Raw genomic sequence first — 72,089 nt, 5'->3', positions numbered from 1 at the left:
ACTTCAGACTTCAAATGTGTATTGCCCTCTCCATAGCAAGCTGCTCTGCTTGGTGAAGTAATTTAATGTTGAGCTAAATGTTAAAATGTTTCAATTATCAGAGGTTGAAAAAGAACAGAAAGGAATGATATAATCCGTCACTGGTCAGAACAGTGGAACGGGATGGAAAAGTGGAATTGTTTTTCTCAGAACTAAATGATTGGAAAATAATATTGGTTCCAACCCTTGTTCTAAACAAAGCTACGTCAATGTTTAGTCAATGAAACCATGCATGAGACAAGACATTAGTGTCAGCGGGTATGAACTCATACCTAACTTAGATGAACGCACTAACTGTAAGTTGCCCTGGATAAGAGCGTCTGGTAAATGACTAAAATGTTAAATGTTAAATGTGAAACAAGTCAAATAGTTGATGGAACGTTTCTGCCTTAGCAACTTTTAAACTTGCCATGTGCACTCAAAAAAAAAAATTCTGTGTTTTCTATCATATTTGTACAACAGTTGATGAAATGAACACTCTACATGTGTGGTAAAATGTGATCAGTGTTATTTTCTGATAGTTGCTGTTTGAAATAATACAGGATCAAAGATTTGTATAACTAAACCAAGATAGACCACAGCCTGTTGTTTCCAATGGGAACAAATGAGTCATAGTGGGCAGAACTAGAAAGGTGGTGGGCAGAGCCAAGCACAAGCTAGCGAGATCCTATTGGCGTGTTCTGGCATGCATCTGCATATTCCCATTAGGTAACGCCTACTCTGTGAAGTGCGCGTATGCAATAACTCAATTTGCCTTTGCACTCCTTCTAAACAACGCTATTTTTTCAACTTTTACAAAGGGTAAACTCTACAAAACTTTGTCCACTCTGTTCATAACGGATTCTAGTTTTGGGAACAGAACACTGTATTGAGATTAAATATTTTATTAAAGAGAAATGTGCAGAATGTTGGCCAAAATCCATCTCTCTTCTCCCACTGCCAGCTGTCATGTAAATATTTTCCCAGCATGAAATAGCTCTCAATCGTTCTGATTGTGTTCTGATTGTGACGTCATGCTGTAAAATTTCTCCCAGCGTGAAAATGTTCCCAGTTCAGTAATTGCATTCTCTTTATGTGGATGGCTGAGCTCGTGTGGATGTTTCTCTCAGACCTTCCCTCGACCTCTAGAAACTGTTCTGTTGGCACGCGCATTTGCTTCACAGATCTGCCAATCAATGGTGGCCAGAAGTATTGACAATGACCAATCAGAAGCTTGTTGAGGCGTGAGGTCAGCATATAAACACCCAGACTCACTCGTCTAAGTGCTGAGGGTAGATGTGAGGAGAGATTTTTTGCGATTGCAAGGACTTGGGTGCTAAGGGAGGGTGTGAGAGTAACTACCTCTTTTAAAAGGAGTTGATCCCCCTACTGAATAACTATCAGCCCATATCTAAATGGTCTGTTCTGGCAAAAAAATGGAGTCCCTAGTCAATAAGCAGCTTAAGGCATACCTCCAGGAAAACAATATTTTGAGTTTTATGCAATCAGGTTCCAGGTTTCACAGCAACTTTGAGGGTTTTGAATTATATCCACTGTGCCCTGGATAAGAAGCTGCATTGTGTATCTGTATTCATAGACTTGTCGAATACGTTAAACACTGTGGACCATACTGTCTTGGTGCAGAGATTGAAGTGTATTGCGATTACTGGTCATGTTCTGGAATGGTTTGTGAACTACCTGTCAAATTGAACCCATTGTGTTAAGGGGTGTAACGGTACACATATTCGTACCGAACCGTTCGGTACAGGGACCTCGGTTTGGTCCACACTGTGAACCCGAATTAATACCATTTCTTTTTTACCAAATTTAAGCACTAGGCCTATACAGATGTATGATCTTAATTTGAGACAGTTTGCTACAGAAGGAAAGTAATCCTGAAGCAACAGGAAATGTTAATTATTATGTGGATTATAATTAATGGACATTGTTTAAGGGTTGATAAAAAAAAATCTAATTTTAAAGTGGAAATTAGCCCTTTCCTGCAGTCATTGACCAAAAGCGCCCTCTTTGGCCTCATGGGTGGAATGTTATTAATATTTTCATAATTTCATAATTAGTAAAGATTTTTTTTTAAACGGATGATCAGAGCGAAAATCCGGTGTTTCTATGTCAAACAGTTTTGTTATATTTCAGTCTTCTGTGATGTATATAAAGTGTTTTATCGGGATGCAAACTCAAAAATGAATACATTTCAACTCTACAGTGCCCTCGGAGAGTATTCAGACCCCGTGACTTTTTCCATATTTTGTTACATAACAGCCTTATTCTAAAATTGATGAAATTGTTTTTTTCCCCCTCATCAATCTACACACAATACCCCATAATGACAAAGCACAAACAGGTTTTTATACATGAGGAGTTTATCCCATTCTTCTCTGCAGATCCTCTCAAGCTCTGTCAGGTTGGATGGGGAGCGTTGCTGCATAGCTATTTTCAGGTCTCTCCAGAGATGTTCGATCGGGTTAAAGTCCGGGCTCTGGCTGGGTCACTCAAGGACATTCAGAGACTTGTCCTGAAGCCACTCCTGCATTGTCTTGGCTGTGTGCTTAGGATTGTTGTGCTGTTGGCCAAAGAGTTCAAAAGGTGGAGATCTGGGGAAGGGACCTCCACTCTTCCCCAGATCTCCACCTCTACATAATCCTGTCTTAGAGCTCTACGGACAATTCCTTCGACCTCATGGCTTGTCAATTGTGGGACCTTATATAGACAGGTGTGTGCCTTTCCAAATCATGTCCAATCAATTGAATTTACCACAGGTGGACTCCAATCAAGTTGTAGAAACATCTCAAGGATGATCAATGGAAACAGGATGCACATGAGCTTAATTTTGAGTCTCATAGCAAAGGGTCTGAATACTTATGTAATTTATTTATAATACATTTGCAAACATTGCTAAAAACCTGTTTTCGCTTTGTCATTATGGGGTATTGTGTGTAGATTGCTGAGAGACGTATTTTATTTAATCCATTTTAGAGAAAGGCTGTAACGTAACAAAATGTCAAAAAAGCCTGAATACTTTCTGAAGGCACTGTATATCTTACATAGTGCAGGTGTCTTCTATAACCATGTTTGTGAGGTGTATACTTTTGTTTCAAAGTCGATTTGTTTGACTACCAAGAATTCCACTGTGCCCCTGATTTAGTCCACTGCAGTAAAAGGTTTTAAGAATCTTTTTAAACCTGGAATACATTACAAGTTTGCATTTCCTGATGTGCAGTTAAATTCACATCAACAAAAGACAGATCAAATGAAGATCCTACATCTCTAGGCTATGCCTACGCTGCGTTGTAGGCCAATGCCTCTTAGTAAATTTGAGCCGGTAATCGAAATTCAAATCTTAATTGCCACATTTCAAACTGCCCTTTTGTGAGCAGCAGCTGGGAACTAGTTCTGTATGATCATGGTGGTGGGGTTGATAAACCAGAATTGGAGGATCCTCCATCATTGTTTACAATGTCCCTCTTGCACCCATTTCAGCAAACAGGTAGTACCCGCTACCTAAGTCAAAGCAGAAATGTTGAATTAATTGGAAACTACCCAAGTCAAAGCAGATGTTTTTTATTAATCGGCCAACACTCTGCGTTTACTTAAGTGACAGCCCATCACATTACCCCAGAGTGGGAGATGTACCGTGCTACAGACAAGCCCCCTTTATGAGAGTCACAAGTGAGCATCTTGCACTGAAGGAGGCCAAATTGGGAAGCAAATGGGAAGTGGGAATTTACCACATAAGACTGGGGAAAATCACCTTGAGTGGACCTCCAACTGGTAATTACTAGTGGGAAACTCGTCCATCATCCTGAGCACCCACTTCTCCCATGTGGTGACCTCTAATGTCACCTACTAAGGAAATGGCCTCTATAACAGCATTATTTATAAAAAGTAATGTATTATTGTGTTTTTTTAACTCTGTAATTTATTTTACAAGCATGTACTTTTAGTTTATGGTTGATGCAGCTTGTTGGCCATTAGCCAATCAGCAATCTTTTTTTTTCTTTTTTTTTTCTCCCAATTTCAATTACGATCTTGCCTCATCGCTGCAACTCCACAACGGGCTCGGGAGAGGCAAAGATCAAGTCATGCATCCTCCGCCCAACCGCTTTTCTTAACACCTGCCTGCTTAACCCAGAACCTAGCTGCACCAATGTGTCGGAGGAAACATTATTCAACTGATGACCGAGGTCAACCTGCAGGCATCAGTCCCACCACAAGGAGTCACTAGAGCATGATGAGCCAAGTAAAGCCCTCCCGGCGAAATCCTCCCTTAACCCGGACAACGCTGGGCCAATTTTGCGCCGTCATATATGGGACTGTAGTGACACCTCAAGCACTGCAAGGAGTGCCTTAGACCGCTGCGCCACTCAGGAGGCCCCCAATCAGCATTTCTAAACAAGTTCAAATCTCATGAATGTATTTACGACTGGTATTTGCGACTGGCAAATTTCCACCTCCCACATGGTTACAAAAGCAGCATCAGAGTGGAAACTTGAGAGGCCCAATCCTCTCACAACAGACAATGCTAGGAACATTGTGAATGCTGAACATTGTGAACGGCATTTCATTTTCCTGCTGTACCGAAACCGAACTGAACCGTGACCCCAAAACCGCAGTACGTACCGAACTGTGGGTTTAGTGAACCGTTCCACCCCTAGTGTTAAGGCAGATGGTTGTAAGTTGGACACCGCAGAGTTCTGCCTCGATCAATTTTAGGTCCCCTGCTGTTTATTATCTATATCAACAACATTGGGAGACATATTAAGATAGCTGATGTATTTTTTTATGCGGATGACACTGTTCTCTATTCAAGTGGCAGCAGCAGTTTGACTTTGGCTTTTGAAAAAGCTCAAAGCTTTTAACATCATTTAACAGAATTAGGTAAACATTCAACTGTTAGGTAAACATTCAACTCGAATGAATACTACAGTGTCCCATTAGAATACTCTTTTCATATGGAAAGTGTACACCATACTGCACCGTGGTTTGTGTGTGGTTAAGATGCTTGCCTTCTCTGGAAGCATTATAGGCATTCTTATTTGATTTGGTCTTATCAAAGTGATATGTTAGGCTTGATGGAGAAGTCACTGCATAACTGTATTGCTAACTTATCTTGATGATCAAATCACTATCTATTCTGGTCACTCTGGTACCTCTGTGGTACCAATCCTGAGGCAGAATTAAAATAGTGTTAATGTATTGGAGGCTACTGTATGCTTCGTAAAGGTATGATCTGTGCTGTGCATAGGTAAAGAAGGCTGCCATGCGCTATGAATAATGGTATGTTTTTGTTCCACTGGATGTCCTCAAAAGGGATAAGTACATTTGGGAGGTCGCACTCAGGATTTTGGAGAGTGCTGTCAAATGCAGTTTCAGCCACATTACCAGTCCATAGCTTTTAACTCATATATTTGTGTCTGAATTAAACCCATTCCATGTGAGTTCATCCTCATATTTTATTAATGGGTCCCTATTTCAACTAGACTAACATGGGAAAAACGGTTATATAAAGGGCTCGAAGGCCTTGACTTTGCCATTGTATGCATCACACATCCTGTCATTGTTTTAGTATTACAGGTGGCTATTGCAATATTAGTCCTTGTGTAGAAACGTCCTCTCACTGTCAAATAACTGTGTTTATTATCAGCAAACTTAAAATGTGTAAATATTTGTATGAACATAAGATTCAACAACTGAGACATCAACTGAACAAGTTCCATAGACATGTGACTAACATAAATGGAATAATGTGTCCCTGAACAAAGGGGGGTCAAAATCAAAAGTAACCGTCAGTATCTGGTGTGGCCACCAGCTGCATTAAGTACTGCAGTGCATGGTCCTGAAAAAGGAACGTTTATTTTTTTGCTGAGTTTAGTATGCAATAGAGATGGGCCTATAAAAGGGAAAGTGCCAATCTCATTTGATAGTAAATCATATTGTACTACCTACTTATGAAAAATTGGAAATGCTATGATTGATAGTGAAGGATATTTAACTGTATGGTCGAAAAGCAAGTTGGCATATATTTCACTATTGTGTCTTTCTTGGATAGCGGGCCATACTGTGTAATGTGGATGTGTAGAGCAGGGATGGGCAACTTTGATGGGGGTGGGGGCCACAAAAAATCACCATGGGGTGAAAAAAATAAAACACAGGTTTGCTGCAATTCTACACATTTTGTCATGGGATGTAGAGACATTTTGTCACGTACAGTGGGGCAAAAAAAGTATTTAGTCAGCCACCAATTGTGCAAGTTCTCCCACTTAAAAAGATGAGAGAGGCCTGTAATTTTCATCATAGGTACACTTCAACTATGACAGACAAAATGAGAAAAAAAATCCAGAAAATCACATTGTAGGATTTTGAATTAATTTATTTGCAAATTATGGTGTAAAATAAGTATTTGGTCACCTACAAACAAGCAAGATTTCTGGCTCTCACAGACCTGTAACTTCTTCTTTAAGAGGCTCCTCTGTCCTCCACTCGTTACCTGTATTAATGGCACCTGTTTGAACTTGTTATCAGTATAAAAGACACCTGTCCACAACCTCAAACAGTCACAATCCAAACTCCACTATGGCCAAGACCAAAGAGTTGTCAAAGGACACCAGAAACGAAATTGTAGACCTTCACCAGGCTGGGAAGACTGAATATGCAATAGGTAAGCAGCTTGGTTTGAAGAAATCAACTGTGGGAGCAATTATTAGGAAATGGAAGACATACAAGACCACTGATAATCTCCCTCAATCTGGGGCTCCACGCAAGATCTCACCCGTGGGGTCAAAACGATCACAAGAACGGTGAGCAAAAATCCCAGAACCACACGGGGGGACCTAGTGAATGACCTGCAGAGAGCTGTGACCAAAGTAACAAAGCCTACCATCAGTAACACACTACGCCGCCAGGGACTCAAATCCTGACGTGCCAGACGTGTCCCCCTGCTTAAGCCAGTACATGTCCAGGCCCGTCTTTTTCTTTCTTTCTTTCTTTATTTCACCTTTATTTAACCAGGTACGCAAGTTGAGAACAAGTTCTCATTTACAATTGTGACCTGGCCAAGATAAAGCAAAGCAGTTCGACACATACAACGACACAGAGTTACACATGGAGTAAAACAAACATACAGTCAATAATACAGTATAAAGAAGTCTATATACGATGTGAGCAAATGAGGTGAGATAAGGGAGGTATAGGCAAAAAAAGGCCATGGTGGCAAAGTAAATACAATATGGCAAGTAAAACACTGGAATGGTAGATTTGCAGTGGAAGAATGTGCAAAGTAGAAATAAAAATAATGGGGTGCAAAGGAGCAAAATAAATAAATAAATAAAATACAGTAGGGAAAGAGGTAGTTGTTTGGGCTAAATTATAGGTGGGCTATGTACAGGTGCAGTAATCTGTGTTCTGCTATGACAGTTGGTGCTTAAAGGTAGTGAGGGAGATAAGTGTTTCCAGTTTCAGAGATGTTTGTAGTTCGTTCCAGTCATTGGCAGCAGAGAACTGGAAGGAGAGGCGGCCAAAGAAAGAACTGGTTTTGGGGGTGACTAGAGAGATATACCTGCTGGAGCTTGTGCTACAGGTGGGAGATGCTATGGTGACCAGCGAGCTGAGATAAGGGGGGACTTTACCTAGCAGGGTCTTGTAGATGACATGGAGCCAGTGGGTTTGGCAACGAGTATGAAGCGAGGGCCAGCCAACGAGAGCGTACAGGTCGCAATGGTGGGTAGTATATGGGGCTTTGGTGACAAAACGGATTGCACTGTGATAGACTGCATCCAATTTGTTGAGTAGGGTATTGGAGGCTATTTTGTAAATGACATCGCCGAAGTCGAGGATTGGTAGGATGGTCAGTTCTGCAAGGGTATGTTAGGCAGCATGAGTGAAGGATGCTTTGTTGCGAAATAGGAAGCCAATTCTAGATTTAACTTTGGATTGGAGATGTTTGACGTGGGTCTGGAAGGAGAGTTTACAGTCTAACCAGACACCTAGGTATTTGTAGTTGTCCACGTATTCTAAGTAAGAGCCGTCCAGAGTAGTGATGTTGGACAGGCAGGCAGGTGCAGGCAGCGATCGGTTGAAGAGCATGCATTTAGTTTTACTTGTATTTAAGAGCAATTGGAGGCCACGGAAGGAGAGTTGTATGGCATTGAAGCTTGCCTGGAGGGTTGTTAACACAGTGTCCAAAGAAGGGCCAGAAGTATACAGAATGGTGTCGTCTGCGTAGAGGTGGATCAGAGACTCGCCAGCAGCAAGACCGACATCATTGATGTATACAGAGAAGAGAGTCGGTCCAAGAATTGAACCCTGTGGCACCCCCATAGAGACTGCCAGAGGTCCGGACAGCAGACCCTCCGATTTGACACACTGAACTCTATCAGAGAAGTAGTTGGTGAACCAGGCGAGGCAATCATTTGAGAAACCAAGGCTGTCCAGTCTGCCGATGAGGATGTGGTGATTGACAGTCGAAAGCCTTGGCCAGATCAATGAATACGGCTGCACAGTAATGTTTCTTATCGATGGCGGTTAAGATATCGTTTAGGACCTTGAGCGTGGCTGAAGTTTGCTAGAGAGCATTTGGATGATCCAGAAGAAGATATATCCGTGCTTCTACACCTGCATTGCTTGCTGTTTGGGGTTTTAGGCTGGTTTTCTGTACAGCACTTTAAGATATCAGCTGATGTACGAAGGGCTATATAAACACATTTGATTTGATTTGATTGGGAGAATGTCAGATGAAACCAAAATATAACTTTTTGGTAAAAACTCAACTCGTTGTGTTTGGAGGACAAAGAATGCTGAGTTGCATCCAAAGAACACCATACCTACTGTGAAGCATGTGGGTGGAAACATCATGCTTTGGGGCTGTTTTTCTGCAAAGGGACCAGGGCGACTGATCCGTGTAAAGGAAAGAATGAATGGGGCCATGTATCGTGAGATTTTGAGTGAAAACCTCCTTCCATCAGCAAGGGCATTGAAGATGAAACGTGGCTGGGTCTTTCAGCATGACAATGATCCCAAACACACCGCCCGGGCAACGAAGGAGTGGCTTCGTAAGAAGCATTTCAAGGTCACGGAGTGGCCTAGCCAGTCTCCAGATCTCAACCCCATAGAAAATCTTTGGAGGGAGTTGAAAGTCTGTGTTGCCCAGCAATAGCCCCAAAACATCACTGCTCTAGAGATCTGCATGGAGGAATGGGCCAAAATACCAGCAACAGTGTGTGAAAACCTTGTGAAGACTTACAGAAAACGTTTGACCTCTGTCATTGCCAACAAAGGGTATATAACAAAGTATTGAGAAACTTTTATTATTGACCAAATACTTATTTTCCACCATAATTTGCAAATAAATTCAATAAAAATCCTACAATGTGATTTTCTGGTGTACCTATGATGACAATTACAGGCCTCTTTCATCTTTTTAAGTGGGAGAACTTGCACAATTGGTGGCTGACTAAATACTTTTTTGCCCCACTGTATACTCTCCGGTGCTCGAGTTCGTCAGTTTGCTTATTATTACGCACACCTGACACCATCGTTACACACACCAGTGCCTCATCAGACTCACCTGGACTCCATCACCTTCCCGATTTCCTTCCCTATAACTGTCACTCCCTTTGGTTATTTTCTTAGGCGTTATTGACTCAGTTCGTGTTTCATGTTTGTACGACTTTTGTGTTACTTGTTTTGTTCCATGTTCGTTTATTTATTAAATTATTCACTCCCTGTACTTTCTTCCTAACTCCCAGCGTACACGTTACACATTTTTGCAGTTTTTAATATGATATCTGAGTGAGACTGACTAGCAAAATCAATGTGGGACCACCGGGCCGGTAATTTGACCATGATTACTAGATTTATAGATACAATGCCTTCAGAAAGTATTCACACCCCTTGACCTTCTCCACATTTTGTTGTGTTACAGCCTGATGGCTGTAACGGAATAAATTGACATGTGTCACTGGCCTACACACAATACCAATAATGTCAAAGTGGATTTTTACAAATTAATTAAAAATGAAAAACTGTAATGTCTTGAGTCAATAAGTATTCAACCCTTTTGTTATGGCCTAAATAAGTTCAGGAGTTCAACTTTGTTTAACCTGTCACATAATAACTTGCATGGACTCTGTGTGCAGTAATAGTGTTTAACATGACTTTTGAATGACTACCTCATATCTGTACCCCAAACATACAAATATCTGTAAGGTCCCTCAGTTGAGTAGCGAATTTCAAACACAGATTCAACCACAAAGACCAGGGAGGTTTTTCAATACCTCGCAAAGAAGGGCAGATATTGGTAGATGGGTAAAAAAACAGACATTGAATATCTCTTTAAGTATGGTGAAGTTATTAATTACTCTTTGGATGGTGTTTTAATACACCCAGTCACTACAAAGATACCGGCGTCCTTCCTAACTCAGTTGCCGGAGATGAAGGAAACCACTCAGGATTTCACCATGAGGCCAATGGTGACTTTAAAATAGTTACGGAGTTTAATGGCTGTGATAGGAGAAAACTGAGGGTGGATTAACAACTCTGTAGTTACTCCACAATACTAACCTAAATGACAGAGTAAAAAGAAGGAAGCCTGTACATAATAAAAATATTCAAAAACATTCATCCTGTTTGCAATAAGGCACTAAAGTAATACAGAAAAAAATGTGGCAAAAAAATGTACTTGATGTCCGGAATACAAAGTGTTATGTTTGGTACAAATCCAACACAACACATCACTGAATTCCACTCTTCATTATTTTCAAGCATGATGGTGGGAGATAAAAAGAAATGCAACACATTTAACATTTTTGTCATTTAGCAGAAGCTCTTATCCAGAACGACTTACAGTAATGAGTGCATAATTTTTAAGACAAAAACCTAAAACACAAAGCCAAATATACACTGGATTTGCTTACCAAGATGACATTGAATATTCCTGAATGGCCTAGTTACAGTTTTGACTTAAATCGGCATGAAAATCTATGGAAAGACATGAAAATAGCTGTCTAGCAATGATCAACAACCAACTTGACAGAGCTGAAAATATTGTACAATCCAGGTGTGCAAAGCTCTTAAAGACTTATCCAGAAAGACTCTCAGCAGTAATTACTGCCAAAGGTGATTCTAACATGTGTTGACTCAGGGGTGTGAATACTTATGTAAATGAGATATTTCTGTATTTCATTTTCAATCAATCTGCAAACATTTCTAAAACATGTTTTCACTGTCATTATGGGGTATTGCATGTAGATGGGTGAGAGAGGAAATATATTTCATCCATTTTGAATTTAGGCTCTAACACAACAAAATGTGGAATTAGTCAAGGGGTATGAATACTTTCTGAAGGAACTGTAGCTGGCTGCTAGTCTAACATACCAATCTGAAAATGTTAGCTGACATGGGCTAATTGAGTGGCTATCAGTGACTGACATACAAGAGAAGAACTGCTGATGCACAACCAAAATTCAAAATTGCACCTTGTGTATTCTATGATTGCAACTCGCAATATTATAACAAATAAATGTGTGTGTTGGGGGGAATTCATCCGAGAGCCGTCAGTTGCCCATCCCAATAGACCCCTTTCTGTGTTTGCAAACGTTGCCGTACGAGAGCGATGCGTGCCAAAAAAAGCCTATATTTACATGTTGCTTATGAATGCATTTCACAATACTTTGGGATTTTAAGGCTCATATGAATGTCCTGCTTAATATAATATGTGCGTCATCATCGCATATACAGTGCCTTGCGAAAGTATTCGGCCCCCTTGAACTTTGCGACCTTTTGCCACATTTCAGGCTTCAAACATAAAGATATAAAACTGTATTTTTTTGTGAAGAATCAACAACAAGTGGGACACAATCATGAAGTGGAACGACATTTATTGGATATTTCAAACCTTTTTAACAAATCAAAAACTGAAAAATTGGGCGTGCAAAATTATTCAGCCCCTTTACTTTCAGTGCAGCAAACTCTCTCCAGAAGTTCAGTGAGGATCTCTGAATGATCCAATGTTGACCTAAATGACTAATGATGATAAATACAATCCACCTGTGTGTAATCAAGTCTCCGTATAAATGCACCTGCACTGTGATAGTCTCAGAGGTCCGTTAAAAGCGCAGAGAGCATCATGAAGAACAAGGAACACACCAGGCAGGTCCGAGATACTGTTGTGAAGAAGTTTAAAGCCGGATTTGGATACAAAAAGATTTCCCAAGCTTTAAACATCCCAAGGAGCACTGTGCAAGCGATAATATTGAAATGGAAGGAGTATCAGACCACTGCAAATCTACCAAGACCTGGCCGTCCCTCTAAACTTTCAGCTCATAAAAGGAGAAGACTGATCAGAGATGCAGCCAAGAGGCCCATGATCACTCTGGATGAACTGCAGAGATCTACAGCTGAGGTGGGAGACTCTGTCCATAGGACAACAATCAGTCGTATATTGCACAAATCTGGCCTTTATGGAAGAGTGGCAAGAAGAAAGCTATTTCTTAAAGATATCCATAAAAAGTGTCATTTAAAGTTTGCCACAAGCCACCTGGGAGACACACCAAACATGTGGAAGAAGGTGCTCTGGTCAGATGAAACCAAAATTTAACTTTTTGGCAACAATGCAAAACGTTATGTTTGGCATAAAAGCAACACAGCCCATCACCCTGAACACACCATCCCCACTGTCAAATATGGTGGTGGCAGCATCATGGTTTGGGCCTGCTTTTCTTCAGCGGGGCGGGGAAGATGGTTAAAATTGATGAGAAGATGGATGGAGCCAAATACAGGACCATTCTGGAAGAAAACCTGATGGAGTCTGCAAAAGACCTGAGACTGGGACGGAGATTTGTCTTCCAACAAGACAATGATCCAAAACATAAAGCAAAATCTACAATGGAATGGTTCAAAAATAAACATATCCAGGTGTTAGAATGGCCAAGTCAAAGTCCAGACCTGAATCCAATCGAGAATCTGTGGAAAGAACTGAAAACTGCTGTTCACAAATGCTCTCCATCCAACCTCACTGAGCTCGAGCTGTTTTGCAAGGAGGAATGGGAAAAAATGTCAGTCTCTCGATGTGCAAAACTGATAGAGACATACCCTAAGCGACTTACAGCTGTAATCGCAGCAAAAGGTGGCGCTACAAAGTATTAACTTAAGGGGGCTGAATAATTTTGCACGTCCAATTTTTCAGTTTTTGATTTGTTAAAAAAGTTTGAAATATCCAATAAATGTCGTTCCACTTCATGATTGTGTCCCACTTGTTGTTGATTCTTCACAAAAAAATACAGTTTTATATCTTTATGTTTGAAGCCTGAAATGTGGCAAAAGGTCGCAAAGTTCAAGGGGGCCGAATACTTTCGCAAGGCACTGTACACTGCATTATACTTTAAAAAACACTTAAACTTCAACCAGTACAATGGCTCTTTGGCTTTTGCTACAGCCTATACCAATGAGCTGCTGCATCCAAAATAGTTCTTTTGAAAAGATCACAACCAAATATAATCTTAACGGCTGTTCAAGCAAAAATCAAAACATCATTGAGTTATTATATCATCAAAGTTATTTGGTTTACAAGTAATAAAAACATAAATCCAGGCCATGTTGAATGGGTGCAGATGGCGATGGCTTTCTTACTGCTGCCAAGAATCGCACGCATTTATGCATGACGTCAGTGTGTCGTGTACTGGAAAGGGGTCTATGAGAAATGACAAGTCAAGCATTGGCCTGCAGTCAGATGAAGCTGTGCGAGCATCTGAAGTGTTGGAATGAAGTGCTAGCCTTTTTACACATCTCTGTAATCATTCATAGAAAGGTAGCGATAATTTAAACAAAACAAATACTGTCCTCAAGTATAGTACAGGCCAACATGCAAGGAGCTCAGATGGCAAGTAGGTTTTATGATTCTTCTTCATGTACCGTAGTAGTGCTCTAAGAGTCAAATTGTGGACATAAAGTTTCACTGGATGGAAAATGTAAAAGTGTAAAGTCTCCTAATTCTAACCAGGTTGCTACACATTACAGTAATGGGTTGTAAGATGTTGCTCTCCAGACTCTGGTCATGTGAGCCAGTGTGCTAACATTTCAGACTATCAGGAGTGCACTTACAAAAACGTGTTCCATAAGGGTTCTTTGGCTGTCCCCATAGGAGAACCCTTTTTGGTTTCAGGTAGAACCTTTTTGAGTTCCATGTAGAACTCTCTGTGGAAAGGTTTATACATGGAACCAAAAGGTTTCTACCTGGAACCAAATAGGGTTCTTCAAAGTGTTCTCCTTTGGAGACAGCTGAAGAACCCTTTTAGGTTCTAGATATCACATTATTTTCTAAGTGTGTAAGAAGGAAGGAACTCACCAAATGTGGAATACAGTTACTATGGTAACTTTGTAATGTTTAAATCACCAATTGAAGTCCATATATGATTTCTGATTTATGTGGCTTTTGTTATTGTATTTGGGTGTTGCTAAATGAAGTGTAATCTACACTGAACAAAAATATAAAAATATAAATGTAAAGTGTTGGGCCCATGTTTCATGAGCTGAAATATAATAAATGTTCTATCTGCACAAAATGCTTCTTTCTCTCAATATTTTGTCCACAAATGTTACATCCCTGTTAGTGAGCCTTTCTCGTTTGCCAAGATAATCCATCCACCTGAAAGGTGTGGCATATCAATAAGCTAATTAAACTGCACGATCATTACACAGGTGCACCTTGTACTGGGGACAATAAAAGGCCACTCTCAAATGTGCAGTTTTGTCACACAGCACAATGCCACAGATTTCTCACGTTTTGAGGGAGCATGTTTTTGGCATGCTGACTACAGGAATGTCCACCAAAGCTGTTGCCAGAGAATTGAATTGTAATTTCTCTACCATAAGCCGCCTCCAACATAGTTTTAGAGAATTTCTCAGTATGTCCAACGGTCCACTCAACCGCAGACCACGTGTATGGCATCGTGTGGGCGATCGTTTTGCTGATGTCAACATTGTGAACAGAGTGCCCCTTGATGGTGTTGGGGTTATGGTATGGGCAGGCATAAGCTACAGACAATAAACAGAATTGCATTTTATCGACGGTATCTCTGTGCATTCAAATTGCCATGACGAGATCCTGAGGCCCTGCCATCACCTCATGTTTCAACATGATAATGCACAGCCCCATGTCACAAGGATCTGTACACAATTCCTGGAAGCTGAAAATGTCCCAGTTCTTCCATCGCCTGCATACTCACCAGACATGTCACCTGCCCCGGACTCCGGGGGTACTCCAATCGATGAACAGTCAAAGTGAGTGCGCCACCCAGGTCGAAGTACATCCCTGTGGTGGGGACCAGAGTAGAGAATAGAACGAAAGTCCAAAAGTGGGACCGCATTGAGCTATTTTGGCATGCTCTGGATTGACAGGTACGGCAGCGTGTTCCAGGTCCCGCCAATATCCAGCAACTTCACACAGCAATTAAAGAGGAGTTGAACAACCTTTCACAGGCCACAATCAACAGCCTGATCAACTCTATGTGAAGGAGATGTGTCGCGCTGCATGACGCAAATGGTGGTCAAACCAGATACTGACTGGTTTTCTGATCCACGCCCCTACCTTTTTTTTCAATATTTGTGACCAACAGATGCATATCTGTATTCCTAATAATGTGAAATCCGTAGACTAGGGCCTAATGAATTTTTCAATTGACTGATTTCCTTATGTGTACTCTAAGTCAGTAAAATCTTTGAAATTGTTGTGTTTATATTTTTGTTCAGTATAGATGAGATCATCAAATCAAATGTATTTATATAGCCCTTCGTACAACAGCTGATATCTCAAAGTGCTGTACAGAAACACAGCCTAAAACCCCAAACAGCAAGCAATGCAGGTGTAGAAGCACGGTGGCTAGGAAAAACTCTCTAGAAAGGCCAAAACCTAGGAAGAAACCTAGAGAGGAACCAGGCTATGTGGGGTGGCCAGTCCTCTTCTGGCTGTGCCGGGTGGAGATTATAACAGAACATGGCCAAGATGTTCAAATGTTAATAAATGACCAGCATGGTCAAATAATAATAATCACAGGCAGAACAGTTGAAACTGGAGCAGCAGCACGGCCAGGAGGACTGGGGACAGCAAGGAGTCATCATGTCAGGTAGTCCTGCGGCATGGTCCTAGGGCTCAGGTCCTCCAAGAGAGAGAAAGAAAGAGAGAAAGAGAGAATTAGAGAGAGCATACTTAAATTCACACAGGACACCGGATAGGACAGGAGAAGTACTCCAGATATAACAAACTGACCCTAGCCCCCCGACACATAAACTACTGCAGCATAAATACTGGAGGCTGAGACAGGAGGTGTCAGGAGACACTGTGGCCCCATCTGATGACACCCCCGGACAGGGCCAAACAGGAAGGATATAACCCCACCCACTTTGCCAAAGCACATCCCCCACACCACTAAAGGGATATCTTCAACCACCAACTTACCATCCTGAGACAAGGCCGAGTATAGCCCACAAAGATCTCCGCCACGGCACAACCCAAGGGGGGTCAGTGTATTTGAGGTAGGTAGCTATTTTAACTGTAGTAGATGTGTAACTAATCACGTGAAGTTTGATGGTGACACCGTGGCAGTGATGATGTTTGCATAGCTAAGAAAGCAGTTCTCTTGAAATCTAGTGTAGCATACTGTAAAGCTCTCAAATCAGCTTTGTGGAATTGTGTTGTTGGATGTGATAAGAGCTGACGGCTCTTAGCTGAATTAAGAGGAACGTAAAGCCACCAAATGTACCTGGAGAACAGGAGGTGAAAATAACTCAGTGAACCATATGGGAGAGTGGGGTAAGTTGAGCCAGAAGGGTAAGTTGAACCAGCCTAGTTGCTACGAAAACCATACAAAAATAATAATTTGACAAAATAGCGTATTTAGGAAGAGGTCATGGTTTTATGGAAAAAAACACATGGAAAAAGTGGTAAGCAAGTTATGTCCAAATAAATGTGTCAAAGGAATTTATTGTGTTGTCAGTTTCATGATGCTTGTATCTAAACCAAAGTAGATAGTTGTAAGGTTGTTCTATACGTCAGTTGGGGTCTCTTTAACCTTCAATATGAGGTCCTAAACCTAGCATGAAAGTGCATCTTTGTATTTGTGTCGGCTAATATAGTCTAAATGTTTGCCTTAAGTTGAGCCAATAGCAAGTTGAGCAAATGTAAGTGTTTTCATCCCAGGCGTAATGTAAAGCATTATCGCTAGGATATGAGATTGGTGTTAAGCCTGTGTTTTTAAATGGTGATTGTGATGAATTGTGTTTGGGAAATAAACATAGACATGGTTTTTCAAAGGTATTGGTAATATTTCATTCAGTACAGAAATGTGTCCCGCAGCTCAACCTAGCCAATACCAGGGGTAAGTTTTGCCAAGAGACCACTTTTTTTTGCACAAGCTATGTTTTCAAAATTGTAATGTTTACATGAAATATATAGATTTTTTCAGGGATACACAACATCCTGAAATATATGTAGATATCTTTGTTGAATGTAAAAAAAAAAAAATGGCTTAATTTACCCCACCCTCCCATACAAGGCGAATCGAACCAGAGCAAGTCATGGAACAAGTAAAAAGGTCATACAGTTACTGTTAAAGAGGAACACAAACACACACATCAGACAGCTGCAGGGGCAAGTAGAGACTAACCAGTGAGCTTCTCCTTTTCCCATCATCATTCCTTGTATTGTATTTATTCATTCACTCTTGAAATGTTTCTCCATCCCATTACTTCCACTCTGCACCTGACCGCACTGAGATTGGTGAATTATTAATAAGATAATACATACTGCAGAAGCAGCCAATCAACGTTGACTTTAACGAAAAGCAAAGCCCATTGGATATCATATCACTACTTCACCAATTGGAAGAGAGAAACTGTTCCTTTAAGTAACTGCCATGCCCATGATTACCATTAACATTAGTTTGAGCAGTGAGTCTTGATGCAGCCTCTATCACTATCAAGTCATTCACCTCAATGCAATTCAGCCATCTTCCTTTGACGAAGCGCCTTTCCCCTTCACTGCAGTTAAATGTATCGGTAGTGCTTTTATTCACTATTGAACGCAGGAATGCCAACACCATATAAAAATCCATGCTCAAGCCAGTGAAGAATCCATGTTGTGTGTCTTAGGACCTTTTGTTTAGTATCAGTCACAATAACTTAGTGCCTCAAGGCACACATTTCCAGGTTTTCACCATGAAATTTTAGCAAGAGAGTCACATGTGCCCTGTGATGGCTATGGTTTCATTGAAAATAAACAAGTGGGCTTAAAAACGAAGCACGTGATCCACAAAATGATTGATCTAGCTCCAGATCCTTTGCATCGAAGGTTTCAAAGGCAAACAGATCAATATCTGATAGCTGTACTGTTCAGTAAAGTTCTTTCACAAGATTTGTCAGTTTTAGGTTTCTTTGGTACAATACATTATTTTCCATGTGATGTACATCATACTGTATATATTTATTTTATGGAGGCTGACAATCTAGACCCATACATACAGAATAAACCAGTTGCATGAACTGTTTATCCCATTCACAAACGTGGGTTTGTGCTGTATGTTTGTTTCGGTCAATGGCCATTGGCTGGTTATAAATGGTAGGTTGAATGAATGTTAGAGTGCTGAATACAGCTTTTGCCCACATGAATAATTCAAGCGAGGGAATAGATTCACCAGAGCTTGTGTTTGTATGCTGTTTCTTTATGTTCTTCTTAAGGTGCTGCTTATCCTATGTTCCTCCTCAGGCTGTGTCTGTCATCATCACAAGCTTCTCTCCTCAGCCGTTCATTTGTCTTTTTAAAAATGTAGTCCAGGCACAGTATCCAGGTAGGTTGTATTGAGAACTATTTGAGCGTTCTATTTGTTATCCTAAGTGGAACGGCAAATGTGACACTACTTAAGTGCTTTTGGGAATAGCAGGCCTGTGTTGTTTTCTTTTTTGGGTAGGTAATTGAAGCTTAAACACTGCCTGAAATACCACCTCTACTTCCTAATCAAGCTGCCCTAAAATAACTGTAGGAAAACAGGCTAGCAAAGAATCTCTATGAACGGTTTGAGACTGAGTATAAAATGTGAAGTGTATTCCCCCAGTAAAACTGCTTAGTCAGATTTAAGCCATGGTGCATGCAAAAACAGTGTGTATCAAATAACATCATCTTTATTTCCCAGTGTATGATGCTCTGTGTTTTCAAGAGGTAAGGAGTGTGTGTATGTGATTGTGTATGTGATGGGAGAGCGCAGTAGAGAGAGGGAGAGAGAAAGAGAGAGAGGTTGTGGGGGGGGGGGGGAGGTCGTGCAAGCAAATGAGAGGTAGAGTTAGAGAAAGTGAGAGCAAGCGGAGGCACAGAGCTGACTGAGAGGAGAGAGTGGACAGGAGAGGAGCTAAGGCTAAGCATGACAATCACTCCCTCACTCTCCGGTGTGCGATGTGGTTCGATTCCAGGAGAGGGGCTGCTTATAATTCTCTCATTGCCTTTGCTTTCTCTTCCACATTGTCTGCAGCTTTAATGCATGGTAAGTAAGCTCTTAATTGCTCTAGCTACAACCCAAGCCTTAATAGTAATGGAATACAGAACTTCACGAGTTATTCAGATTTCTGTTCATATGTCAACACATGCACATAACATACTCTACTATACTCTGACATATACACATACATTTATACACATCCATACTTGTCTGAATTTAAGTCTAAAGATAATGTAGTTGAAATGATGCCTTTTCCTGAGGACTATTTCATATTTCATTTTCCATTGACTGCGTGACCATGTGGTTTTAAGCAACATGGTGAGAACATTGAAGTAACAATTTACATAGAAGGCTAAGTGAACACAGCACGAAAGCCTCATTTCACTTGTAAACTAACCGTTAGTGCTCGACTGATATGTGAGATTGCTGTGTTTTTCTTTCTATACTGAAGTAGCTGTTTTGGATGTAATTTGCGTCCACTGCAGCAGCGTTGCTGTGTTATAGAGTCTTATTGATTTTTGATTGGGTGAGCATGTTGTGCACTGTAATGCATCTGGGTTGGGTCACCTGTCTGTTGGTTAGGGTCGGGGCACATTCCAGCTCCCCTCACAAGACAGGCTAGATGTTTCATGGATACACCCTCACACATCTCTTGTTTAGAAGAGTGACATAAAAAGAACAAGAACATACAGTCATCTGTATTTGTTTAGAATTGATTTAATCTCGACGTTTAATGTTAAACCTTTTTATATTGAAATACAATTTAGCGTTGTTTACATTATTGCACAATTAAAGCATAATCCCTTTGTGGATTAATACTGAAGAGGTACAGTTGTGTTTTAGCATTTTGTCACGTCATTATCTTATGGTTTTGAGTGGTTGATGTGTACAAATTGACAATCAGTGCAAAAGGAACATGTGTATTTCTATTGGTACAAATGTTTGGTCTAGGTTCTAAATATGATTAAAATGTGGTCAACTTGAAAGTTCTCTTTGTGAGGGACCTCTCTGTTTGTATACTGAAGCTCAGACTTTTTAAACAGACTGACGCAAACTGTATGCTAAGTTCACCCAAGCTGTGACACAAAGAGACATAGCATGCCTTTACAGCTTGTGCTGCGCAATATCTAAGTTGTGTGTGTTGTGTTTCTTGACAGGTATAAAAAGGGACGACCATACAAGGAATAGAAATGCCTAAGACTCAAAAGTTTCCTTTCACAAGACCTCTGACACCAAAGAACTCGATTATACTTAAGGTTTGGTTGTGCATTTGAGAGAGAGGGCGAGAGAATCCAAGGGACAGAGAGAGGCATCCATAATCAAGCTGGAGAGCAACAGTGAGAGGGAAAGGGAGAAAGCAATGTGTCTATCTTGCAACTTCGGCGACCATCATCACAATTGAATACGAATTTGAAAAACCACAGCGCTGCAACTAATCTGTCTTCTGAGAAAGGGGAGGCAGTAAGCGAAGGTCAGAGACGTATTATTTATTTTATTTTTAACACTACTGAAAAGCCATATACAGTATTGTTCTACAATATTACTGTGCTATTATTTATACAAACCCTGTCAATAGTCTGATGTTTTATGAATCAGGCCTAGTTTTCCTGAGCTATTCCAATGGCCTGAACTTTAGGTTCAGTCCCCAACTGCCTTATCTTGACCCTTTTCTTTGATGATGTAAACACTATCATCTCCCTGCCTGCCTTACATTTCCCTCCTACTGAAGCCAATGCACAAACAAACTGACAGACTGGAAATGGAGGCAAGCCAACCCGGTTGTTGAGGCCTTCAGTTCGGATGATTAGATCGGATATACCTATACTTTTCCTCCTGATCCGGAAAAAGGCCCAGAAATAGCCCTCAAGTACCTAGACACACTCCGTACCTTTACCCACCATCCCGTCTTACTCCTGAAACAAAAGCTACTAAACAAAAATGGCTGCTGGAGTTGCAACATGGATGCCCTTTGCTCGGGCAGCAGCCGTAGGCTGGCTACCACTGGCCCAAAAGACCATGCCCAAGCCTCCTGTGGACAAAAAGAGTCGCAGTGATGAGATCTTGTTTGTAAATGTGAGTGGACTACGCTTTCAGACATGGAAGAACACCTTGGACCGTTACCCAGACACCCTTCTAGGCAGCTCAGAAAAGGAGTTTTTCTACAATGAGGAAACTCAGGAATATTTCTTTGACAGGGATCCAGAGATGTTCCGCCATATACTAAACTTTTTTCGAACAGGCAAGCTACATTACCCCCGACATGAATGCATTCAGGCTTTTGAGGAAGAGCTGGCTTTCTATGGCATAATACCGGAGATCATAGGTGACTGCTGTATGGAAGAGTACCGGGATCGCAAGAAGGAGAACCAGGAGCGTTTGGCTGAGGACACCGAGGCCGAGAATGCCGGAGACGCTCCCCTGCCCCCAGACGCCACATTACGAGAGAGGCTATGGAGGGCCTTTGAGAACCCTCACACAAGCACCATGGCCTTGGTTTTTTACTACGTCACTGGCTTCTTCATCGCTGTGTCTGTTATTGCCAACGTTGTGGAAACAGTTCCCTGCCGACCAATCAAAGGGAGTATAAAGGACCTGCCATGTGGTGAGAAGTTTTCAGTGGCCTTCTCTTGTTTGGACACGGCCTGTGTGCTTATCTTCTCCTTTGAGTACCTCATGAGACTGTATGCTGCCCCCAGCCGCTGTGATTTTGCGCGTTCGGTGATGAGCGTGATAGACGTGGTGGCCATCTTGCCCTTCTACATTGGCCTTGTCATGCCAGAGAATGAGGAAGTCAGTGGGGCCTTTGTCACCCTGCGAGTCTTCCGGGTGTTCCGTATCTTCAAGTTCTCCCGTCACTCTCAGGGCCTGCGTATCCTGGGCTGCACGCTGCAAGCCTGCGCCTCGGAGCTGGGCTTCCTCCTCTTCTCCCTCACCATGGCCGTCATCATCTTTGCCACCGTCATGTTCTACGCTGAGAAAGGCACCAAGGGAACCACGTTTTCCAGCATCCCTGCCTCCTTCTGGTACACCATCGTCACCATGACAACACTGGGGTAAGTGTTTGGATGTTGTTATACTACTTACCCTTTATAAACTGTAAAAGTATCATAACCAGTTCCATAGCAACTTCTACCACCCACATACAGTGTTGCTTGAATATTAAATGGTGGTGCTAATCTCAGTAGAATCAATTGAGAAATATCTTGGACTGTGAATGAGTCATTTTAGTTGTTCAATCCCCTGTCGTCACCTCATCTTTACACTGCTCTCAGGTGTCACACACTCCAACACTCTCCCTGCAGGTGTGTTATGAATGGGAGAGTAATGGCTTGTGTACTGTGAATGGGAAATTAATGGTGTTAAGAAGATTTTACAGCCCACTCCATGCACTTGATGTGAACGACCAGGGTTTAAGAATATTGTCTTCAGTTTGTATTTGAGATCGAGTAGTAAAAAAATCATGTAACCTTATTTAATTTTACATAAGGTTTATTGTTATGTAATAGTATTCTGTGCTGTACAAAGATGCAGAATTTTATATGACAGTTCCCCAATGTAGGGAACCTGTCGCATCATTTAATTTGGTTTGAAAACATGTCATCATTATTAATTCATCAAAATCCTAACAAAGATAATTCCTGAAATAAAAGCAGTGGTTTGCAGATGAGTATCTTACTGTGATGAAGGGTAGTTAAATAGGCAGAATGAGTGCAGGAAAAGGGATATTTAAGGGACCTCAGATGAGCTGCATCCTGTTTCAAACTGTCCTTCATCTGACTACCACTGCGGCAGAGACTACATGTTGTTATGTTGATTGAGGACTCATCTGTTGGATTATTTCAAGTGCAGCTGGGCCACAGGAACAACAGTACCCCAGTGAGCCATGGTCCTCGCCCCTGTGTTTTCCCAGGCCTCTTTCTCCAATACGTCCATGAGTAATCCGGCTTGTTTTGATGGCAATCCCCCAGGCCATTAAACTCAAAACAGTATGTGTCCAAGCACTAAATGGGCTCAAACGCAGCACAGATGCTTTTACTACCGTCTCCATATTGCCTGACAACATTTGGCCCCTTTATAATTTCTACTTCAAACCAACAGGAGTCTGAGACGATCCAATGTATTGACATGTAGAGTAGAGAGATAATGTACCATGACGCCATACAACTTCATGCAATCTCCTTGATTTCCTCTGTAGAATTACAGTCATCCGGGGAGAAAATATCTGCGTTTGAAGATGGCTGTTTGAATTTCAGATAGGCCATTTGGCACTGCTAGAATAGATTAGATGCGTGGTTTTGGCCTTTTAATGTAGCACCTGTGGTGTGGATTTGTAACATATATCTGTGTGTCCATCTTATCTCATGTTGAATTACATTATCTAATGCTGGCTTATTAATGTAGCTTCACCCTCAGGTAATGATGTAGCAAGAGTTGCTTGATGAGCAGTGTAGCAGCCTTGCCATCAATGGACAAATAAGCTCTGTCGGAGGGACTGCTCGAGGTTTCTGTTTATCACTGCAACAGCATCATCTTTCCATTTGATTGATGGAGGTGGTGCCTTTTTCTGTGTCAGTGTGTAAACGATAAGAACCAAGGAGAGGAGAGAAGGGAGTGCCCTCTTGGCCTATTGTTTCCTTCCCCCGAATCCACTTGACACATTTAGGTGTGATGTCATTTTGGCATGTTTTGAACTTTGGATCCTGCCATTGTGTGGAGGCAGTCTGAGAAGATGTAACAATGTAGATGTATGGCAGTGACATTTCTCTTCTTTTCAGGAATTGATTAAAGGCGAAAGGCAAAGGACACAATCTATAAAACATAATGCCAATGCTAATTTAGGCTTCATTAAATAAGCCTCAACAGCATTTTTGTCTATCGCTACATTTTGGCTGTCATTTCTACTTTTTTGTGAAGATGTCATGAATTACATAATTTCAGGTCAAAAAGAAAAGAACAATGGCTTACTGCAAGCAACACAAGCTACATATATGGTTTTTGTGAGTCCTTTTCTGGATCAGAAATGACAACAGAAATGATACCGACATGATGTGAGAAGGCGCTCGTATATCTGGGGAATAAACATTTATGACAAAAATGTTCACTCATATGCAGATAGCTATCATGCAGTTATAGCCAGTCAGTGAATTCCCAATCGATGTGATGAGGCTGCCATTCAAATAGCTAATACTAGCTAGCAAGCAACATTTTTGAGTTAAGAAATTGTTGGATGACACAACACATGTACAACTAGCTAGCTAACATTCATATACAGGTAACTGCAAAATAAAGTAAACATCAACATAAGGTGTCTTAATTAACATAATAAACGTATACATTTAGCGAGCTAGCAGAAATATTGTTTCCCAATAAGTAATCTAGGGCTGCATTCTAAACACTTAACAGACACAACCTCTCACCTTAACCCTCAAATTAAGTGGACACTTCTGATGACGTATCATGATGTCTGACGAGCTTACACTTGCAGGTCAAGGGACGAGGGAGGAAGGAGTGAATTTTAAATGGACCGCCCTTGCCCGGAAATTCGTCACTCATTCGTCCTGCGACGAATGTGTTTTCTGCCACTGGTAGCTTGTGCGTGCTTTATATGCGCTACAGTCAATTATGATTGCATGTCTACTTATATTAACTATATCATTATTAATATATGTATACTGTATGATAGCTAGCAAATTAATTAGCTAATTAACATTTGGCTGCCTAGCTGGAACTTCTGAAGAAGGAACATCTTTTATTTCTACAATTTCCAAAAGCTAACCAAACAAAAACATCATTACTTTTACGAGACGTGTTTGTGCATTAGTAGCACAATTTCTAACTTATTTACATTCGTTTTTACTTACACATGTATGTTGAGGTTTTATGTTTTGGCTGATTTTTCTTAGCGGATGTATAATCATCGTGAATTGAATTATGGGACATTTCAGGCCCCGAAGTGAACATAATTGTACACTCGCAAACTCCATTAAAAACTAGGGCTGTGGGGCTTACTTTGCAAACTTCCCTTGCTTGGCTAATAATTTGGACCGACGACAAATATGGCCTTGGGGATTCCCTCAAGGGCATAAGGCAAGGGTAAGTGGACGAGGTTATGTCTTTTCTGAGTTTGAAACGCAGCCCAGCTTTGATGCTGGCTTCAGCCAAACTGTGGCTAACTACTGCATGAAAATAATTTTGCTGTGGTATTTCTGATCAAATGTCACCATATAGCTGGACCCTTTATTAATGGAACGAATAGCAGTGTGGTGTTAACCATTTCAGAGGGAAGGGACTCAGGATTGGAGACTACTGTGCTGTCGGTATTCTATGATATATGCTGCATTTTTTGGTGCAATTATTGAAATATATAGAAAGTAAAGATACATTCTAACATTTTGGCATTATACTGTAGTCTACTTACCAAATATACCTTAACAAGAACATTTCATTGGCCTCTGCCAACCCGATGATTGTATTTCATTGCACCCACTCAGGTTTGGAGTATGTCAACGGTTATATGATACTATCCTCCCAAAATGGAAACATAATTTCCCAAAATCCCTTATTCATGCCGTTTTTACTCGGAATTCTAGTTCAATTGAAGAGAAAAAGGATTTGAAAATTGTGTTCTGATGATGACTGTTACACTACTACAGAACACATGTTTTCTTCTATTTAGGAACATGTTTCCAATAATGGTATTAGCATTGTTAGAGCAGAAGGATGATCGATCCCTCACTGATGTTCAGACTTCTTTGAAGTGGCTTACTGACACTGATTTTGGCCTTAGTTTGTCTTAGCCAGATGTAAATTCAGTACTGTGCTGTAGTAGAATGTGTATACGGAAGAGGAATTTAAATCGGTCCAAAAAACGGTTATCAGCTTGCCAAGGAGGTTTGATCTGGCAGAATTACAGGCAGATGGAACGATTCCCTAATAGTGTAAGGAACCACTCCTGCTCAGATTAGAACGGTACACTGTAATTCTCAATGGTAATTTAAAAAAAAATTGAAATTGTTCATGTGTTATGCTGGCATGGTTATACAATCTCCTGTAATGTATTCTGTTCAGGCTAGACTGATGATAGCTTGTTAAACATTATACTTTATTCTTAGTTAGCAGAAAGATTGCAAGTCATGTATGCTGATCCAAGCATAGGGGAAAAGACTCTGAGACTTATAGATGCTCCAATAAATGCACGTTTCTATTTGCAATTACTTGACCCCGTCTCTGGGGCAACCGACTTGATTCCTCATTAATGGGACTTCATATCGAGCTTTTTTCATTCCCATTTTGACCTTGGCCTATTCCCATCCAGCACATTGGCCAATAGTTTAGAAGGAAAGGAAATAAGTATTCAAGATAGCGTAGGAGGAAATAACTAGCTGTGAAAACCTGCCCACAACATGTAGCAATTATTTCTAAACTTTGAATACAACAAATATTCCTATTAACAGATAGTTAATATTGATACAGTATTTCTAGAACAAGGTATTTGTTGATAGCGAAAACTGTCCAATCCCATCAGGAACAGGTGAAATACGTTTTAAAATGTGAAATACCTTATTGACTTTGATCCTAATCCTCAATTTCAGTTAAAAGACAAGCCTCTTTACTCCCGTTGCATCACTTTCCCCTTTCTTGAGTAATTCACTCCCAATACACTTCAGTCACCATCTGTTATTATATTACATAAGTGCCTTTTGGGAGCACCGCTGTCCTTGAACAATAGTAGGCTGACTGACTGGGCTCACCAACTGTTTTATAACTCAAAGTGTTTTATAACTGACTTCTGATATCATTCGTGACAAATTGTTGGATCTGCATGTGTAGGTTTGACCATGAGCTCCTTTGCATGAGATTGGGTTTAGTATTTATGAATAATTGTATTATCTTGTGATGTAACCTGGCTTAATCCTAGTTTCTGAATTATGTGATACTTAGAAATTGCCTTCCACTAGCCAAATACTGTACTGTACCAGACGGCCTGTCTTGTCTACCTGCTGGTGGTATTAACATTGCTGCTGGAGGTCGAGGAGACCCATAAAGAGAATGATTCTAGTTGACTTGAAATTAGTTTTATTTTATTTTGTTGAAGAATCTGATTTGAACCATGTCAGCCAAGTGCCATGTGTTGTATGATGTTTCATATTGGTCTGACCTTTTGTTTCCAAACTGCTCTCATTCACTGGATGGCATGACAAAAAAGTGTTCCTAGGAGCCAACACTTCTCAGAGGGAGAAAGAGAGGCCTGTGCCAAAGCAGCAATCTAACATTCACTATATATTTTACTTTCTGAGACGTTGACTGTTTGTCAGGGCATGCGAGGGTTCATTTTTCATGGAGGCATATCTAAGCCGTTTTATATACCATTATAGTTTATGCTTATGCTGCCATTTTGACAGTACTCTGCAGTTTGACAATACCAAGCTATTCATAATCTATGGAAAAAGCAGACAACTGGATTTTCTCCAGATAACTGGATTTGTTGACCCGTAAAGGTCTACAGGGTGCATTGAGCAGATTAGTGTCATGGAGGCACCACCCATTGACACTGAACTGCAAGTTGGGAGTCAAATGGTCTGCTGTACAGTGTGCTACTTTCTCTGGTCTAGAAAATTGGTCAATGGAAATTGAAAAGATAATTGGTGTTAGGTTAACACTCTTGTTATAACCCAGTTGTTGTAAAATATATTCAGTGTGCACTGTGCAAATGCTAAGCTGAGTTGAGTTCTTTCAGGGACCATTCTCAGGTCACAGCAATAGAATGAGAATTAAAGTTGTTTTGTGGACTATGACCAACATTGAGAATAAAGCACATAGTGAGGAGACGTGGCTCCGTAGGGGATTCTACTCCAAAGAAGGCAACATAAGCAAAACACAACAGGCTGAAGGTATTGGCCCTTGCCTTATTTCATATCATGAAGTGGTATACTTCTGCACTCAGGGAGTTTAACAGTGACTGAACAGATGGAGGGGCAGGCATCTACTGAACAAAGTATTAACTGAATAGTCCATTGAGGCCTTCTTTTATTTAATGGTACTGTATACTGTAAAATCAGTCACAATGGTGATCTCTATGTTGTCTGAACAAAAATATAATTACAGAAATGTTCCATATGCACAAAAAGCTTATTTCTCTCAAATGCTGTGCACAAATGTTTACATCCATGTTTGTGAAAATGTTCTCCTTTGCCAAGATAATCCATCCACCTGACAGGTGTGGCATATCAAGAAGCTGATTAAACAGCAAGGTCATTACACAGGTGCAGCTTGTGCTGGGGACAATAAATGGCCACTCTAAAATGTGCAGTTTTGTCACACAACACAATGACACAGATGTCTCATGTTTTGAGGGAACATGCAATTGGCATGCTGACTGCAGGAATGTCCAACAGAGCCGTTGCCAGATAATTAAATGTTAATTTCTCTACCATAAGCCACCTCCAATGTCATTTTAGAGAATTTGGCAGTATGTCCAACTGGCCTCACAACCGTAGACCACGTGTAACAATGCCAGCCCAGGACCTCCACATCCAGCTTCTTCTTGTTTAAGTAGACTAAATACATCTTATGCTGCTCTTCCCCTTTTCTTCTTCCTGTACTCTATGAAGCTTTGAGTTGACTTCCTCTCTAAGTAATTGGGGTGCTCACAATTTTGGACAGGCTCTCGCTGTGGCCCTTCTGCCTTCTCAAGCTGACCTATTTACTGGCTATGTGGTGGGATGACAAAGCTGACTTATCTTCTTCCCAAGTCCCCATCTGCCTCGGTAGTGTCCACACCACACCTCTCCCCGTGGAACTCTCAGGAATGGGCAGACACTGCACAGCTGGATCACTTAGACTCTGCCTCTGAATATCTCTCTCACTGAGGCAGAGAACACAGCCACTGAAAAAAAAAACTCCAGCGAATACTCTACTCTCATCAATTATTTTCATTAAGTTTCCTTGCAATTCTAAGTGCCTCTCCGAATGTCATGCGCCCCAGTGTATATTCAAAGTGTATATTCAAATATTGAAATCCTCTCTCTCTATATATATATATATATTGTATATATATATTGTATGTTGAAATCCTCACTTGGCTAAGCTATCATTCTTTTGTTTCCATGGTTTTGTGTTACTTGAGAATATAACACTTGCATACACGCACACATACAGTACATATGTAGCCTAGCCGAAATATGAGATTGTGAGTTATTATTAGAATATAACTGAGCTCAACCTCCACATTAAGATGAAAATAACAAGGATGACCCTCACATAGAGTGATTCATATTAATTTGTTTCAAATGGGAGCTTCTTAACTCTATGCATAGTACCCAATAAATAACACAACACGCTAAAACTGCAATGCAATGGTTTTATTCTCTGTTCAGTGTTCATATTCTGTCTCTACTGTGTGTTTAATATATATGACCCACATATTACTACACTAGATAGCTCTGGTTTATTAGACGCATGAGCATGCCATTTATCTTGTTGAGTTCCATGATCGTGTCTAATCAATTTAACACTCTTACTCTAATTGTGCCCATTCTGTGGTTCAAGATCCTTCATGTATATGGTTATTATGATGCTTGTTTGTTGTCTTGAGGGGTAAGTACAGGGGATTCAAATCATGACTTTATTCAGCAGCCCCAGACCACATTTTCACCCCATTTCACTGTAAGAAGATGCATGAGATCACGTCTTGAGTAAGATTCTTAGTCTCTACTCAGAGGGTTTTGTTGGATGACAAAATGTTTACATTGACTTCTTTTGCACAGCTATTTCAATAAATTACTTATTTTGTGTATTGTGTTTATAAATGGCTTGTATTGTGTATTGTAGACTAGGTTTAAATGCAGTTCTCTTTTCAGAGGCGAGGACTTTACATAGCCTTTATCCTCATTATGTATTCAGAGGGGATAATCTGAATTGTTGGAGGACAACCTGAAATTATGTTAATCCAAATGATTGGACTTTGTAAATATCCTCAATGAAAAAATATCAACCACTGAACGTGTATATTGATTTATCTTGAAAATTAGGGAGCGAACCATTAATTTGGGAATAGCCAAGGTATTTAAAAATAGGATTTATTTATGGAGGAAAAATAATGAATCTAGCTATTGTCCCCAAGGCATGGCACTACAGTTTACAATAATAAACACTATGAAATATCTTAGCACAGGCCATCATTTAGTTATCCTACCATGGAATTGTAGTGGTTGTATTTTGAAACTTTTTGATCGGATAGAAAAGGATTGGGAAAGCCCGGTAATAACTAGGTAAATACCTAGTAATAAAAAGTAAATATACAGTATAGTAGCTATTTACTCCCAAAGTACTATCTAGTAATAAAGCAAGTGAGTACTTCATACTTACTTGGTAAATGCAAAGTAACAAAATGTAATTACAGTGCGTTCGGAAAGTATTCAGACCCCTTGACATTTCCTACATTTTATTACGTTATAAAATTTTTCTAAAAATTGATTAAATAGTTTTTTCCCCTCTCATAACACCCCATAATGACAGAAAAAAAGCTACAAAATAATACATGCAAAAATAAATGAAATATTACATTTACATAAGTATTTAGACCCTTTACTCAGTACTTTGTTGAAGCACCTTTGGCAGCAATTACAGATTCAAGTTGTCTTGGGTAGGACGCTACAAGCTTGGCACACCTGTATTTAGGGAGTTTATCCCATTCTTCTCTGCAGATGCTCTCAAGCTCTGTCAGGTTGGATGGGGAGTGTCGCTGCACAGCTATTTTCAGGTCTCTCCAGAGATGTTCAATCGGGTTCAAGTCCGGGCTCTGGCTGGGCCTCTCAAGGGCATTTAGAGACTTGTCCCAAAGCCACTCTTGCATTATCTTGGCTGTGTGCTTAGGGTCTTTGTCCTGTTGGAAGGTGAACCTTCGCCCCAGTCTGAGATCCTGAGCGATCTGGAGCTGGTTTTAATCAAGGATCTCTCTGTACTTTGCTCCGTATATCTTTCCCTCGATCCTGACTATTCTCCCAGTCCGTGCCACTGAAAAACATCCCCACAGCATGATGCTGCCACCACCTTGCTTCACCGTAGGGATGGTGCCAGGTTTCCCCCAGACCTGACAATCTTGGTTCAATCTTGGTTTCATCAGACCAGAGCATCTTGTTTCTCATGGTCAGAGTCCTATAGGTGCCTTTTGGCAAACTACAAGCGGGCTGTCATGTGCCTTCTACTGAGGAGTGTCTTCCATCTGGCCACTCTACCGTAAAGGCCTGATTGGTGGAGTGCGGCAGAGGTGGTTGTCCTTCTGGAAGGTTCTCCCATCTCCACAGAGGAACTCTGGAGCTCTGTCAGAGTGACCATCGGGTTCTTGGTCACCTCCCTGACCAAGGCCCTTCTCCCCCAATTGCTCAGTTTGGCCGGGCGGCCAGCTCTAGGAAAAGAGTCTTGGTGATTCCTAACTTCTTCCATTTAAGAGTGATGGAGGCCACTGTGTTCTTGGGGACCTTCAATGCTGCAGACATTTGTGGGTACCCTTCCCCAGATCTGTGCCTCGACACAATCCTGTCTCTGAGCTCTACGGACAATTACTTCAACGTCATTGCTTGGTTTTCGCTCTGACATGCACTGTCAAATGTGGGACCTTATATATAGACAGATATAGACAGATGTATGCCTTTCTAAATCATGTCTATTCAGTTTAATTTACCACAGTTGTAGAAACATCTGAAGGATGATCAATGGAAGGAGGATGCACCTGAGCTCAATTTCAAGTCTCATTGCAAAGTGTCTGAATACTTATGTAAATAAGGTAATTCTGTTGGGTTTAAAAAACAATTGCAAACATTTATAAAAACCAGTTTTTCACTTTTTCGTTATGGGGTATTGTGTGTAGATAGATGAGGGGAATTTAAAAATATATATATATTTTCAAATAAGGCTGTAATGTAACAAAATGCTGAAAAAGGGAAGGGGTCTGAGTTTCCAAATGCAATGAAGGTTGGAAAAGTCAGCAATAAATGATTCCATCCGGGTTAAAAACTATTTATCATCCAATAGGCTTTGATAAAATGGTCAATATCCTTGCCATGTAGAAATTCTGTAAGAGCAATGTATATGCCAATTACTTGATGGTCCGACAGCATTCTGTCCCCTGTCAACACTTTTGAGACTTTTGGTGCCAGCGAGAATGACATAAGAAAGTAATCAAGACGACTAGCTTGATTGAGCCTCCGCCATGTACAGTTGAAGTCAGAGGTTTACATACACTTAGGTTGGAGTCATTAAAACTCATTTTTCAACCACTCCACACATTTCTTGTTATCAAACTATGGTTTTGGCAAGTCGGTTAGGACATCTACTTTGTGCATGATACAATTATTTTTTCCAACAATTGTTTACAGACAGATTATTTCACTTATAATTCACTGTATCAAAATCCAGTTGGTCAGAAGTTCACATACACTAAGTTGACTGTGCCTTTAAACAACTTGGGAAATTCCAGAAAATGATGTCATGGCTTTAGAAACTTCTAATTGGCTAATTGACATAATTTGAGTCAATTGGAGGTGTACCTGTGGATATATTTCAAGGCCTACCTTCAAACTCAGTGCCTCTTTGCTTGACATCATGGGAAAGTCTAAATAAATCAGCCAAGACCTCAGAAACAAGTCTTGTTCATCCTTGGGAGCAATTTCCAAAAGCCTGAGGGTACCAGATTCATCTGTACAAACAATAGTATGAAAGTATAAACACCATGAGACCATGCAGCCATCATACTGCTCAGGAAGGAGGTGCTTTCTGTCTCCTAAAGATGACCATACTTTGGTGAGGAAAGCTCAAATCAATCCCAGAACAACAGCAAAGGACCTTGTGAAGATGCTGGAGGAAACAGGTACAAAAGTATGTATATCCACAGTAAAACGAGTCCTGTATCGACACAACTTGAATGGCCGCTCAGCAAGGAAGAAGCCACTGCTCCAAAACCGCCATAAAAAAAGCCAGACTACGGTTTGCAACTGCACATGGGGACAACGATTGTATTTTTTGTAGAAATGTCCTCTGGTCTGATGAAACAAAAATAGAACTGTTTGGCCATAATGACCATCATTATGTTTGGAGGATAAAGGGGGAGGCTTGCAAGCCGAAGAACACCATCCCAACCGTGAAGCACGGGGATGGCAGCATCATGTTGTGGGGGTGCGTTGCTGCAGGAGGGACTGGTGCACTTCACAAAATAGATGGCCTCATGAGGAAGGAAAATGATGTGGATATATTGAAGCAACATCTCAAGACATCAGTCAGGAAGTTAAAGCTTGGGTCTTCCAAATGGACAATGACCCCAAGCATACTTCCAAAGTTGTGGCAAAATGGCTTAAGGACAACAAAGTCAAGGTATTGGAGTGGCCATCACAAAGCCCTGACCTCAATCCCATAGAAAATTTGTGGGCAGAATTGAAAAAGCGTGTGTGAGCAAGGAGGCCTACAAACCTGATTTAGTTACACCAGCTCTGTCAGGAGGAATGGGCAAAAATTAACCCAACTTATTGCGTGAAGCTTGCGGAAGGCTTCCCGAAACGTTTAACCCAAGTTAAACAATTTAAAGGCAATGCTCCCAAATACTAATTGAGTGTATGTAAACTTCTAACCCACTGGGAATGTGATGAAAGAAACAAAAGCTGAAATAAATCATTCTCTCTACTATTATTCTGACATTTCACATTCTTAAAATAAAGTGGTGATCCTAACTGACCTAAAACAGGGAATTTTTACTAGGATGAAATGTCAGGAATTGTGAAAAACTGAGTTTAAATGTATTTGGCTAAGGTTCCACTAGTTCCAATATAGCTGTGATGTTCGTGATTTCCTTAAGTGCACAAGGGTGATATTTTTTGTGTAATTTCCTTACGGTCCATTGAGGTATTTAAAACCATAGAATAATCTCCCACCATAACAATATAGTTGTGTAATGCTTGTATGTTTGATAAATTATTAAATATACTTTCAAAGAACTGTGAATCATCATTATTGGACCGTATAGATAAATGTGCCTGTTTAGGGCCCAATATCATATTTATACCTTGTGGATCTGTTTGGACAATTTGCACACTCAGATAAAAATTATTGTTAATTAACATCATCACCCCTTTTGAATTTCTTTGCCCATGGGAGAAGTATATTTCACCCCCCCAGTCCATTTTCCATACAACTTCATCTAAAATAGTTGAATGAGTTTTCTGTAAACAATAGATCTTATATTCCTTCTCTTTTAGCCAGGTAAATACTGATCGTATTTTCATATTATCTGCTAAGCCATTACAATTACAACTGGCTATACTTATTTCACTATTCTATTTACCATACTGAGATACAAGTTTCTATTCTGTTTATCATAATATATGTTTGTAAACTTACCATTTAAAAGTACCATAATGATTGAGTGTCCATATAGCTGTACCATGATATTTGCAAGGCTACTAAGTAAACCTCTAATTGTTCTCCACCCACTAAAACCTACCCCCATCCGAAGTTGGGTTGTCGTCCCAGTAACCGACGGACCACCCCCGTCCCCCCGGATCCCAGGGCCCCCGAGAGACCGGGACCCATTCTTCATAAAGAGCACACAGTGCCACTCACAGAACAGAAGCAGATCATCCGCCAAAAGCCTTTCCCTCAACTCAATTGTATTATATACAGTTATTTAAAAGATATATACTGTATATAAAAAATCTTGCATGTCTTTATTTCCAGAATTAACAAATAATATGTGGAGTAATGTCGGCAGTTCAAGCGAAGGATTGTTACCTCTAACCAGGATTGTTATCTATAACCAGGATTGTTACCTATAACCAGGATTGTTACCCATAACCAGGATTGTTACCCATAACCAGGATTGTTACCTCTAACCAGGATTGTTACCTATAACCAGGATTGTTATCTATAACCAGGATTGTTACCTATAACCAGGATTGTTATTTATAACCAGGATTGTTACCTATAACCAGGATTGTTACCTATAACCAGGATTGTTACCTATAACCAGGATTGTTACCTATAACCAGGATTGTTATCTATAACCAGGATTGTTACCTATAACCCGGATTGTTATCTATAACCAGGATTGTTACCTATAACCAGGATTGTTACCTATAACCAGGATTGTTACCTATAACCAGGATTGTTATCTATAACCAGGATTGTTACCTATAACCAGGATTGTTATCTATAACCAGGATTGTTATCTATAACCAGGATTGTTACCTATAACCAGGATTGTTACCTATAACCAGGATTGTTACCTATAACCAGGATTGTTATCTACAACCAGGATTGTTACCTATAACCAGGATTGTTACCCATAACCAGGATTGTTACCTCTAACCAGGAGTGTTACCTATAACCAGGATTGTTATCTATAACCAGGATTGTTACCTCTTACCAGGATTGTTACCTATAACCAGGATTGTTACCTATAACCAGGATTGTTATCTATAACCAGGATTGTTACCTATAACCAGGATTGTTACCCATAACCAGGATTGTTACCTCTAACCAGGAGTGTTACCTATAACTAGGATTGTTATCTATAACCAGGATTGTTACCTCTTACCAGGATTGTACCTATAACCAGGATTGTTATCTATAACCAGGATTGTTACCTATAACCAGGATTGTTACCTCTAACCAGGATTGTTATCTATAACCAGGATTGTTATCTATAACCAGGATTGTTATCTATAACCAGGATTGTTACCTATAACCAGGATTGTTACCTATAACCAGGATTGTTACCTCTAACCAGGATTGTTATCTATAACCAGGATTGTTATCTATAACCAGGATTGTTATCTATAACCAGGATTGTTACCTATAACCAGGATTGTTACCTATAACCAGGATTGTTATCTATAACCAGGATTGTTACCTATAACCAGGATTGTTATCTATAACCAGGATTGTTATCTATAACCAGGATTGTTACCTATAACCAGGATTGTTACCTATAACCAGGATTGTTACCTATAACCAGGATTGTTATCTATAACCAGGATTGTTACCTATTACCCGGATTGTTACCTCTAACCAGGATTGTTACCTCTAACCAGGATTGTTACCTATAACCAGGATTGTTACCTATAACCAGGATTGCCATTACAAAAAAATATATTATCATTCATCCTATATTGTCCCTAACATCATTACCCCATAGCAACAGATGTGGGATACATACATACATCCACACACACACATACACACATTCATACACACTCCCCACACTTCCTCCACAAATAACCACAAGCTCAGATGTTCAACAGTTGTTCCATCCCCGAGCCCAACTCAAGAGAAGACTTGATGTGAGAATGCATATACAACTGTTAGGGAAGGCATGCAACATTGAGCAAGAATGGGGAGATTTGATTAACCAATGTCAAGTCTTAGCCGGTGGAGCTCCGATACACCCCCTTCCCCTGAAACATACAAACGCTGGTCCCCTGTTGTGACCATTCTCCCAACCATCTCTGTGCAGTGAGACCTTTGATTATTTTGTGCCACCAGAGCCACAATAATTTCCCCCCTCTCTGATTGTCCGAGTGTGACCCCTCCCCATTGGTTACTGCAGCTAGTGTTGCCAGCACTGCCACTACCTGGGTGGGGGCACCCCACCGGAATCACCACCGGCTAGGTACAAGGTCGTCAAGGTTCTCATTAGCAGCTTTGAGAATTTCCTTGTATATTATGCTCTCCCATCAGGGGGCTTTGGCTTTGTAGGACCAATCCTGCCAGGCAGGCTCAGAATCTTGAGGGGGCGGTGCTGCTCTAGTGGATCTCTGACCACATGTATCCTTCTGTCTTGGCTGCATATAGACTACTTGCAGTAGGCCTAGAAAACAGAGAAGGACATCTACTTCATGTATGGGTCGTTCAGGTGGGTTTCTAGGGTATAGGGTTGGGGACCGTTCCATCATGATAGGATAAATAAATCAACTATATTTAGAATGTATTTTATTTGCACAAAATGGAAAGCTCTCTCTGTCACAACCCCTGCTCATAGACACAGATGGGCTCTGGCATTTGCAGCCATTTTCCTTTATCACTCACTTTTCCAAACACAAAACACACACCCAACCTTCCATCACAATACACCTGCACATACCCACATACTGTGCTTTCTATGTCCTCTGTTTGCTGTGTTTTTATCCCTACCATGTTGAATGACTCTTGGCGTAATGCAATTGCTTGACTGGCGCGAGGGAGATTTGCCCAATAGGCTATCGTTTGCTAACTGCAGCAGCCACCCAAAAGATTTGTTCTCTAGATTCGTTTTTGGTCGAGTGTTGAGCAGAGACAGGCTGTGTATGTTTTGGTTCTACAAAGCTGTGTCCATCGATAACATTCAATAATGAATTGATTGCATTCATTCTTGCACCATGCAATCATTTATCAGTTCTAAACATGTCTTTTCCTTCTCTATGCTGCCTGCAGCGTGATCTTTTTTCTGTGAGCACATGATAGACAGGTGGTTGTCAGAGCATGTCTCTGGAGCCACTGAGCCGGAGAAGCGTGCATTAATCCTGCTGTAGAATTCATTGCGGCCAGCAGATCAAACAAACAATTTAAAAGCAGTCTTTCATAGTCAGGATTCTAACCTTTTGGGGCGTGATTTGTTTGGGGTGCCACCCCCCCACCACGTCGCAGCAAAACATTTTAGTGGCCCCCCTCTTGACAGTTAATTTCCTGCAATTCTACACATTTTGACATGGAGAGTAGAGAAAATGTTGCAGTTTTTAGTAGATTTTCTTGTGTTTTATAGATATTTCCACACTGAGGTTGGAATAATAATGTGAAATTGTGAAAATGATGATAATGCCCTTTAAGCGTAACAGCTGTTAGAAAAGACCTTCTGACATTTCAGCTTGTTTTGGTGAGAGGAAGTTTTGGCCTTCCATAGTGACATCACCATGCGGTAAATTAGTTAGTTAATAGACCAATAAGAAAGAGAGTTCCGAACCTCTCTGCCAATAACAGCAATGTTTCAGTTTACTCCTCCCCACTCAGACCACTCCCAGACAGTCCTACCAAAATTCTTCTTTGAGAAATTGCTCTTTGCTAAAAAAAAGCTATTTGTTTCTTTTTGACAATTTTAATTAAAAATAATCAAAGTAAGGTACTTAATTGTTATCATTAATTATTTGATATTGAGATAAAACAGCTGCATTGGACGGTTAAAGCTAATTTCCTACAATTCTACCCATTGATATCTGAGTGAGAATTACTAAAAAAATACAATAGGGGTCCCCTGAAGATCAGGGCCTGGGCACGTGCCCTGTGTTCCTGGTCGGTATTCGGCCATGATTACTACAAGTTATGTGATCGACACTTTTCAACTATGACAAATTTAGAAAATTACTTGACCCAGAAATGACTAGTTAGTGTTGCTACAGTAGCAATACACTAGACCAGGTATTTTCAAACTGGGGTACGCGCAATGCCATTGGGGGTATGCCAAATAAAAATGTGAGCCACCATTTTTTTTAAATATAAAAATATATATATTTTAGAAGACAAATAAAAATGTCTTCACATTTTCTAACAGTCCATTTATATTTTCCAACGGGGCTAAACATATGGTGAGGTTTTCTTCTCGCCTGAGTAGCCTCGTTTCACTGCCAAAAATAAAATGAAACCATCTAGTGTTCAGCGAAATAACAACACAATGTCAAATACAGGTAGCCTAGTCAAATAATTAACATCCAATCACATTAACCGTTACTCTCTCACGGGAATTCCACTAACGGTCCGTATGTAGCCAAACGTAGCTGCTGCTCATTCCGTTTGCTCAAAAAATTATAAATGGTTAAAAAAGTAAGGCCCGCATCCATAGAGACACATACCAGCTCTACTGGTAGTACTGCTACTACCAGCAGTACTACACCTGCACCTGTCGATGAAACAAGTTGTTCTGCATCCACGAGCACATCCAATGCAAGCATTGGTAATTCTACGTTTGTTGTTAGCCCAGCTAGCATGGACACTGACAGTTGTGAATCTGATGCAGCCGAAGAGCTACTGCCCCCTTACCCGGGAAAGCACCGAACAACAGACATCGAAGAGGCGTAAAGATGATGAGAACTACATTGATTTGGGGTTCACTTATATTGGGAGTAGTGCCTTTCCTCAGCCACAGTGTGTTATATGTGCAAAAGTACTATCTCACAATTATATGAAACCTTTACTCCTGCGCAGACATTTAGAAACAAAACATGGCAATTTGAATAATAAGACACATTACTTTTTTTCGCGAGAATTAAGATTTTTGAGTAGTAAGCAACAGATACCATTAATAAGAAGGTGCTAGAAGCGTCTTATATGGCGAGCTACCGAGCTATCATTCTTTTGTGGAGGACTTCATTCTTCCTGCTGCCGCGGATATGGCTCGGAAATCCTGGAGAAAAAGGCCCAAAAAACTATACAGACAATGCCTTCATCAAACAAAACTGTTCCACGATACATCAGTGCCATGGCAGGAGATGTATTGAAACAATTACTGCTTCTCATACAAGCCAGTAAATTCTATGCGTTACAGCTGGATGAGTCAACGGGCCTAGCACAGCTCCTGGTATATTTCCGGTCAATTAAGGAAGACATCCGCTTCTGCAAACCACTGGAAACCAGGACAACAGGAAAGGATATGTTTAATGTACTGGACAGCTATGTGACATCAGATGGATTTTGGCGGTCAAGATGTGTTAAATAAAGAGCATAATGATTGATTATTATTATATTATTATTTGTACCCTGGTCCTATAAGAGCTCTTTGTCACTTCCCACGAGCCAGGTTGTGACAAGAACTCACAGGTATTCTTATGTTTAATAAATGTATCGTATAATGTGTGGCAAGCTTACAATGATGGCAAAAAACAACATTTGAGAGTGCGCTGACTCTGGTGCTAGAGGGGGTACGCAGCTGGAGGTTGAATGTTTGAAGGGGTACGGGACTATAAAACGTTTGGGAACCACTGCACTAGGCTATCTACTTTTAAATGTTACCCAAGATTGTACAAGTCTGCCACAATCCAAAGCAATCCTTCTCTTTATAGCCTTTAAAGAGACATCATTTGTGAGTACATACAGTATATTGACTATCATGATGTGAACATTTACATGTTGTTATTGAGTTTATTTTACCAGAGTTAATAGATCTATGATCACATTATCCGTCCATTCAAATGAATTTTCTTTATCCAGGTAGGTTTCCACATAGAAATGAATGCAGTTCACTTTACTTGTTGTGCTAGCTTGTATGATTACATGATTGTACATGACTACAAATGTGTTTCTACTTACAGTATTCACTATTTCCACTTTTTTTTTACATTACAGCCTTATTCTAAAATTGATTGAATAAAAAATGTTCCTCATCAATCTACACACAATCCCCCATATTAACAAAGAGAAAACAGGTTTTTAGAAATGTTTGCAAATTGATTTAAAATGAAAAACAGAAATACCTTATTTACATAAGCATTCAGACCCTTTGCTATAGTGGAGTTTGGAGTGTGACTGTTTGAGGTTGTGGACAGGTGTCTTTTATACTGATAACAAGTTCAAACAGGTGCCATTAATACAGGTAACGAGTGGAGGACAGAGGAGCCTCTTAAAGAAGATGTTACAGGTCTGTGAGAGCCAGAAATATTGCTTGTTTGTAGGTGATCAAATACTTATTTTCCACCATAATTTGCAAATAAATTCATAAAAAATCCTACAATGTGATTTTCTGGATTTTTTTTTCTCATTTTGTCTGTCATAGTTGAAGTGTACCTATGATGAAAATTACAGGTCTCATCTTTTTAAGTGGGAGAACTTGCACAATTGGTGGCTGACTAAATACTTTTTTGCCCCACTGTATTTAATTCAAAGAGAAACTTAAACAAAACAAAATATATCAATAAACGAACAACTTAACATGACTACGTGGTGCACATGCACAAACACAAAACAATATCCCACAAACGCAGGTGGGGAAAAATAGCTTCTTAAATATGATCCCCAATTAGAGACAATGATTACCAGCTGCCTCTAATTGGGAATCATACAAAACACCAACATAGAAATTATAAACTAGAATACCCCCTAGTCACGCCCTGACCTACTACACCATAGAGAAACAAGGGCTCTCTATGGTCAGGGCATGACAACAGCTGATTTTAATGTAATATCTACATAGGCGTACAGAGGCCCATTAGCAGCAACCATCACTCCTGTGTTCCAAAGGCACGTTGTGTTAGCTAATCCAAGTTTATCATTTTAAAATGCTTATTGATCATTAGAAAACCCTTTTGCAATTACAGTATGTATAGCTGAAACATGTTGTGCTGATTAAAGAAGCAATAAAACTGGCCTTCCTTAGACAAGTTGAGTATCTGGAGCATCAGCATTTGTGGGTTTGATTACAGGCACAAAATGGACAGGAACAAATACCTTTCTTCTGAAACTCGTCAGTCTATTCTTGTTCTGAGAAATGAAGGCTATTCCATCCGAGAAATTTCCAAGAAATTGAAGATCTCATACAGCGCTGTGTAATACACCCTTCACAGAACAGTGCAAACTAGCTCTATAACCAGAATAGAAAGAGGAGTGGGAGACCCCGGTGCACAACTGAGCAAGAGGATAAGTACATTAGAGTGCCTAGTTTGACAAACAGACGCCTCACAAGTCCTCAACTGGCAGCTTCATTAAATAGTACCCACAAAACACCAGTCTCAACATTGAAGAGGCGATTCCGAGTCGATGGCATTCTTTCTTTTTATTGGCGAGTCTGAGATATGGCTTTTTCTTTGCAACTCTGCCTAGAATGCCAGCATCCCAGAGTTGCCTCTTCGCTGTTGACGTTGAGTCTGGTGTTTCGAGGGTACTATTTAATGAAGCTACCAGTTGAGGACTGAAAAACAGAAATAACTTTTGTGAGGTGTCTGTTTCTCAAACTAGACACTCTAATGTACCTGTCCTCTTGCTCAGTTGTGCACCGGGGCCTCCCACTCATCTTTCTATTCTTGTTAGAGCCAGTTCTGCGCTGTTCTAATGGGCCTCTGTATAACTATGTAGATATTCCATAAAACATCAGCCGTTTCCATGTACAATAGTCATTTAATACATTAACAATGTCCACACTGTATTTCTGATCAAGTTTATGTTATTTTAATGAACAAAAAATATGCTTTTCTTTCAAAACAAGGACATTTCTAAGTGTCTTCAAACTTTTGAACAGTAGTGTGACTAGGTATTTACATAGTAAGTACCTTGTACTTAATTATAAGGTTCTCAAAAAATATACTATATAATAATTACATTGTTGTTTGTATTTACTAGTTAAATATGTGGTACGCACTTGCTTGGTTCCTAGTAAGTACGTTTGGGACTAAATATGTATTTCCTTTTTGTTACTAGGTATTTTCTGAGTCATTACATAGTAATTACATTGAAACATCATACTGTATAATGCATAGCCTCTGAGAAACATCTATCAAAGGAAATTATATCACTTGTTCCATTTCGAATTCAAAGTTTTGATAAAATGTTTATATTTACAGCTTTAAAACCTTTCCTTATGATGACAGTGAAAAGTTAACACATTTTAAACAGATTTTGTACTGCCCAAAATATGTTCCTGATAGCCTGAGCAAGTTTCCCTTCCTGTCCTGCCCCCGCCTTTTCCACAGAGTCAGTAAACACATTAACGAGAAGATGCCTTCCTCTCAAATATGCTGGAAGAAAATCGATCAGCTCTGCATCGCTCAGCATGCACTCCCATTCAGTCACAGACTCACATATCCACTTACACAGAGAACAAGTACATGTAAGCAAGTACACATCTATTTACAACAGTACCATACACAGATACAACACTTATGCCATGACCTGGACATTGAAGAGTATGTGTAGCAGCCAGTACAGTGGCATATGTCAAGTTGTAACTCAATTGGCAGTTGAAATATGCACATTGGATGATGTTTTTACATTTCTTCCAAGATCAATCCACCATATATCATCCTCTCTATTTTCCACTGCTGCTCATGTAAATAAGATGAAGACATTGGCAGTCCTTAAACCATGCCTGATACTGCCAACCCACGTTGCAGCTATTGGACAATGTTGATTTAACCAAACAGACTCTGTCTGAGACACTGTTTGCAATTCTCTACACGCAAACCAAACAGGAAACAGAGAATGTTATGACATATCTCTCAACAGTTACAGTAGGCATCCTCTTTGACACACTTACTTGCATTCAACAGTGTAGTGCAGAAAAGGACAACATTGTGACGTAGGTGCTGATTACTTCCTGTGTTTCTCCATCTGACTCTCACAGGTGAGGTAGCCTACAGCACTGGTATTTTGGTATTTTCCACCTTCTACTAAGGACCCTCTACCCTCCTCCCCCCTCCTCCCTCTCTGATGACAACTTTGTCAACCACTTTGAAAAAAAAGGGGAAGACATCTGCTACTCATTCACTCAGCCTATTGTGTCCACTGGTCTCACTCATACAGAAATACCCTGCGCCCTGACTTCTTTCTCCCCTCTCTCTCCAGATGACATCCTGCGACTAGTGAGGTCTGATCGCTCAACCCCATCCCCTCCTACATCTCTGGAGACCTTCTCCTATTCCTCACTTCCCTCATCAACTCATCCCTGGCCATTGGCTGCTTCCCCTCTGACTTCAAAATGGCCTGAGTTGCTCCCCTCCTCAAGAAACCAACACTTGACTCATCTGATGTCAAAAACTATCCCTTCTTTCTTTTCATTCCAAAACACTTGAGCTTGCTGTCTCTGATCAACTTTCTTGTTATTTCTCTCAGAATGATCTTCTTGACCCTAACCAGCTTCAAGATGGGTCACTCAACCGAGACTGCACTTCTCTGTGTCACAGAGGAAACCAACACTTGACTCATCTGATGTCAAAAACTATCCCTTCTTTCTTTTCATTCCAAAACACTTGAGCTTGCTGTCTCTGATCAACTTTCTTGTTATTTCTCTCAGAATGATCTTCTTGACCCTAACCAGCTTCAAGATGGGTCACTCAACCGAGACTGCACTTCTCTGTGTCACAGAGGCTCTCCGAACTGCCAAAGCTGACTCTCTCCACTGTTCTTATCCTTCTTGATCTATCCACTGCATTCAACACCGTGAACCATCAGATCCTCCTCTCCGCCCTCTCAGGGCTTGGCGTCTCAGGCTATGCACACTCTTGGATTGTATCCTACCTGGCAGGCCGCTCCTACCTGGTGACATGGAGAGGATCTGTGTCTGCACTACATACTCCCACTACTGGTGTCCCACAGGGCTCAGTTCTAGGCCCTCTTCTCTTCTCTCTATACACCAAGTCACTCTGCTCCGTATCCTCACATGGTCTCTCCGATCATTGCTATGCAGATGACACTCAACTACTTTTCTCCTTCCCCCCTTCTGACACCCAGGTGGCAACACGCATCTCTGCGTGCCTGGCAGATAACTCAACTTGGATGTCGGCCCACCATCTCAAGCTCAAGCTCAACAAGACAGAACTGCTCTTCCTCCCGGGGAAGGCCTACCCGCTCCACAGTGTCACCACTCCCCTCTTGTGCCATCAAACCCCTGCAACTTATCCAAAACGCTGCAGCCTGCCTGGTGTTCATGTCACTCCGCTCCTCCACACACTCCACTGGCTTCCAATCGAAGCTTGCATCCACTGCAAGACCATGGTGCTTACCTACAGAACAGCAAGAGGAACTGCCCCTCCCTACTATGCTCAAACCCTACACCCAACCCGAGCACTCCATTTTGCCTCCTAAGGTATCTTGGCCCTCCCTCCCCCACTCAGCCCAGTCCAAGCTCTTCTCCGTCCTGGTACCCCAATGGTGGAACCAACTTCCTCCTGAAGCTAGGACAGCAGAGTCCTTGCCCATCTTCTGAAAACATCTGAACCCCCCCACATGGTAAGCTTCAATTTGGTCTGTGTTTGAGCTATAACTACATGGGGGTATAAAATGAATCCTTAGGTTGGTAGGAACAAAGCCTATCTAGCCTATTGTTATCTGATGATTTATGACTTAATGGCAACATTGGATGTCCACTGAGTGACCATATCTATGAGCATCAAAAATATTATGTGTCCTGCTTACGCGCATCCATTACACAGGGGATTGGCTACTATGTAACCTTGACAGTCTTGTAGCCAATGAGATAACATCTACAGGATATGCAGTTGACATGGGTGGGACAAAGGCCTAGAACCTTTTATGCGTAATGCGAACTATTGTTACCTGGCTCAGAGACAAGACACACCGAGCACGCTTACATGACATCGTAAACAGATTTCATCGCTTTAATTTGATCACTTTAGCATAAAAGATGGCTTCTCAAGGTGGAAAAGAAAGGTAAAAGCAAAGAATATTGAACAGGAACCTAAAAAGAAGGTAGTTATGAATAATTATACCAACGTAGAAGCTTGGAATAAAATACTGGAGTCCGACTCAGATCAGGGGAGCGATTTGGACAACGAGGAATTCGACTTGGCGGACGAAGATTGCATTCTAGAAGGATTGGATCCACTTTTAGATCTGTAAGTAAATTCTTTCATGACTTTGTGTAGCTAATTTACTACATATTTAGTTTTTTTCTCAGTTGTCTGCTTTTTGTGCTTTGGATTTAATTGACATATGCCTATGTAACAAGTCATTTCAATGTTATATAATTACAAAGTAGTTATTGTCTATGTTTCAAACTAGTTCACTGTTTGCTGTTCTACGTTTCATCCTTGTAACTTTGGAGAGGCCACTAAACTCTCATGGCCATTGTTTATTTGTGGTTCTCACCTCTGCCTTTGTCTCCAAAGTGTTTGCATTGTGTGTGAGCTTCACATCTTCTATGTGAGTCACTGTACTGATAAAGTTTAGGTTTGGTGTTTTTACTTTACAGTAATGTAATTTTGAAAATGTTAAACTGTAATTCTGTGTGTCCTACAACAATATATCCCTTTATTTTATTCACCACAGAGCGGAGGATGCATAGGATTTGGATTATGACATTTTGAAGCCACCCCTCCCCAGCAAGCACCCAGTCGGTCAAGATCTTCATCCCTCACTGCTATGTCAATCACCCTATCTGATGGTTTTACATCCACCATTCGACAAAGGCCCCACTCCTCTTCAATCACCCTCACTGCAGGCCCTGGCACCACTCCCCTCTCTGCAAGTTCATCTGGAGGTGCGGAGGCAGGGAGGAGATCTAGGCCTCAACAGAGAAGAGGGAGAGACAGTGGAAGCAGCACAACAGAGGGAGATAAAACTAAGGACTGGTGGCATACGGTCCTTGAAGATGATGAGGAGACAGAACAATTTAGGTTTAAACTCAAACAACCTGAAGGCCAACAGTTGGTTAGTGATGAAACATACACCACATTACAGCTGTTTCAGCTCTACTTTACCACTTCTGTACTGGTAATACTAATTTGTAATACCAACAAGTATGGGTCAAGAAGCAGCAGGGTGACAAGATCAACTACATTTCCTTGGTGATTTACATCAGACTAGTGAAGGTATCAAGACTGGTTGACAACTGGAGCAAGTCCCCACTCTGTCGGTTAGAGTTCCCCACCTCCATCATGAGTGAAAACAGGTTATTGGCCATTAACCATACTCTTCACATGAGTGATCCACAAAAGGATCAGGTGAATGACCAGAAGAAGGGGACTGCAGGGTATGATCGTCTTGCAAGAGTCAAGCCCCATTATCATGACATGATGGAGGCATGCAAAACTTTCTTCCAGTCTGCTCAAAATCTATCTATAGATGAGCGCATGGTTGCCTCAAAGGCTTGAATTGGCTTGAAGCAATATATGAAAAATAGGCCGACCAAATGGGGCTACAAGCTCTTTGTGCTAGCCAATTCAGCCTCTGCCCACATGTAGAACTTTTTAATCTATGAAGGCAAGGAGATCACATCCACTAGGAATGCAGCTGATGGCATTCCCTTACTTGGCAGCGTGTACAAGCTCTTTGTGGACAATTTTACTTACCACACAGCATACTTACCACACAGCAGAAGGCATTCAATAACGACCATGGGTGAAAAATGCCATTGGGTGAGGAAGAATGTCCCCATTCCTTTTTATGTGAAGGACTACAATGCCAGCATGGGGGATGTTGATCTGATGCTCTGATAGGCTACTACCAGTCCTCCACAAGACCAGGAAGTGGTATAATACTTTTTTTGACCACTTTGTGGACATTGCTACAGTAAATGCTTTTATTCTCCACAAGCACATGGCCAAAGCAAAAGGTCAAACCCCTCTCACCCAGTGGGCCTTCTGAGAAGAGCTGGTGTTGGAAATGGCTGAATTGGGAGCCCAAAGCAACCTCACAACCATCACAAGACCCCCACTCAAGGTGAGCACCACTATTTAACACATATTCCAAAAGACAAAAGGAAGAACTGCAAGCATTGCACAAAACACAGGGGGGAAGAAAGGGGGAAATACCAGATCTTCTGTCCAAAATGCCAGTTCGCTTTTTGTTCCCTGGCAGAGAGGGACTGCTTCAAAGACTTTCATGACATGCACACGCTATGCTGAAAGTGAAGTCTAATCATCTACACCTGGGATGTAAAACCAACATGAATGCCGTTTGTAAATAGTTCAGCTAATTCCTATTTTTGCACCTTTTTTAGTGATGGACAGGTAACCAAGTTTGTGTTTGATATGACATATTTATATAAATCTTTTGCTTTTAATATTGTTTTTGTAAACAGTTCATTTGTATGTGGGACCAGTACATTGGATATGCCTAGGCTAAACGTTCAGGCACTTTGGAGAGGTTGAGAACACACTTGGATACCCCCTGTAAGTCCCCCGACACCACCACAATGTTTGAGAGAGGTTGGTGTCGTAGAAATGTTGTTTGTATAGTGAATAATAACTTTTAGGCACATCCAGCGTGTAAAAACAGTGCAATTACTACATTCTGACACTTTGGAGAGGTTGAAAGGACACTTGAATGTACGTTGGATAGCCCATAACACCACCACAATGTTTGAGTGAAGTTGATATGGTAGAAATTGTGTTTTTATACTAAACAAATAGCATTTAGGGATTGCAAATATGTAAAAGCACTGGAATAATCTAATTTACGCCACTTTGGAGAGGATTAGGGACACATGGAAACGTCCCGTGACAACACCTGACACCACTTTCAAAAACATCTGCCCATTTTGGTCGTTAGGTCTATCAATCCCCTTTTTTTCTGATATTGTTCACATGTTGTGGAAGCCATCTGATGTGTTTACAGCTCTAGTCATCAATAAATCACTTATACTGTAGCTTGTCAATGACATATGACTTTCAAAATGTGTGTGCTTGATCTTGTGTATTCTGTAACTCCTATCTATCTTCGGATCATTTCTTCATAATCTCCCAGAGGGCTTCTTTTTGCGTAAATCTCAATTTTGCCGTGCCTTTAAGTCCCTTTTCGGTCCCACTTTAAAAGAAGCACAACTTATAAAGGCTTTATATAGCATACATAAAGGCTTCACAAATCATCTATAAGCCTATGCCATCCTCTATAAATGGTGTACAGTATAAAGGGTGACAACCATTCCCACTGTTGGGTGAATTGCCAAATGTGACATAACATACTATGTATGTTTATACACCCTTTATTGAGTATAACATACGCTTATAGATGTGTGAAGCATTTATGTAGTGCTTATGAAGCTTTTATGTATGCTATATGCGTTTGTCATTTAAAAAAAAAATCTGCAATTTCCACTATTTTGTATGCTCATTAACTAACTAATAACCAGTGCAACTGTATTTGAATAACATTTATTTACAGAATCTCAACTTGCTTTAATCCTTAGATACAGTAGTTTAAGATGCCTATTGTAGTCTTGTACATCAAATCATGTAACTTACTGTACAAAATTTGTTTGTTGCCCAGGTGATCTTTATTTCTGGGCAACAAACACACTCTGTGGGACTAAATGTGTCTGGTTTGTTTATAAAATGAGTCATTGAACATGTACAGTGGAGGCAAAATGGCAATTGCATTTTAGGTTACTCCTTAAATGATGTTATTTGCAGTGTTCAAAGGACTCTATTGTGAGTGTTGATGCCTTACATTCATTCTCAGCACACCCTCTCCAATTACCACCTTTTATGCACAGTTAGTACGTTTGGGATTTACACTGAGTGTACAAAACATTAAGAAAACCTTTCCATGACAGACTGACCAAGTGAATCCAGGTGAAAGCTATGATCCCTTATTGTCACTTGTTAAATCCACTTCTATCAGTATAGATGAAGGGGAGGCGACATGTTAAAGAAGGACTTTTAAGCCTTGAGACAATTGAGACATGGATTGTGCATGCGTGCCATTCAGAGGGTGAATGGGCAAGACAAAATATTGAAAGGGTATGGTAGTAGGTGCCAGGCACGCTGGTTTATGTCAAGAACTACACACAGTTTCCTGTGTGTATCAAGAATGGTCCACCACCCAAAGGACATCCAGCCAACTTTACACAACTGTGGGAAGCATTGGAGTCAAGATGGGCCAGCATGCCTGTGGAACACTTTCAACACCTTGTAGTCCATGCCCCAATGAATTGAGGCTGTTCTGAGGTCAAATGGGGGTGCGACTCAATATTAGGAAGGTGTTCCTAATTTTTTGGTACACTCAGTGTATGTCAACAGTCACTTCTAACAATAATCACAGAAGATCGCTGGGATGAACCGCTCGCTGCCATTACACCCAACCTGCCAGGCTTGGCTGGGCTGGGCTCAGCACTGAGGCTGGGCAGGGCAGTGGTTTCACTGAGACTGGTAGAGCATACTGAGAGGTTAGGGGGAAATAGTAGTACAACATGACTAGAAATACTTACTTCTTAATACCCTGGCACTGTATATAGTCTCATTCACTGTATCTAGTCTCATTCACTGTATCTGGTCTCATTCACTGTATCTAGTCTCATTCAGGTACACACTAATTTATGTTAAAAACATTATTTTGGAGGCTCTGCTGCTTTTGAGAGAGCTCATGTTTCCCAGGACACGCATCAAAAGCAGTCCCAGGGCCCCTTACAGTTTATTTTACTGATTGATTCTGATAAATCAATGCACATACCTGTACTACCAACAATCCTTAGGTTTCGTACCCCTATACGGTTAAACTGCTTCACATCACTACCATTTTATTACTCCTTCATTTTAAAGTTTTAGACCACCTAGATGAGCACGTCAAAGCCATTAAACATGTGAACGAAGTTGATGTTTATACTGTAATAAAAAAATATATATATTTAAGTCGGTGAAGCAGAATGGAGTGAACATGTTGAGTAACGATCCACAAGCAGCTTCATTGCACAGGGCTCTCATGTCTCGCTACTTCATGTCTCACTTGGGTGTGTATGAGGATGCTGCTCTATTTTAGCTGCATGCTACAAGATTGTTGAAGGAAGGGGAAGGCAGGTGGTGTAAACAATTAAATATCAGGGACTAGCAGAGGAACACGAAATACCAATCCTTCCTCCTGCAACTTTTATATGCTTCTCATCAATAAGTAATTGCAGAATATTACACTGTTTTGATGAAATGTTGGAAGGGGAGAAGCTATGTTTGCATTGTTAGGTTATTTTATCGACTGTATGTGGTACTGAAAAGTACAAAAAAAGGACATACAGTTGATGTTGGAAGTTTACATAGTTTACATACAGCCAAATACATTTAAACTCAGTTTTTCATAATTCCTGACATTTAATCCTAGTAAAATCACCTGTTTTAGGACAGTTAGGATCACCACTTTATTTTAAGAATGTGAAATGTCAGAATAATAGTAGAGAGAATGATTCATTCAACCTTTTATTTCTTTCATAACATTCCCAGTGAGTCAGAAGTTTACATACACTCAGTATTTGGTAGCATTGCCTTTAAATTGTTTAATTTGGGTCAAACGTTTCAGGAAGCCTTCCACAAGCTTCCCACAATACGTTGGGTGAATTTTGGCCCATTCCTCCTGACAGAGTTGGTGTAACTGAGTCAGGTTTGTAGGCCTCCTTGCTCACACACGCTTTTTCAGTTCTGCCCACAAATTTTCCATAGGATTGAGGTCAGGGCTTTGTGATGGCCACTCCAATACCTTGACTTTGTTGTCCTTAAGCCATTTTGCCACAACTTTGGAAGTATGCTTGGGGTCATTGTCCATTTGCAAGACCCATTTGCGACCAAGCTTTAACTTCATGACTGATATCTTGAGATGTTGCTTCAATATATCCACATAATTGTCCTGCCTCATGATGCCATCTATTTTGTGAAGTGCACCAGTCCCTCCTGCAGCAAAGCACCCCCACAACATGATGCTGCCACCCCGTGCTTCACGGTTGGGATGGTGTTCTTCGGCTTACAAGCCTCCCCCTTTTTCCTCCAAACATAACGATGGTCATTGTGGCCAAACAGTTCTATTTTTGTTTCATCAGACCAGAGGACATTTCTCCACAAAGTGCGATTTTTGTCCCCATGTGCAGTTGCAACCTGGCTTTTTTATGGCGGTTTTTGGAGCAGTGGCTTCTTCCTTGCTGGCCTTCCGGCCTTTCAGGTTATGTCAATATAGGACTTGTTTTACTGTGGATATAGATACGTTTGTACCTGTTTCCTCCAGCATCTTCACAAGGTACTTTGCTGTTGTATTGGGATTGATTTGCACTTTTCACACCAAAGTACTCTCACCTCTAGGAGACACAACGCGTCTCCTTCCTGAGCAGTATGACGGCTGTGTGGTCCCATCGTGTTTATACTTGCGTACTATTGTTTGTATAGATGAACGTGGTACCTTCAGGCATTTGGAAATTGCTCCCAAGGATGAACCAGACTTGTGGAGGTCTAGAATTATTTTTCTGAGGTCTTGGCTGATTTATTTAGATTTTCCCATGATGTCAGGCAAAGAAGCACTGAGTTTGAAGGTAGGCCTTGAAATACTTACACAGGTACACCTCCAATTGACTCAAATGATGTTAATTAGCCTATCAGAAGCTTCTAAAGCCGTGACATCATTTTCTAGAATTTTCCAAGCAGTTTAAAGGCACAGTCAAGTTAGTATATGTAAACTTCAATTCCCACTGGAATTGTGATACAGTGAATTTTAAGTGAAATAATCTGTCTGTAAACAATTGTTGGAAAAATTACTTATGTCATGCACAAAGTAGATGTCCTAACTGACTTGCCAAAACTATAGTTTGTTAACAAGAGATTTGTGGAGTGGTTGAAAAACAAGTTTTAATGACTCCAACCTAAGTGTATGTAAACCTCCAACTTCAACTGTAGATGTTAGCAAAGTTAAAGCTAAAGAAATCATGTACAGAAGCTATATTGTGAATGTGATCTGTTTCTATAGTCTGAAACTGAGGTCCTTTGGAATTGAGTAACTGTTTGTTGAATCATTACTACATGGCATAAACATTGTGCATTAATATCATTTTTACAGTAATGTATAAGCATAATACCTGATGATAAGAGTTATGGTTGGTCATTTTTAGTTTTACTTGAGCAATCTGCTGTTAGGGAGACTTGATTTAAATGCAATTCCCTCACAGAAGACTGGAAAATCTTGTTCTGGGTGACAATGACAGAATAATGTCTACAGTATGTTATTCTGGTAGTCTGATATAATACAGGCTTTTTCCAGAACCTATAGTCGGCCTATAGAATTGTGTTTTTATTGTGTTAGTAGTTGATCATGCGTAGAATTACAGTATAATGGTTATAATAAGACTTTCTAAATGTTCATGCGGACTTACTTTGAACGAGTCATTCTTTAATTCTTTAGCATTACTAGAGTGTTAATGGGGTGACTCAATACGCTCTCCAGATATCTGCCTGAGAGGTATCTTTAAGTGGTATTTTTCTATAGTAGATTTACAAATGCCACAGACATTATTTGCAATGTCCCCCCATTTGATGGTGATCCTTGTGTTCATTGCATTAACCCTCACTGCATGGACGTGGCTATATTTAGACAAAAAGTGTATAGCAGACGTGCATTCCTGCACAGTGATGTGTTCATTGCAATTCATTGTGGATCTGTCACTGTTGCCTTTTGTATCGTGCATATGCTTTGTCGAGGTACACTGGATTGAATTTAAGTTATAGGCTCGGTATTAGATTGCATGGTGGAGTAATGCGAGGGAGGGGAGACTGAACCTCTGTTTTTTATTGTGTTCTTTATTTCTCCCCGTGCCCCAAGCTGTAGGGAGATGCATATTTCAATGTAGCTTCTAGTAGTATAGCATTTTTATTCTACTCTTAGAGAAACCAGATGCTGCAGAGAAACCTCTTCTCTTGGGTAATATTTACTTCCCAATCCCATTAACCAGCCAAGTCCTGCACTCAGACAGTTCATACATAACCAGAGGCCAAATGTATGTTTAAACATGTACAGAATCTTACATTAATATCATTACCCCTTAAGATTGAGCTACTGTAGGGTACAGGGCAGAACCGATTGGCCACCCAGAGGAGAGAATTAACATAGTGTTTTTTAAGGAGATAAATTGCACAGTATATTGTTGGTTGAGGTTATGATAATTGGATTTCACTGCACCAGCAACTAAGCCTAAGTAAATTGAATGGGCCAACCGTGATCATTCATCTTAAGAAAAATTACTTTTGTGTACGAAATGTCTTGTTCATTGCATATACTGTACAGTACAAACAAATATTAGGCAACTACCATATTTAGGCCATAAAGCTAGAGAAATGTGAGCCAAAATTAGCAACAGAAAAATGAGCAACTTTCAAAAATCAAGGGTACTTGAAAAATTGGGATAGAACAATATCATCGGTCTATTTTTAAATAGATTGTAGAAAACCAGGAAATGAGCATTAGCTAAAATATTTAGTCTAAAACAAACCACAAAGGTTGACAAAGACTAGCAGCAGTCCAAGTATAGTCACTCTATTTGCAGTGAACATTGAGTTGAATTGCCCTTCCTCCTCTCCTTCTTAAATCAGTTTAGATTAGATACTGTTGATAACAATCTAATGCCTTTCTCTGCCTTAGTCATCACAAATGGACGCATATCTGCTCAATCTGGCTCTACACAACCAGCCAAGGATCCTCTCTGTATTCTCTCTTTGACATCTTCCTTGATGGGCCACACGCAGATAATCTTTCTGTGATTCTGATTGTGATTTTCATTGTTTTTACAATATAGCCTACCGACCTCTGTTTAGTGTGAAGTCCATCAGGTTTCATTTATTATTATAATTTTTTTTAGCCCTTTTTTCACCCCAATTTCGTAGTATCCAATTGTTTTTAGTAGTTACTATCTTGTCTCATCGCTACAACTCCCGTACGGGCTAGGGAGAGACGAAGTTCGAGAGTCAAGCGTCCTCCGAAACACAACCCAACCAAGCCGCACTGCATCTTAACACAGCGCGCATCCAACCCGGAAGCCAGCCGCACCAATGTGTCGGAGGAGACACCGGGCCCCTAGCGACCTGGTGAGCGTGCACTGTGCCGGCCTGCCACTGGAGTCGCTAGTGCACGATGAGACAAGGATATCCCTACCGGCCAAACCCTCCCTAACCCGGACGACGCTAGGCCAATTGTGCGTCGCCACATGGACCTCCCGGTCGCGGCCGGCTGCGACAGAGCCTAGGCTCGAACCCAGAGTCTCTGGTCCATCAGGTTTAATTCACCTATAATTAACAGAATATCTCTTCATAAGGTTATTTCTTAAAGGGCCAGTTCATCCCAAACTCAAAATGAAAATGGAAGATTAGCTACATCTAATTATAGTAATTAAATGGTGCCAATCTTGAACATTATTTGGGGATTTGCCTTGTTTTCCATTTTATAGAGAATGCTTTAAGTGCTGTGCAAAGATAAAAGTCATTGTTATTATTATTCTTGGCTAATGACTTTCTGTAATCCACATCAGAATATTTGCTTAAACCGCTATGATTAATTAATGTACACACTGTCTACATTGTGTACATCCAGGACATTCAGATCCAATGGCACACTGACTCCTCTAAATAGCAGAGGGGGCATGTAAAATGTACTTCCTGCTTACAAATCAAATCAAAGTTTATTTTTTCACGTGTGCCGAATACAACAGGTGTAGTAGACCTTACTTGCTTACTTACAAGCCCTTAACCAACAGTGCAGTTTTTAAGTAAAAAATAGGTATTAGGTAAACAATATTAGAGGTAATATGTACAGTGGGGCAAAAAAGTATTTAGTCAGCCACCAATTGTACAAGTTCTCCCACTTAAAAAGATGAGAGAGGCATGTAATTTTCATCATAGGTACACTTCAACTATGACAGACAAAACGAGGAAATAAATCCAGAAAATCACATTGTAGGATTTTTTATGAATTTATTTGCAAATTATGGTGGAAAATAAGTATTTGGTCAATAACAAAAGTTTATCTCAATACTTTGTTATATACCCTTTGTTGGTAATGACAGAGGTCAAACGTTTTCTGTAAGTCTTCACAAGGTTTTCACACACTGTTGCTGGTATTTTGGCGCATTCCTCCATGCAGATCTCCTCTAGAGCAGTGATGTTTTGGGGCTGTTGCTGGGCAACACGGATTTTCAACTCCCTCCAAAGATTTTCTATGGGGTTGAGATCTGGATACTGGCTAGGCCACTCCAGGACCTTGAAATGCTTCTTACGAAGCCACTCCTTCGTTGCCCGGGCGGTGTGTTTGGGATCATTGTCATGCTGAAAGACCCATCCACGTTTCATTTTCAATGCCCTTGCTGATGGAAGGAGGTTTTCACTCAAAATCTCATGATACATGGCCCCATTCATTCTTTCCTTTACACAGATCAGTCGTCCTGGTCCCTTTGCAGAAAAACATCACCAAAGTATGATGTTTCCACCCGCATGCTTCACAGTAGGTATGGTGTTCTTTGGATGCAACTCAGCATTCTTTGTCCTCCAAATACGACGAGTTGAGTTTTTACTTTGGTTTCATCTGACCATATGACATTCTCCCAATCTTCTTCTGGATCATCCAAATGCTCTCTAACAAACTTCAGACGGGCATGGACATGTACTGGCTTAAGCAGGGGAACACGTCTGGCACTGCAGGATTTGAGTCCCTGGCGTTGTAGTGTGTTACTGATGGTAGGCTTTGTTACTTGGGTCCCAGCTCTCTGCAGGTCATTCACTTGGTCCCCCCGTGTGGTTCTGGAATTTTTGCTCACCGTTCTCATGATCATTTTGACCCCACAGGGTGAGATCTTGTGTGGAACCCCAGATCGAGGGAGATTATCAGTGGTCTTGTATTTCCTAATAATTGCTCCCACAGTGGATTTCTTCAAACCAAGCTGCTTACCTATTGCAGATTCAGTCTTCCCAGCCTGGTGCAGGTCTACAATTTTGTTTCTGGTGTCCTTTGACAGCTCTTTGGTCTTGGCCATAGTGGAGTTTGGAGTGTGACTGTTTGAGGTTGTGGACAGGTGTCTTTTATACTGATAACAAGTTCAAACAGGTGCAATTAATACAGGTAACGAGTGGAGGACAGAGGTGTTAGGGTTTTCTTGCGGTGAAGGAGAGTCGGACCAAAATGCAGCGTGGTATTCTTGATACATATTTAATGACGATGAAAAAAACGTACAATACAAAAACAACAAACGTAACGTGAAAACCTATACAGCCTATCTGGTGCAAACAAACACAGAGACAGGAACAGGAACAAGGAACAATCACCCACGAAATACTCAAAGAATATGGCTGCCTAAATATGGTTCCCAATCAGAGACAACGATAATCACCTGCCTCTGATTGAGAACCACTTCAGGCAACCATAGACTTTACTAGATAACCCTACTAAGCCACAATCCCAATACCTACAATTTTTTTAAATATTTTATTTTATTTGACCTTTATTTAACCAGGCAAGTCAGTTAAGAACAAATTCTTATTTTCAATGACGGCCTAGGAACAGTGGGTTAACTGCCTGTTCAGGGGCAGAACGACAGATTTGTACCTTGTCAGCTCAGGGGTTTTGAACTCGCAACCTTCCGGTTACTAGTCCAACGCTCTAACCACTAGGCTACCCTGACCAAAATAATAAAGAAAACACAAAATACTAAGACCAGGGCGTGACAAGAGGAGCCTCTTAAAGAAGGTCTCACAGGTCTGTGAGAGCCAGAAATCTTGCTTGTTTGTAGGTGACCAAATACTTATTTTCCACCATAATCTGCAAATAAATTCATTAAAAAAAATGTTTTCTAATTTTGTCTGTCATAGTTGAAGTGTACCTATGATGAAAATTACAGGCCTCTCTCATCTTTTTAAGTGGGAGAACTTGCACAAATGGTGGCTGACTAAATACTCCCCCCCCCCAGGTTCCAGTTGCAGAGGGAGGTGTTTAGTCCCCGGGTCCTTAGTTTAGTGATGAGCTTTGATGGCCCTATGGTGTTGAACACTGAGCTGTAGTCAATGAATATCATTATCACATAGGTGTTCCTTTTGTCCAGGCAGGAAAGGGCAGTGTGGAGTCAGTAGAGATTGCATCATCTGTGGATCTGTTTGAGTGGTACGCAATTTGTAGTGGGTCTAGGGTTTCTGGCATAATGGTGTTAATTTGAGCCTTGAGCAGCCCTTCAAAGCACTTCATGGCTATGGACATGAGTGCTATGGGTCTGTAGTCATTAAGGCAGGTCAGCTTAGTGTTCTTGGGCACAGGGACTATGGTGGTCTGCTTGAAACCTGTTGGTATTACAGACTCAATAAGGGACATGTTGAAAATGTCAGTGAAGACACTTGCCAGTTGGTCAGCACAAGCCCAGAGCATCTGTCCTGGTAATCCGTCTGGCCCAGTGGCCTTGTGAATGTTGACCTGTTTAAAGGTCTTAATCACGTCAGCTATGGAGAGCGTGATCACACAGTTGTCCAGAACAGCTGATGCTCTCATGCATGCATCAGTGTTGATTGCCTCGAAGCAAGCAAAGAAGTGATTTAGCTAGTCTGGTAGGCTCGTGTCACTGGGCAGCTCGCGGCTGTGCTTCCCTTTGTAGTCTGTAATAGTTTTCAGGCCCTGCCACATCCAACGAGCATCGGAGCTGGAGTAGGACGATTCAATCTTAGTCCTGTATTGACGCTTTGCCTGTTTGATGGGTCGTCTAAAGGGCATTTATTTTAAGCATCCGGGTTAGAGTCCCACTCCTTGAAGGCGGCAGCTCTACCCTTTAGCTCAGTGCGGATGTTTTCTGTAATCCATTGTTTCTGTTTGGGGTATGTACGTACAGTCACTTTGGGGACGACGTCATCGATGCACTTATTGATGAAGCCAGTGACTGATGTGGTGTACTCCTCAATGCCATTGGAGGAATCCCGGAACATATTTGTGCTAGCAAAACAGTCCTGTAGCTTAGTATCTGCGTCATCTAACCACTTCTTTATTGTGGACCGAGTCACCGGTGCTTCCTGCTTTAGTTTTTGCTTGTTAGCAGGAATCAGGAGAATGGAATTATGGTCAGATTTGCCAAATGGGGGGCGAGGGAGAGCTTTGTATGGGTCACTGTGTTTGGTGTAAAGGTGGTCTAGAGTTTTTTTCCTATGGTTGCACAATAACAAAGCTGATAGAAATTACAATTACAATTTACGCAAACCCCCCCGCAATAATAGCACAATTGGTTAGGCGCCCGTAAAACGGCTGCCATTTCTTCCGACACCATTTATTACGTCAAAAGTGGATGAGTGAGCCACAACATTCCATCTGAGCCCTTTTCTATGGTCACAGCCAGCCAGACACTCTGGGGTTGTGTACAGGTTTTATGTTCTATCTCAAGGCCTTGCTCCTATCAGCTAATTCACTGGAGTACCCTCTTGATCGTCAGCCCGTTCCCCCATACTTCACTTGTTTCCTTGACCTCTCATGTCCTTCCACTTCTTTTCCCTCATATTTGTCCTTACCCCACCTTATCCACTCATCCACTTTTGGCACCCTGACAAGCCAGCACTCAAAGCTCTTTTCTTATTTTTGCCAACCTTTGTCCGTAACCCATATTATCACTGCACCTTCCAATTTTGCCTGGTGTCCATCTCTCTCCTCTTTCCTTTTCACCTTCAGTACTCTCTCTCTATCTCTCTCTCTCTGTCTCGCTCTCTCTACCCTGCCCCTTGCTGCTCCCATCTCTAGACTATGGTATGGCTTTCTGGCTCACACTCAGATAATGACTTCAATGTTCATTTGCATCCTGCTGTTTGGCTGTCTTCTATCGACAAGACGAGGATAAACAGAGCAGAGTGAGAACAGGAGGCCTGGAGAGGAGGGTAGGGTGGCATGCAGGTACACAATCTGCTGGAGAGGATAGGAGGGCGGCAGGCAGGTAAACAGTCTGCTGGAGAGGATAGGAGTGTGGCATGCAGGTACACAGTCTGCTGGAGAGGATAGGAGGGCGACAGGCAGGAACACCGTCTGCTGGAGAGGATAGTAGGGTGGCATGCAGGTACACAATCTGCTGGAGAGGATAGGAGGGCGGCAGGCAGGTAAACAGTCTGCTGGAGAGGATAGGAGTGTGGCATGCAGGTACACAGTCTGCTGGAGAGGATAGGAGGGCGACAGGCAGGAACACCGTCTGCTGGAGAGGATAGCAGGGCTGCAGGCAGGAACACCGTCTGCTGGAGAGGATAGGAGGGCGACAGGCAGGAACACCGTCTGCTGGAGAGGATAGCAGGGCTGCAGGCAGGAACACCGTCTGCTGGAGAGGATAGGAGGGCGACAGGCAGGAACACCGTCTGCTGGAGAGGATAGGAGGGCGGCATGCAGGTACACAGTCTGCTGGAGAGGATAGGAGGGCGGCAGGCAGGTAAACAGTCTGCTGGAGAGGATAGGAGTGCGGCATGCAGGTACACAGTCTGCTGGAGAGGATAGGAGGGCGACAGGCAGGAACACCGTCTGCTGGAGAGGATAGGAGGGCGGCAGGCAGGTAAACAGTCTGCTGGAGAGGATAGGAGTGCGGCATGCAGGTACACAGTCTGCTGGAGAGGATAGGAGGGCGACAGGCAGGAACGCCGTCTGCTGGAGAGGATAGGAGGGGGGCATGCAGGTACACAGTCTGCTGGAGAGGATAGGAGGGCGGCAGGCAGGTAAACAGTCTGCTGGAGAGGATAGGAGTGCGGCATGCAGGTACACAGTCTGCTGGAGAGGATAGGAGGGCGACAGGCAGGAACACCGTCTGCTGGAGAGGATAGGAGGGCGGCATGCAGGAACACCGTCTGCTGGAGAGGATAGGAGGGCGGCAGGCAGGAACGCCGTCTGCTGGAGAGGATAGGAGGGCAGCATGCAGGTACACAGTCTGCTGGAGAGGATAGGAGGGCGACAGGCAGGTACACAGTATTCTGGAGTGGATAGGAGGGCGGCAGGCAGGAACATCGTCTGCTGGAGAGGATAGGAGGGTGGCAGGCAGGAACACCGTCTGCTGGAGAGGATAGGAGGGCGGCAGGCAGGAACACCGTCTGCTGGAGAGGATAGGAGGGCGGCAGGCAGGAACAGTCTGCTGGAGAGGATAGGAGGGCGACAGGCAGGAACACCGTCTGCTGGAGAGGATAGGAGGGCAGCAGGCAGGAACACCGTCTGCTGGAGAGGATAGGAGAGCGGCAGGCAGGAACACCGTCTGCTGGAGAGGATAGGAGGGTGGCAGGCAGGAACAGTCTGCTGGAGAGGATAGGAGGGCGACAGGCAGGAACACCGTCTGCTGGAGAGGATAGGAGGGCGACAGGCAGGAACAGAATTCTCAAGGAAAACCTACCACACGACAATAATCTTGCAGGAGGAGACACAATAATGTCTTTGAATAAAGGGATATTTAGTTATCCGCAATATCAGTCCATCAAAACTCTTCTGGAGGCTTTTTCTTTGTCATTAGATTTCAATTGAGTATCTTTTACCAGTTCCTCAATATTTATTTAAAACCCCCAACAATTTGAAAAAGAGTTAGCCTGCTTTACAGACTACAGGCTCTGGGTTAGATGGTAGAAATTCTCATATGAAATATTAAAGGTTAGAGAATAAAACCTCACATTTCTGCCTTTAAATAAAGTTCCATTAAAAAGCTGTATGTTACAACCATACATTTTAAGATGAAAAAGGTGCTATCTAGAACCTAGAAGGTTTCTTCGGCTGTTCCCATAGGAGAAGCCTTTTTGGTTCCAGGTCGGACCTTTTTGAGTTCCATGTAGAACCCTTTACACAGAGCGTTCTACATGGAACCCAAGAGTTTTACCTGGAACCAAAAAGGGTTCTCCTATGGGGACAGCCAAAGAACCCTTTTGGAACCCTTTTTATCACAGAGTGCACTGTGTAACGGCGTTCTTCGTTTGTTGAGAGAGAGTCGGACCGAAATGCAGCGTGGTGGCTAATCATGATCTTTAATAAAGAAAACGGCGATACATGAAATAACTAAATAAATACGAAAACAACAAACGGAACGTGAAACCTAATACAGCCTATCTGGTGAACACTACACAGAGACAGGAACAATCACCCACGAAATACAAAGCGAACTCAGGCTACCTAAATACGGTTCCCAATCAGAGGCAACGAGAAGCACCTGACTGCTGATTGAGAACCGCCTCAGGCAGCCAAGCCTATACAACACCCCTAATCAGCCGCGATCCCAAATACTACAAACCCCAATACGAAACACAACACACAAACCCATGTCACACCCTGGCCTGAACAAATAATGAAAGAAAACACAAAATACTAAGACCAAGGCGTGACACACTGGGTTGGGTTGGGTTGAATTTGAGTTGAATTGTCTTTTAAAACAGAGGTACCATGTAGGGCAAGGCTAAAAGCCATACAAATATATTACGACTGCCTGCATTGTGTCATCCATTATTTAACATTGGAGCTCTGCACACTAAAATCATTGGAACCATAATGGTGTGTAGGCACTGATTCATAAGCACGATGGAGCAGATATTAGCAGGGAGAATATGATATATGCATATGATATGATTCAATAGTTGGGGAAATTCCCCTCTAGAGTTGGAAAGGTTAAAGACTGTTTTACACCTGGACTAGCAGACCGTAAAAAAGGGCAAGCATTAGTTGTTCCTAAAACTGATATTGCTATAATATTTTGAGACGAAACAAGATGGTGAATCAGTCTGCAAGATAAGTAGTTGAAGGAAGTGGAGGGAGATGATATGTGGTGATGATAAGATCTTGTGAATGCATTATTGCCTTTGTTAGAACATGAACACACCCATTGAGGACCAGTTCTATTTTAAGATGATCAAATGGAGGCTTTTTTTATATTACTGTCTTCACCATTGGTGTTCTCTGTATTGTTTTATTTTACCAAGGGAGGAATAACAAATTCTCCCTGTGTGGAATTCGTGTATTTTCCACAGTGGCAATAAATACTTTTAAAATTGTATTATTCATCACATGCTTCGTAAACAACCTGGAAACTAACAATGATATGCTTACTTATGGGCCCTTCCCAACAAAGCAGAGAGAAAGAAAATAGATAAATAATAGAAAAGTAATAACACATAATAATAAAAGCAATAATAAATACACAACAAGCAACGATAACTTGGCAAAATACACAGGGTACCATTACCAAGTCGCTGTGCAGGGGTACAAGGTAATTGAGGAAGATCTGTACATACAACTAGGACTAAGTGACTAGACAACAGTAGCAGCATCTTATGTGATGAGTCTAAAAAAAAGTTAGTGCAAAAAGGGCCAATGCAGAGAGTCTGGGTAGCTATTTTGTTAACTATTTAACTAACTATTTAGCAGTCTTATGGCTTGGGGGTAGAAACTGTTCAGCGTTCTGTTGGTTCCAGACTTGTTGCATGGATACTGCTTCCCATGCAGTATCACAGAGAACAGCCTTTGACTGGTGGCTGGAGTCGAACAATTTTTAGAGCCTTCCTCTGACACCGCCTGGTATAGAGGTCCTGGATGGCAGAGATTTTGGCCCCAGTGATGTACTGGGCCTTACGCACTACCCCCTTGGTCAGATGCCAAGCAGTTGATGCAGCCAGTCAAGATTCTCTCAATGATGCAGCTGTATATCTTTTTGAGGTTCTGAGGGCTCATTTGAAATCTTTTCGGCCTCCTGATGGGGAAGAGGCATTGTAATGCCCCCTTCACAACTGTGTTGGTGTGTGTGGACCATGATAGATCTTTAGTGATGTGGACTCCGAGGAACTTGAAGCCCTCGGCCCGCCCCACTACAGCCTGCAAAGCTGTCATCAAGGCAAAGGGTGGCTACTTTGAAGAATCAAAAATATAAAATATATTCTGATTTGTTTAATACTTTTTTGGTTACTACACGATTCAATATGTGTTATTTCATACTTTTGATGTCTTCACTATTATTCTACAATGTAAAATAATAGTATAAAATAAAGAAAACCCCTTCAATGAGTAGGTACTGTATGTATAGTCACTGTGGGGACGACGTCCTCGATACACTTATTAATGAAGCCGGTGACAGAAATGTTAAACTCCGCAATGCATTGGATGATTCCTGGAACATATTCCTTCCTGTCTGTGCTAGCAAAACAGTCCTGTAGCTTAGCATCCTTTTCATCTTCTCCCATTCCTCCTCTGGATCATCCAGATGGTCATTGGCAAACTTCAGACGGGCCTGGACATGCGCTGGCTTGAGCAGGGGGACCTTGCGTGCGCTGCAGCATTTTAATCCATGACAGCGTAGTGTGTTACTAATGGTTTTCTTTGAGACTGTGGTCCCAGCTCTCTTCAGATCATTGACCAGGTCCTGCCGTGTAGTTCTGGGCTGATCCCTCACCTTCCTCATGATCATTGATGCCCCACGAGGTGAGATCTTGCATGGAGCCCCAGACCGAGGGTGATTGACCGTCATCTTGAACTTCTTCCATTTTCTAATAATTGCGCCAACAGTTGTTGCCTTCTCACCAAGCTGCTTGCCTATTGTCCTGTAGCCCATCCCAACCTTGTGCAGGTCTACAATTTTATCCCTGATGTCCTTACACAGCTGTCTGGTCTTGGCCATTGTGGAGAGGTTGGAGTCTGTTTGATTGAGTGTGTGGACAGGTGTCTTTTATACAGGTAACAAGTTCAAACAGGTGCAGTTAATACAGGTAATGAGTGGAGAACATTAGGGCTTCTTAAAGAAAAACTAACAGGTCTGTGAGAGACAGAATTCTTACTGGTTGGTAGGTGATCAAATACATATGTCATGCAATAAAATGCAAATTAATTACTTAAAAATCATACAATGTGATTTTCTGTATTTTTGTTTTAGATTCCGTCTCTCACAGTGGAAGTGTTCCTATGATAAAAATTACAGAACTCTACATGCTTTGTAAGTAGGAAACACTGCCAATTTTACAGGTTATCAAATATTTGTTCTCCCCACTGTATATTATCCATGTCCTTGTTCAGCCACTACTCAGAGAAACATAGGATATTACAGTTCTTCAGTTTATAGGATAGTCTAGGATAGGAGAGGGCCTCTGTCGGCCTCTCTTGCGACGTCTCTTTCTCTTCCGAGTCTCGGGATTTGGGCCAAGTCCGGGATGAGCACTATGTCCTGCGCCACCGACTCATTACAGTAGAAATCTTCATCAAAATCGAGTGATGGCTGTTCTAATGTCCAGAAGCTCTTTTCGGTCATAGGTAACAATCAGCGCAAAACAACACAATAAATAGCTGAATTGGTCAAGAGCCTGTAAAACAGCAGTTATCCATTCCAGCGCCATCCGAGCCTAAAGGAGTACTGCGTCTGCATCCACAACTTTCTCACTGAGAGAACAGAGAGGTTTTACTTCACCTTATCTCAATCAATACAGTAAATCAAATCAAAAGTATTTGTATAGCCCTTCTTACATCAGCTGATATCTCAAAGTGCTGTACATAAAACCCCAAACAGCAAACAATGCAGGTGTAGTAGCACGGTGGCTAGGAAAAACTCCCTTGAAAGGCCAAAATCTAGGAAGAAACCCATTGAAGAACCAGGCTATGAGGTGTGGCCAGTCCTCTTCTGGCTGTGCCGGGTGGAGATTACAACAGAACATGGCCATGATGATAAATAATAATAATCACAGTAGTTGTTGAGGGTGCAACAGGTCAGCACCTCAGGAGTAAATGTCAGTTGGCTTTTCATAGCCGATCATTGAGAGTATCTCTACTGCTCCTGCAGTAGAGAGTTGAAAACAGCAGGTCTGGGACAGGTAGCACATCCGGTGAACAGGTCAGGGTCCCATAGCCACAGGCAGAACAGTTGAAACTGGAGCAGCAGCATGGCCAGGTGGACTGGGGACAGCAATGAGTCATCATGCCAGGTAGTCCTAGGGCTCAGGTCCTCCGAGAGAGAGAAAGAAAGAAAGAAAGAAAGAAAGAAAGAAAGAAAGAAAGAAAGAAAGAAAGAAAGAAAGAAAGAAAGAAAGAAAGAAAGAAAGAAAGAAAGAAAGAAAGAAAGAAAGAAAGAGAGAATTAGAGAGAGCATACTTAAATTCACACAGGACACTGGATAGAAGGAGAAATACTCCAGATATAACAGACTAACCCTAGCCCCCCGACACATAAACTACTGCAGCATAAATACTGGAGGCTGAGACAGGAGGGTTCAGGAGACACTGTGGCCCCATCCGATGATACCCCCAGACAGGACCAAACAGGCAGGATATAATCCCACCCACTTTGCCAAAGCACAGCCCCCACACCACTTGAGGGATATCTTCAACCACCAACTTACCATCCTGAGACAAGGCCGAGTATAGCCCACAAAGATAAAGTAACGACGAGGTCCTTCACAGTTTTATTTGAGACGACTGTACAACCATCAAGATTAATTGTCAGATTCAACAGAAGACCTCTCTGTTTCTTGGGACCTAGAACAAGCATCTCTGTTTTGTCTGAGTTTAAAAGTAGAACGTTTGCAGCCATCCACTTCCTTATGTCTGAAACACAGACTTCCAGCGAGGGCAATTTTGGGGCTTCACCATGTTTCATCGAAATGTACAGCTGTGTGTCATCCACATAGCAGTGAAAGTTAACCTTATGTTTTTGAACGACATCCCCAAGAGGTAAAATATATAGTGAAATCAATAGTGGTCCTAAAACGGAATCTTGAGGAACACGAAATTTACAGTTGATTTGTCAGAGGACAAACCATCCACAGAGACAACCTGTATCTTTCCGTTACATAAGATCTAAACCAGGCCAGAACTTGTCCGTGTAGACCAATTTGGGTTTCCAATCTCTCCAAAAGAATGTGGTGATCGATGGTATCAAAAGCAGCACTAAGGTCTAGGAGCACGAGGACAGATGCAGAGCCTCGGTCTGATGCCATTAAAAGGTAATTTACCACCTTTACAAGTGCAGTCTCAGTGCTATGATGGGGTCTAAAACCAGACTGAAGCATTTCATATACATTGTTTGTCTTCAGGAAGGCAGTGAGTTGCTGTGCAACAGCTTTTTCAATTTTCTTTGAGAGGAATGGGATCAAAAATCAAAATAAATGTTGGATTGTTCTTATTTTCCTCAATTAAGTTGGAAAAATAGGATGATCGAGCAGCAGTGAGGGCTCTTCGATACTGCACGGTACTGTCTTTCCAAGCTAGTCGGAAGACTTCCAGTTTGGTGTGGCGCCATTTCCGTTCCAATTTTCTGGAAGCTTGCTTCAGAGCTCGGGTATTTTCTGTATACCTGGGAGCTAGTTTCTTCTTATATGTTTTTAGTTTTTAGGGATGCAACTGCATCTAGGGTATTGCACAAGGTTAAATTGAGTTCCTCAGTTAGGTGGTTAACTGATTTTTGTCCTCTGATGTCCCTGGGTAGACAGAGGGAGTCTGGAAGGGCATCAAGGAATCTTTGTGTTGTCTGAGAATTTATAGCACGACTTTTGATGATCCTTGGTTGGGGTCTGAGCAGATTATTTGTTGCGATTGCAAACGTAATAAAATGGTGGTCCAATAGTCCAGGATTATGAGGAAGAACATTAAGATCCACAACATTTATTCCATGGGACAAAACTAGGTCCAGAGTATGACTGTGGCAGTGAGTAGGTCCGGAGACATGTTGGACAAAACCCACTGAGTCAAGGATGGCTCTGAAAGCCTTTTGGAGTGGGTCTGTGGACTTCTCCATGTGAATATTGAAGTCACCAAAAATGTTAATATTATCTGCTATGACTAGGTCCGATAGGAATTCAGGGAACTCAGTTAGTTGTGCTGTATATGGCCCAGGAGGACTGTAAACAGTAGCTTTAAAAAGTGATTGAGTAGGCTGCATAGATTTCATGACTAGAAGCTCAAAAAAAAGACACAAAAGTTGTAGTTTTTTTGTAAATTGAAATTTGCTATTGTAAATGTTAGCAACACCTCCGCCTTTGCGGGATGCACAGGGGATATGGTCACTAGTGTAACCAGGAGGTGAGGCCTCTTTTAACACAGTAAATTCATCAGGCTTAAGCCATGTTTCAGTCAGGCCAATCACATCAAGATTATGATCAGTCATTAGTTCATTGACTATAACTGCCTTGGAAGTGAGGGATCGAACATTAAGGAGCCCTATTTTGAGATGTCAGGTATCACATTCTCTTTCAATAATGGCAGGAATGGAGGAGGTCTTTATTCCAGTGAGATTGCTAAGGCGAACACCATCATGTTTAGTTTTGCCCAACCTAGGTCGAGGCACAGACACGGTCTCAATGGGGATATCTGAGCTGACTACACTGACTGTGCTAGTGGCAGACTCTACTAAGCTGGCCTGGACCCTATCTCATTGTGGAGCTAGGGGAGTTCGAGCCCTCTCTACGTTTGTAGATAAGATGAGAGCACCCCTCCAGCTAGGATGGAGTCCGTCACTCCTCAACAGGCCAGTACTGTATGTCATCATTTTTTCTGTATTATGTCCCCCCAAAAATTGGTTCAGAGATTCAATAACAGACAATTCTCATACAGTATCACTTCCCACGTAGGGGTTGTAATTCCTATGTCACTCATGTTGTCATTCCTACCACAGAGTGCTGCGAATGGTTAGGGTACCCATGGTGGCTGATGAATTTAAATTTACCACTCTGTCCTAAGTAAGATAGGACTACAGCTGTTTATCGAAAGAGGAAAATACTTTCTCATTTATTTGAGTGAATCACGATTTTAAATAGACCATGCATAATGATTCTCCATTGCATGATCTTTTCATTAATCAACCACCAGACCACTATGGGGATTTAATGTGCCATAAAAATCTTTAATTTTCTTTAGACAGTGAAAACACAAATGTACTCATTCACATCTAAACACACTTTAATACCCTTGGCTGTGGTTAGTATTAAGGTGACAGGTCAGCTTTTCATGATCAGTCCAGCAAATTGCACAGGCTGTAGACAGGCAGCATTAAATAGCCTGGTTATCTATATGGGACACATGCTCTGCTCTCTCTCTCCCTCTACCCAGCATCACAAACAACCGATCTCAACAGCAACCTTCGAGGCTCCAGCAACACAGAGTGCTGCTCACTGCTAACACTGATTGAATGTCCTTACCTGTTTCAGTGCCCATGTTAATGCTGTGATAAAGTTAATGTTTTATGGAATGTCTTTATGGAATCACTCATACATACATTTATGTTATGCTGCTGTTCTGAATGTTGTTGTCAGGGCACTCTTCTGTGTTTCAGTCCTGTTGGAAGTTTAACAGAGTGACGGTCATAAGTCACAGACGGGACAATATTATTAATATCCGGGAATTATTCATATGATTTTAACAGATTTTGTCAGAGGCAAATCACCTCAACTACACAGCATGTGGACATCACTGAAGGAATCCAAGTCCACAATGACCCACACTTCAAAGTCAAAGTGATTTTTAAAATCTTTATTAAACAGTTTTTTTCCGTACCCCAATAGAATTTGTACAATTGTAATCAAAGCGAGGGGATGTGGTTGTCCCATCCCAGCAATTTCAATGTCTATGAATACCGCAGGTCTATTAGTTGCTGACACTTTCTGTCAATAAATCATTGGTCATACCGTAACTAAACAGAGAGCATTCTCTTAGTGGTATCCAGGTGTGCTCCTGTAATCATTAACATTGTCAGCTAACCAAGGGGAAGTCCTTCCTCTGTTTAATTCCCAGGCACTTGACATTTGCCTGTTCATTACCAAATGAGTCATTACCTGATGCAATCACTGATGAGCTCATTGTCCCCATTAGGTTTGAATAGGATGCATGTCAAGTGGTGCTTGTGGGTCTGTCACTTTGCATTAGCAGCTGTTTATCATGTACAGCAAATGAGTGTTTAACCAATCAGAGCTGCCGGACACAATCACCACTCCACTCACAACAAGTCAATATCAGTTACACACCTTATGTGATAGTCAATATTGAGTAGGTTAACAATTAGAATTTATGGCCTAGTCGGACCATTACTCTGTTCCAGCTGGCTAATAGGTGCGTTTAGATACGTACTGTTTGGTGTAGCACATAGAATTTTCGACCAAACATAACTTGTCAATACTTTCTCAATTCCCGACTCGGAAGACAACCAATGTCTTCTAAACGTTCATGTCTAGTTATTTCTTTGAATTTAGAAAATTATCTGTTATTAAATTAAACGTTTTGCTCCATGAAGTAATCCAACAATGTATTCGCCGCCATCTTGTCTATTTCAAATCTTCTCTCATTGATTGATGCATGTCATGATGACACTCACCTGTCTCAATAAAATTAGAGAATATTTTTTCATTTGAAAAAGATGGCGGCGTACACATTGTTGGATTGCTTGGTTAGCAAAACATTTCATAACGGAGTGTTTAAAATATTCAAGCAAACCCTCCAACTAGACATTGATAATAAGAAGACATTGGCTGTCTTCCAAGTCCGGAAAATAGGATGTGTCGCCAAGTTAACGTTGGTCGAAAATTTGGGGGCTCTCCGAGTGGCGCAGACGCATACGGCACTGCATCTCAGTGCTAGAGGCGTCACTACAGACCCTGATTAGATTCCAGGCTGTATCACAACCGGCCTTGATTGGGAGGCCAATAGGGCGGCGCACAATTGGCCCAGCGTCGTCCGGGTTAGGGTTTGACCGGGGTAGGCTGACATTGTAAGTAAAAATGTGTTCTTAACTGACTTGCCTAGTTAAATAAAATAAAATAAAGAAATAAAGTTGGTAGAAAATGATCTGCTACTCCAACAGTACCTAACCTGTAACGTCTAATGGAACATCGCCTTAGCCCGTTACAATCTGCTAGCTATGAGTAGGTAAGACTCACAATGAGTTTCAATCTGAGATGGTTGGTTCACCTTCAGTGACTCTGGCAAAAATGCTCCATTCTCCAATGGGCTTGTTTGTGGTCAGTGTTAACATTTTTTCAGAGAGGATTATCCTCCAGTATGAGAATGCTGGATTGGAATGATTTGTCTCGTTTGAATCAGACCTTTTGGACACACACAACATATTGCACTGTTATTAGACACAAAAACATAGGCTGGATACAAGGATCATGTACAAAACCTCTCTTTCGAAAATGTGAGCAGCCAAAATCATGCCTTGATTGTAGAGACAGAATTGTGAAGAGGCCGGAATAAAGTGGTACAGTGCCTGTAGTGCTGATGGTGATTCATATGAAGAGCATTGTACTGCATTCACATGACTGCCAAGAATATAAGGTAGCCATATAAATAATAGCTGATCTTAAAAAAAATCCAAATTAATCATGTGAAGCATTTTCCATGAAGGCTGTGAAAAAAAAAGGAAAAAAAGAAGAGTTAACAGTTTTCTGCGATTTCTCAGTTCACTATTCTCTCTCTACTCAATATCCCTGTGAACTACTGACAACCCTCCTTGACCCCTTTCAGTACCCACATCTAGGCCAGGCTGCCTCTCTCGCTCTCCCCCACAGGCATCTGTCCAAGACATTATTCTATTATGGGCAAATTAAAGAGCTAGGAAGCTCTACATAATGCTGATGAGAAATGCATGGATAATGCTGCATAAGAAAACATTGAGACACTGACACTGAACTGACCTGTGCACAGTAGTATTCTGTTTTTGTCTCAAATATTTCATTTTTATTCTATTAATTCCTGTGTTCAATCTACTGTAAATGTGTCATTGTTATTATATAGTATAGCTTTCATAGCATGATATCAATGAGCATTAACATACAGTACCAGTCAAAAGTTTGGACACACCTACTCATTCAAGGGTTTGTCTTTATTTTCACTATTTTCTACATATATTTTATATTTGAGATTCTTCAAAGTAGCCACCCTTTGCAATGATGACAGCTTTGCACACTCTTGGCATTCTCTCAACCAGCTTGGTGAGGAATGCTTTTCCAACAGTCTTGAAGGAGTTCCCACATATGCTGAGCACTTGTTGGCTACTTTTCCTTCACTCTGCGGTCCAACTCATCCCAAACCATCTCAATTGGGTGGAGGTCGAGTGATTGTGGAAGCCAGGTCATCTGATGCAATACTCCATCACTCTCCTTATTGGTCAAATAGACCTTACACAGCCTGGAGGTGTGGTTTGGGTCATTGTCCTAATGAAAAACAAATGATGGTCCTGCTAAGTGCAAACCGGATGGGATGGCGT

At 41.3% G+C, this 72,089-nt stretch overlaps 1 protein-coding gene across 1 annotated transcript; it reads left to right on the top strand.

Moving 5' to 3' along the window:
- The first annotated feature begins 19,411 nt into the window (after positions 1–19,411).
- Positions 19,412–22,568, top strand: LOC116354358 (potassium voltage-gated channel subfamily D member 1-like). The gene is made up of 2 exons (XM_031793317.1): positions 19,412–19,556; positions 20,669–22,568. Exon 2 carries the CDS (start codon positions 21,450–21,452, stop codon positions 22,566–22,568), a length of 1,119 nt encoding a protein of 372 aa, XP_031649177.1. The 5' UTR covers positions 19,412–19,556; positions 20,669–21,449.
- The last annotated feature ends 49,521 nt before the right edge of the window (positions 22,569–72,089 follow it).

Source organism: Oncorhynchus kisutch, linkage group LG17 (genome assembly GCF_002021735.2).
Source record: "Oncorhynchus kisutch isolate 150728-3 linkage group LG17, Okis_V2, whole genome shotgun sequence".
Taxonomy (NCBI): domain Eukaryota; kingdom Metazoa; phylum Chordata; class Actinopteri; order Salmoniformes; family Salmonidae; genus Oncorhynchus; species Oncorhynchus kisutch.
The sequence above is the reverse complement of the archived record's forward strand: the minus strand, read 5'-3'. Positions and strand labels throughout refer to the sequence as shown.

What these genes read in the sequence shown, in the direction of transcription:
- LOC116354358 (XM_031793317.1), top strand. Translation starts at nt 21,450, where the DNA reads ATGGCTGCTGGAGTTGCAACATGGATGCCCTTTGCTCGGGCAGCAGCC.